At 30.7% G+C, this 72,089-nt stretch overlaps 1 protein-coding gene, 2 long non-coding RNA genes and 1 pseudogene across 10 annotated transcripts; 2 read left to right on the forward strand and 2 right to left on the reverse strand.

Moving 5' to 3' along the window:
- The first annotated feature begins 8,963 nt into the window (after positions 1-8,963).
- Positions 8,964-20,510, forward strand: LOC100804781 (serine/threonine-protein kinase MHK). 4 transcript variants are annotated; one of them, XM_006599103.3, is made up of 19 exons: positions 8,964-9,192; positions 10,568-10,903; positions 11,000-11,078; positions 12,551-12,619; positions 12,745-12,834; positions 13,350-13,488; positions 13,614-13,716; positions 13,834-13,886; positions 14,594-14,660; positions 15,502-15,613; positions 15,711-15,776; positions 15,889-15,957; positions 16,025-16,085; positions 16,182-16,286; positions 17,511-17,545; positions 17,662-17,707; positions 18,360-18,435; positions 19,822-19,976; positions 20,165-20,510. In XM_006599103.3, the coding sequence occupies exons 2-18, from the start codon at positions 10,896-10,898 to the stop codon at positions 19,949-19,951; spliced, it is 1,308 nt and encodes a 435-aa protein (XP_006599166.1). In that variant the 5' UTR covers positions 8,964-9,192; positions 10,568-10,895; the 3' UTR covers positions 19,952-19,976; positions 20,165-20,510. The 4 variants fall into 4 exon arrangements, 3 of the variants coding, with proteins under 3 accessions (XP_006599166.1, XP_006599167.1, XP_003547783.1); XM_006599104.3 differs by lacking the exon at positions 20,165-20,510 and having other exon boundaries at positions 10,568-10,681; positions 10,824-10,903; positions 19,822-20,142; XR_001385527.3 differs by lacking the exon at positions 20,165-20,510 and having other exon boundaries at positions 17,468-17,545; positions 19,822-19,888.
- Positions 20,511-21,467: 957 nt separating this feature from the next.
- LOC100776813 (MLP-like protein 34) lies at positions 21,468-24,327 on the reverse strand (annotated as a pseudogene).
- A 531-nt stretch (positions 24,328-24,858) lies between these two features.
- On the reverse strand, positions 24,859-27,415 carry LOC102661082 (uncharacterized). The gene is made up of 4 exons (XR_418766.4): positions 27,068-27,415; positions 26,343-26,629; positions 26,194-26,247; positions 24,859-24,969 (listed from the first exon to the last, which is right to left on the reverse strand). It is a non-coding gene; the product is annotated as an uncharacterized lncRNA (long non-coding RNA).
- Positions 27,416-35,614: 8,199 nt separating this feature from the next.
- On the forward strand, positions 35,615-53,688 carry LOC102661227 (uncharacterized). 5 transcript variants are annotated; one of them, XR_003265012.2, is made up of 7 exons: positions 35,615-35,770; positions 38,178-38,288; positions 38,870-38,947; positions 39,043-39,191; positions 39,286-39,355; positions 45,664-45,845; positions 53,246-53,688. It is a non-coding gene; the product is annotated as an uncharacterized lncRNA (long non-coding RNA). The 5 variants fall into 5 exon arrangements; XR_005889013.1 differs by having other exon boundaries at positions 53,270-53,625; XR_001385563.2 differs by lacking the exon at positions 53,246-53,688 and adding an exon at positions 48,239-53,236.
- Positions 53,689-72,089: the final 18,401 nt, after the last annotated feature.

Here is a 72,089-nt window from a genome sequence, read left to right on the forward strand (position 1 = left end):
TTTTCAGATGTTGTAAAGCTTAGACAAATTAAAATCGATGACACTTTAGTGACTGCTTTGGTTGAAAGTGGAGACTTGAATCACACACGTTTCATCTTCATGTTGGTGAATGCACAATCACCTTGGAAGATGTTGCTCTTCAACTGGGTTTACGCGTTGATGGAAAATCAATTACTAGCCCAACATATTATGATTAGGAACATATGTGCACATAATATATAGGTGTTGTTCCCCCCAAAGAATGCATTAATGGGATCAACACTTAAACTAAAATGGTTAAAAGAAAACATGTTAACTTTCCAAGAAGAACCCACACCACAATAATTAGAAACCCATTATAGAGCATATATTTTAGGATTGATTGGTAGGGTGTTGATGCCAGACAAGTCAGCGAAAAGAATTCACCTAATGTATCTACCTCTGTTAGCAGATCTTGATTGGCTTGACTGGTACAACTGGGGTTTAGCATGTTTAGAACATTTGTACAAAGAAATATGTAAAGAAATTTATCCCACATCCTAAAAAAATGGGAGGATGTATAGTATTGTTGCAATCTTGGGCACGGTATCGCATGTTATTCATTCGACCAAGGGTAGAGTGCCAACTGTCATATCCACTTGCAATTAGGTAAACAAAAATTTCTAACTCGAACAAAGTTCATTTTTGGTAATGTATTTGAAACCAACATATTACATTTCACTAGATGGAGTGGCAAAGGACTATAGTTTTCTGGAATCCCACGTGGTAATGTTATTTGCTACAGGTCAATATTTGACAACATGCATAACAAGGAGGTTAAATCATTTAGTTTTTGTTTTATTTATTCAAATGTCAATTCCACTGTTCTTAAAATTATTAATAAAAGTTATTTTTCAATTCCATTGGATTCTTTATAGAGGGTTTGAGTCATTTATGCCAAAACATGCACACAAGGATTCCAAAATATGGAGTGCTTGTGTCGCTTTAATCTATTTCCCAGTGGTAGTGTGGCAGGAAACTAATAAGGTCATGCTCTAATTTGGACCTTGTCAAAACATACCAAATTTACCGCATAATCTTGACAAAATCCTTCAAACTGACATGAAAGAACATGGTGATACCAATTGGCAGAGGAACATCAATAACGAATTGCAATTTGAAAGGAAAGATGCAAATATGTGTTAATCAGCCAACCTATTCTAGGAAATATTGAACATATGAGTCACTACATGAATTGGTACTAAGAAAATTTAAAATTTTGTCTAACACGGTTTACAACTCATCCGAACGTTGCCACCACATCTCGCTCAGCTCCATACATGAAAACTAAATAACATCCTCCACAACAAAGCCCACCAGATGTTGCTAGCATGCATGATGAAGGACTACAACCATATCCTCAATCATGTGAATTTACGCCACAACCTCATCGTCATCAAGAAGATTATGGGTATAATTTGTAGTTCTTCAATGCTAGCAAATAAGACTTTATGAGCAACCTCATAGGTACAAATCTTCGAACATCAGAGTCTGCTTATCTGTACATGCAAAATATGTTCATACCTTTATTTGCATCCTTTCACCAAAGTATTTCCAACAATTCTTCCACTGATGACTTCGTCTAGGAAGAGCAACTTGTTGTTCCTGATGAACAACTTCAACCACAAGAACATGGACAAGTACATTGACAGTCAACAAGAAATAGGCAACCTCCTAGATGTAGAATTGATGGACATAGACGACATTAATTGCCCATGTTAATTATGTCTTATTATGATCATTGTCAGTTTACCCTTGTTAATTGAATGAACACTGAACAATGCATTAATTGACTAAGCATTGCATTTTTCTGATATGAATTAACTGAACATTGATTTTTTCGAGACGATTTAATCCTCATATTGCTTGTTTCGAGACGATGTGTTTGAACAATGCATATATTGTCGATGCGACCTCATCCGTTGCTATGAGTAACGGGAGAACACTTAATCACCTAATATATATAACAGTAGGAGTTAGATGCAACTAAACACCTTTGTCTAATATTGTCCCTATTGCTTAAAACATGAAGAGTGTATCCACTCTTGTGTATTGCGATGGTGACATGATTTCGTCATACGAAGGGATAGTGTTTGAATGCCCTAGTGATCCTAAAGTCATCACAAGAAGTGAGGACATGTCACTTGATGCCTTAAGGAAAACAATTTTTGACGCTAATGGAGGTTGCAGAGTTTTAATAAATCTTTTTTTACTGTCAACCAATCTACGTAGATGATGGTTGTGTTGAATACGACTGTAAGGAGCTTAAATGCAACAATGATGTGAGCAAAACGTTTTCACTTAGAATTTAGTAACAAAGGTCCAATTGAGTTGAATGCAACTTTTGGGTGTTCTCGAGATGAAATCCTTGCATTGGTGCACAAACCAAGAACGCATGATGAGATCATTGATCTAATGCGTGATGAATCTATGTAGTCATTGTGCAAACTATTTGTTGTTACTTTTTTAGAATAAACTTGCAATTCATCATTGAAATTCTGTTGTTACTTTTTTTTTTTTTAAAGATTCTCTATTTTAATCTTGCTAGTCCCAAAGGATTATGATGTTTACTGAGGCTTTTTTCTTCAATAATGCAAAATAGCACTACATCTACAAAAAATTTTGAAATCAAAATAAAAAGAAAAAAATAAAATTATTAATACTATATTATTTTTTCCATTTTCTTTTCATTTCCATTTGTTTAAAAAATATTTTAATCATTCTATGAAAAAATTAAAATTTATTTATTGTTATTAAAATTCATATTTAACCCACAAATTTATATTTAGGGACTAACTAATAGTCAATCGATAAAACATCATACACATGAATACTTGTTTATTTATCTAAGTCACCTATTCTAGTTAAACTTAATTATTTTAAAAAAAATACTATTGTAGATAAATTATATTTTTATAAATTAATATATATATATATATATATATATATATATATATATATATATATATATATATATATTAGTAAAACAAAAAATTAACACAAATTAAAACAAATAGAAAAACCAGTTAAAAAAATTAAAATAAAAACTGTCTTTTGAAAAAAAAAAGCACACTATGAAAAAAACACATACTTACTAACAAATCATGCATCAAATTTGGTTTCACATTCTAATAACTTAACTGCTCTCAGTCTTTTTTATCCTTACACCACTCCCATCTTTTCCTCCACCCCTCTCATTGTTCCTCTTCTACACTCTTTTATCATATCATAGCCTTACTTTCTCTCTCCCCTTGTCATTCCTTGCCTTCCTTTTCTCTCTGTCGCTGCACTTCCTTCCTCCACCTCCCTACTGCCTCCACTTTCATCATTAAATTGATGATTAGAAGCAATTCAAACTTGAATGTCACAATGGAAGCTTTCTATGATTAACTTATATGATGGCACGAAAACAAGAAAGTCTTTTTCTGGCATTGGCAATGCTCAACATAGAGCTTCACAAAAACATGTCCTAGTTGGCTCAGGCCGACGCTGCCGTGGCAGGGAAGGCGGTGGCGACAGAAATGACGACGACAACAACCAAATAGAAAGAGAAAGAGAGGTACATGATAGAGATGCTAGATGTAACGGTGGTAGAAGATGTCAATATCGGAGTGCGAAGACACAATGTTGCGAGAGACAAAAAAGCAAAGAGGGAGCTGAGATGGAGAAGAAGAGAGCGCGAGAAAATAGGACTCGTGTTCATATATTTTTAAATGTAGGTTCAACATCGGTTTTCACTAAAAAAAACCGATATTAACTTATCATTTCCTAACATCGATTTTTCAAACAATTGATGTTATATAATGAAGTCATGTTAACATCGGTTTTTTAAAAGTGCGTTAACATTGGTTTGATGAAAAATCAATGTTAACAAACTCACGTTATTTACAATTATGTCACCGTATTTTTGTTAACATCGGTTTTATAAAAAAACGATGGTAACCTATGGATGTTAAATCTATATTTTATAGTAGGGATAAAATAAACCAACCAGTTTTCATATAACAATGGTTTATTTTTTCATTTAAAAAACAAGAATAAAGTAATGACCTAATTTTTAGTTCAATTGTTTTTTTTTAAATAAAACCTGAGCGTTTCTTTTCCTTTTCTTTTTAAAATTTTTTAAAATTAATGTTAACTATGAGATCTATTATCATTTTTCGTATGTCCTCGAAAATTTAGAATGGATGAAAATTCTCCTAATTTAACAACATGAACACTTTTATAATTATTTGATTTAAATTGAAATTAAAAACAAAGAAATTTGGATAGTTTAAGAAGGAGCCAAAATTAATGTAGTGGAGACGAAAAATTTTATTTGAAAAAGTTAATAACAAAAGAGTATTGAGTTGAAATTTTAAAATTAAAAAAATTGTTAGTTTTTAAATAATAACATTTTAGAATTTTAATAATAAAATAAAACAACCAATTTTCAAATAATAGTTGTTTATTTTTTTAAAAATAGAATAATGAGATAATTTAGAATTTTAAAATAAAAAATATGATAGTTTTTAAATAATAGTTGGTTATGTCCGTAAAAATTAAAAAACCAAAACTACTTCTTTATAGAAAGCAAATTTGGTTTCCCTAAAGAAGGAAAAAAACACTATAACCCAATAATAAGATAAAGGTAAAATTGTAATTTTGGTCATTCATTTTATTTCCAATTTCAAATTTTGTCCTCTGGTAAAATTATTCATGAATTTTGTCCTCATCTTTAATTAAATCATGCAATGTTGATCCCTCAGCCCACAATTGAATGTTAACTATTACAAATGAATGTTGACGGTCACGTGTCACGTTTTTTGATAATGACTAGCACATGTAAATGAAAACAACAATATGGAGTTGAAATCATTATCTAATATATGTGAAAATCAACGTTATTTTGTAAAAGTAAACGTTGGAACACCAATATTGTATAATTTGATTAAATATGAGGACAAAATTCGTAAATAATTTTACCAGGAGATAAAATCTAAAATTTGAGATAAAATTGAAGACCAAATTTATAATTTTAACTAAGATAAATTATATAAAATTTATAATAAAAATATAAACACACAAACATGATGACACTTATGTTTTTGCTAGTATATATAAAATAAAATCCAACTATACTTTTTATCTGTTACAATTTTTTATTATCTGACAAATTTTGTTCTCAACATTTCTTTTAGTGCGTTAGCATTCAATTCTTAGAATGTTGCAAATTTTATGCTTTTGCGATATTTATGTTAAAAATAATTCAATACATTAAGATTATCTTTAACTGTCACTAAATACACATTAAAAATAAGTATTTTTTTAACATAATTACGACTATAAATCACTCTTCTATGGTATTGGTCTGTTAATTGTTGTTTGGCCTAAAGATACCACGACAAACAAATTAACCGTTCATAGTTTTTTAATTGTATCTCTCAATAAGTCAATTATCCTAAATTAGAGTTAAAAAGGATTGCATACGGGGAATTAAATACGGACTATGATATAAACACCTGTGTGTTAATATGATACCATTCCTTATTATAAAATATTTTAGATTAAATTATAATTTTATTTTTTTCATAATTTTAAATCAATAATTTTTATTTCTTTATTTTTAAATATACATTTAGTCTCCTATTTTCTAACTTAATATTAATGTGGATGTAAAGCTTCCGTAACCGTTTGACATAATGTTTATATAGAAAAAATTAAATAAAAAATAAAAAATATCTTAATAAAAATTGAATTCATAACTCTTTATTCATACACAAAATAATAAATCACTGATACACTCAATTTTATTTAATTATTTATATTAATATTATTTTATATCTATTATTAGTAAAGAGTTATTATTATTTTTTGAATTATCAAAATTTATAAATTAAAAAATATTTAATATATAATCTTTTTAATTTTATTTTATATTTTTTTCTTTGAATAGTTTACATATTTTTATTTTTATTTTTATTTTACCAATATACAATTAAATTGGAGGATCAAATCATGAATTTTGTAAAACTGTGAATTAAATTATTTCAATTAAAAAATAGAAAAACTAAAATTGTGAATTTAAAAAAATAGAGGAACCAAAATTATATTTTAACTTATTATTTTTAGAAATAAATATATTTTTATTTTCTATACTTTTGTTTTTTCTTGTTTTTAGTCCTTAAAACTTCATATTATCTAATTTAATTCTTTTTTTATTCTTAGCAGGATATCAGTAAACACGTTTTTAATAAAAATACATTGATTAAATTAAACATAAAAAACTTTAACAACTAAAAACAAACTATAGTCTATAAGAACTAAACAACATGTTTTTTTTCCATAATTTCCGAATCAACAAAAATATTTTTTCAAAGCTATTCTTTGGGGTAAAAGATGAAAACCAAAATTCAGTAAATCAGAAATCCATCTTCGTACGCGGCATAGTTGTTATATCTTCTTCCCCTCCCTCTCTCGTGGCAAACGCGCCGAAAATGAATACACAAGCAATTCCAAGGATCCATCGACACAGATAAAATAGCATTCCCTCCTTCATCCACAGTTCTAGGGTTCACTCTTCCCATCGACTATCGTTTTCATCTTTGATTTCAACACACTTATCATTCTCGCTTTCAGATTTCTTAACTACAAAAAAAAATGAAAAATTGATTTCTGAAAAACTGATTTCTCGCTAGCTATAATAAAGTATATCAATTGGAATAAATAATTTTTGAATTATATTATTTGGATAAACATTTATTTTTTTAAAAAAAACTATAAAAAATGACAACTAAAAATACTCAATCAATGTAATTATTATAATTTATACATTAGATAGAATTTTTGAAAAATATATTAAAGAAAAATTACTAAAACATAGTTTTTTTTATTGAAATTGTCTATAATTTAATAATTTTTAATCTTATATAAATAAATTAATCTTCAGTAAAATAAATTTAAATAAAAAGTAATTGTACTAATAATTAATACATTAAAAATGTAAAATATTTCCCGTAAGAAATATTTTTTTTGTTTTTCTCGTTTCATAAATAAGATAATTTAAGGTAACTTAACAAATAAGATAATTTATAATAAGATGTCATCAACAATCTAGAACTATTGTTCGGCCAAATCCAGCCCACGGATCTGAAACAGCATATGCTCGGGAATAATTGTACGAAATGACATCAAAACCAGAAAATTATTCTTAATGACTTTTTCAATCCCTTATCCTTATCCACCCAACTGGAGGGGTAAAGCTGTCTTCCAAGCAGCTATCGAGGGTATAACCGTCTTTTAAGTAGTTAAAGTGAGGGGCAAAATCGACAACGACATTTTTGTAATTCTAGAAGTCGTTGGATGGCAAAACTGTAATCTCGGAAAATCATTTTCATATCAATGTGGGGACCACAGCCCCCACCAGTCAAGCAATCTCTATTTTAAATCTTAAAATGGAATAAATAATTAAATAAAAGCTTAGAATATATTTCCCCCCGATATTTTAATTACTCTTTAATATATTCTTTCTCAATTATATTTTTAACAGTTATTTCAAGATTTTGACTTTTCATGAATTTGTGTAATTCTATTCCATATGTTAGTTTAATATTTCATCTTTAATAAAAAAAAGCTATTAGAATAATACAGTAAAGTGTCGTATCAATAAAAATGTATGACCTTGATAATATAACACAGAGTAACATTTTATGTTATTATGATTAATATAATAATATAAAATTATTTTATAATTTTGGTGTATAATTTTTTTCTTTAATTTTCTGTTAAACATTGAATATCTAACCAACAAACAAATTGGAACTTCACAATAAAAAAGTAAAATCAATTGTATCAAAATAAAAAAAAATAGGAGACAAAATTCACTAATAACATAAATATATAGTTAGAAAGTAAAATACCAAGTCTCTTAAGTATGTACTAGGGTATCAATTATATTTAACATAAAAAAGCCGAGTATTTCATTTAAACTAGTTATGATTTAAGTCCAATTTTCAAAAATTTTAAATAAATAAATGATAGAGGTCTTACTAAATGTCTATAAGGCTGTTCACATGTACTCAGTCACTCGGAACCCCATTGATTTAAATAGTTTGAATTGAGTCATTTATGTATTTGGATCAAAATCGAACCGAACCGAACCGATAAAAACATTTCATGGTTGAGTTATGAGTTTAGATTTATAGATTTGATAAAAAATGAAACGAACCGATCAAATTTTTTAGAGTTGTTTGATTTGATTTTAAATACTACTAATATTAGGACTCAAGTGTTGAAATTGCATGTGTCTATCTTAGTGTTGAAATTTCTTACTTTTAGGTACATTGTTATTTGTTTAATCTTTTTTGCTATGTTTACCAGATTAATGAATCATATCTTATTTATTTGTTTCAACAAAACAAATCTGTTTGCAGCAAAACTTACAGCAAAACTTACTACAAAAGAGTAGTTTGTAGGAAATAGTTGTGATGTAGATGTAGACTATCATAAAAAATATTTTGTTTTAATTTGTATTAGTTCATCTTGAAATATTATATTGATGATATTAAATGAATCAATTTTACTACTTTTAGACCTTTAATGACGTTAATTATATGAGATATTTAGATGAATCATGATATAAGATAATAATTCTAAAAAAACATCAAATTTAAATGGATAATTTGTTAGCTCAAGTCAAACTAAATCATTCATGAATGAGTTGGATTTTAAAATAAAAAATTATAAAAATTAAATCAAACCAATCAAATTTGATTGAATCAAATTTTAAATTTGGCCAAAATCAACATGCCAACCAGGATAACCGTGTTTTCCTTTTTCTTAACAAACTTTTTATGTATAAGATAAAAGGGATGTGTTTTCTTAATTTTTTTTATTTAAAGAAAAAACTGCAAATAAACCAGTATTTTTTTTATATATTTCAATAAAAAATAATATTTATTTATTTATCATTTATTTCTTTGGTTTCTTCTCCATCCTTTTTCTTCTATGGAATCCTCCCCCCTCTCTCATATGGCTTCTTCGCAAATCCGAATTTTCTTTCTCTAAACTTCTCTCTCTCTCTCTCCCTACAAATTCATTTTTCTCGTTTCTTTTCCGAGAAAGTTCATTCGCATTGCCCATCTGTGCTTGCGTATCTGTTGATCCCGCTCTGATTCTATCCAATTCTCACACGCGGTGCGTTCTTCGTCCTTTCAATTTTTTTTTCTCTTGATTTATTCTTCGTTCAGTTACGTCAATTTTCGATTCCTCGTGTTGCTTTCGTTGCCTCCGGTTCGTAGCTGCTACGCAAACTCAAATGCAGCTTGAATTGCGTTTTCTTTTTCTTTTGGGATCGGTTAGTTTCATAAGAGAATGAAGAATGGAAAATTATGTTATTTTTTTTCACTGGTTTGAGTTGAAGCAATAGTTCATGACTTTATGGATTTTTCACAGTGAAAAATATCGGAAATTGTGTTTTTATAATTGTTTCTGAACAGATTGTGAAGATAACTTCTTCGTCTTTTACACACACACACACACACACAGATATATATATATATATATATATATATATATTGTGTTTTTGTTTATAGTGCTTGTTTGAATTCACTTATTTTGGGAAATATTTTTCTTTCATTCTTTGGCTTCATTATGGAACTTTTGAAAAAAGAAAAATAAATTGTTTTCCATACTTTAAGTTAAACCAAACACAATACTTTTATAGTTTTTGTTTCTTCTTCTTTTTTGTTTAATTTATTTTTTCTCTGAAATTGATTCCTTGGTCTGATTCACTTGTTTATTGTGGCTCATGATTGTCGATCAATAGATTTTGGTTTTCATTGGTAGATGAAATAGAAGAGTGGTATGAGTTGAATTATTGGTTATAATATAATATTATAATAATATATAAAAGTAAGGGTATTTGATACGTTAAATTTCTTATGCAACAAGACATGGTTATCAATTATCTTTGTGTTGTTAGGATCAGAGTCTTAATGGGAAGGTTTGTTTTCTGATCAGCGTTATATTTGATTGCTGAGGAGATTGGATTTGGAGGAGCAAATTCTACAAAGTCTTTGGGGCTTAGGGTCCCCCAGAATAGTTTTGAAAGACAAACCTTCCAATTGTCTGATTATTAAGTGACATTTTCACTTTTGAGTTTGCTTAGTGAAATAATATAGGTTTAAATACTTTTTTTGTCCTTGCAATTAAGTGCTTTTTTGCTTTTCGTCCTTCAACTTTTTTTTTTTGGTTTTAGTCCTAACAAATTATGCTTGTTTGGTTTTTTGTTTTTTAAACATTACTCAAAGAGCTATTTAAACCACTCTAAGGAGGAACAACAAAACAAACATAATTTGCAAAGACTTAAACAAAAAAATATTGCAAGGACGAAAAACAAAAAAAAAACACTAAATTGCAAAGACTAAAGATGTATTTAAGTCAATAATATAATACTGCATTTTCCTATTATTTCACTTTGTAAGTGCACATATTGTTCACTTGATGTTGAAGGGGGCTAACTAATTATTGTAATTTTCAAAAGTACTAACTTTTATATTTTGTACTGCAGTTTATCCCTTGTTCTCCAAATATGGGCTCAGTTTGAAGTTGATGTGGTCAAAGTCAAAATGGATTCACATGTAATATGATAAAGACATCACCTAGCCAACTGGGTTTTCTGAAGGTTGCAACATGTTGATGGACCTTTCCCTTTTTGTAGATCACTTCTACAATGAAAAGTGGATTATTGATGATACTAAATGCTTCATGCTACATTTTAACTCTAACCCTCGTCTGCAAACTAAGTGCCAACAATTTGTTGACAGTTAGCCACCTCTTCATGGAATCTGTTCCAGTCTCTCTGAAGTGTTATTGGTTATAGTGTTGTAATTCTAATAATGGAAAGGTTAGTGTCTTCTCATCTATTGACTTGAGCGTTGTTCCTGGACTCTCTATTCTCTTAGTAAATTAAATTATTTCTTGTCTATCCTTTTCTTTTTAGATATAAAATTTTGAGAGAGCTTGGGGATGGTTCTTGCGGTCATGTATATAAAGCCCGCGATATGAGAACATATGAGATTGTAAGCAACTCTTGCTACCTAAACAATTCTTTCAACTTCAGCATGTTCATCTACTCATGTTCTTTTACTATTCTTGTTTCATTATTCATTTTTGTAGTTATATTCATGCCCTTCCTTGTCCCTGCTTTATCTTTTTTCCTTGGCTTTTTAAATCTTTTTTTGGGTTATTGTCTTTGTTGGAATATTCAGCAAAAAAATCTTTGTTGGAGATTTCTTATCCTCCAAAGTTTCGTACTTCTATCTATTTGTTTCTCTAATAAAATTTAAAAAAATGGGATGCACGAATTTCATAATTTGTAAGAAGAAATTTTTTTATTATTCGTGCTTCTACCTAATAGCTTAAGCACGAGGATAAAATATGTTTGAGGTTTATTTTCATACTTTAAGCTCAAACGGCCCTTGCCTGGTGGGGCATGTTTGACTTAAAAAACTATTCAAGTGTTTGCACCTAATAGCTTAACTGTTTAAGCCTTTAGGAGAGTTGGTTATGAGTACAAGCACACACTCCATCCTCATTCTAACTACTGATCTTACTGTTGATTGAGGATTTGAGTATTGAGTGATCACTTGTAATTTTCATTTTTGTAGTAATTTTTCTCTGTATAGTTTGCTGCTGATTGAACAATGTTAAATTCTATGTTTATTTGCCTCTTCAATTTCCTGTATGCACACTTGGTTATGGCATGGGTGGAAACTCCTTGGAATTTTCTTTACATGTTGGATTATCTGGGTATGCCCCCTGAAAATCATAGAGCATTAATTGCTGATCAGATTAAGTTTAGAGGCTGTGGTTAGAGGAAATAAGGGAAGACCCTTAGGAAATGTGCAGTGTATGTGTTTGGAAGTTTGACCTTTTTACATTGAGTAAGCCTCTTTCAGGTTGTATCAAAGGTTTTTGGTGAGTTTCACTTTAGAAAATGTTTATTTTCAAGTGCTATAGTACTGGTGTACAACTATGCATTTATTATATGCAGATCGTAAAGATAATTAACACCCAACAATTGTATACTATCTAATTTATGTAATAGTGATTCAAGTGGACCCTTCTATGTATTGTCATAACCAAGTTCATAGTAAATGTTTAACAGGTTTAAAGTGAGATGTGTCCAAGGTATTCTGTGATAAAATGTGATACCAATGTTAAACATTCATGTATACATTGTACATTGAAGGTCAAAATGGATACATGTTTTTGCTTCAATTATAAATGTTCCTTTTGTTTTCTATGATGCTCCCTCGAGAGGTGCTATTACCATACTAATTTAGATGGTGTTTTTGTACATTGAGGTGCTATTCCTGAAACTTTGGTTTTTAACCGTACCAAATGGCGTGGTGTGATCCATGTAGCCAACCTCACCTAGTGGGATAAGGCTTTGTTGTTATTGTTTTTTGCATTGAGATTTAGACCTGCACTTTCTGATGTTACATTTTGGAATATCTTCTGATGTTATTTTCCTGATTTTGTCTATCAGGTCGCTGTCAAAAGGTTGAAAAGAAAGTTTTATTTCTGGGAAGAATACACAAATTTAAGAGAAGTTATGGTATGTGCTAAAGTACTTGTTTATGGTAGTTATAGATGGTTTCACATTCCTGGAACTGTAATAAGATTTTGCTTAACTTTTTATTTGTCTTCTCTTCGCTGATGTGTATTGTGTTCCTTCTGCAGGTCCTTCGTAAAATGAATCACTCAAATATCATAAAGTTGAAAGAGGTTGTTAGAGAAAATAATGAACTATTTTTCATTTTTGAATACATGGTAAAGAAACTCTTATTCTTCATTTTTGTTTGTTGATTTATGTTTTATAGTGTAAATATGTAGATTGTTGAATGACTTTTAAATCTTAAGATTGAATAGTAATATGTTGTTGCTTTATCCTGTAAAAGATAAAATAATAAATTACTGATAGAGAGAATAATAGGAAAAACAATTAATAGCAAATGATATTGTATTAGAATTCAAGACAAAAAATGGTACAGAAAATATCTAAACAACACACTATTATCTTCGCTTGTTTCAATTAACTAAACCCATTTCAACAGCCTAGAAAGAAGCACGGGGCTATGGCTGTGCCTGATATGTTAATGTTTGCCACAAAATGTGGTACTGTTACATGATTCTCAGTGCTACATATATATTTACTGGAAAAATTATTCACTACTATGTAATTCATCCAGAACTCTTTAGTATCCATAATTAAGGTTGAATGTTCTGTATTGACCCTTGCTTTATCAGATATTGCTTGACAGTGACACTAGATTTCATCTCTTCAGGATTGTAATCTTTATCAATTAATAAAGGAGAGAGAAAAGCCCTTTTCAGAGGAAGAGATACGGTGCTTTATGAGGCAAGTGCTACAAGGACTTAGTCACATGCACAAGAAAGGATTCTTTCATCGGGATTTAAAACCTGGTTAGGCATATATATGATTTCATTTAGCAAATTTCTGATGGTATATTGTGTTTATACTTTCCAGTTCAATCTGTCTAAAAAGTCATATGGATTTTGATCTTTTGGGAATGTTTTCTGCTATACAGAGAATTTGCTGGTAACAGATGATGTTTTGAAAATTGCTGATTTTGGACTGGCTAGAGAAGTATCATCGATGCCTCCATATACTCAGTATGTTTCCACACGGTGGTGAGTCATATTCTTTTATGTCATCTTATTAATCTGATCTTTTTATTTTCACATGTGTAAATAAATTTCTATATGGACATAATTAAAATTATTGAATTTTTTATTTTTGGAATTCAGGTATCGAGCTCCAGAAGTTTTGTTGCGAGCCCCTTGTTATACTCCTGCTGTTGGTATGCATAAGTCTTTTATTTATTTTTTGTATATTTTTTACTTATTTTAGCTATATTTTGTTTCTAGTATAGATAGTGAGCTGGTGTTTGTTTTTGGGAGCTATCATGGATTGGTTTTGGAGGCAAAAGTTAAAATTTGTAGTTTCTGCTTCCTCAATCTGGTTTTTGCATGGGGTCTCCTAAAAGCAGACCCCAACACTATTAGCTGGGGATGATTAGTAAAGCCTACACTCTCTAGACTAGAGTAATGTCAAAGATGACTTATTTGTGGATAAATTACCTTGCCATTCCCTTTTACTGCTTTATTTTACGGTCTGAAGAAGTTTGAGCCAATTCCCACTTGACATTTTTTTTCCTTCAGTTAAATATATGTGTGGTATCTCTGTATCTCATGGGGTAAAGAGATGGTTCTAATGCTTAGCATATTTTGGGAGATTAGCTATCATAAATAATTGGAATCAACTATTACAACATTACTATTCCTTTCCATATAGTATTGTCTGAAGTTGCACTGCCTTTATCCTCTGAACATCATGATAACAAATTTACATCAATACTGATTCAACACAACTTAAACAATAGGAATTAATGGGAGGAATTGCATGGATGTGATGAAACTTGTTTGCCATTATTTATGCCATAACGCAGATGATATTATGCTTGCTTTCTTCTTAAGGTGGTGAATAACAAATATAAATTATTTGCAGACATGTGGGCAGTTGGTGCCATATTAGCTGAGCTTTTTACTTTGACCCCTATATTTCCTGGTGAAAGGTATATTTCAGTCCTGTATTTTATGTTTTTGGTCTCTAATTGTAAAAGGAATAGTGTGATGAGGACAACTAATTGTGCTTTAGTTATTTATATATTTAGTTTTGATCTGTTGAATGCATTTTTTGTGTCCTTACATATTTAATGAACATAATTCCATCAACAAAATAACTATTTGCTATGCTGTTTGCATTTGAATATGTATGGCATTAAGAAATTTGCTACCAAAGGTAAAATTTGTGATTTTATTATAGAGAAAGGGATAATCTTGTTCTTCAGTCTTCATGGAATGATCTGGAAATTCAAAGTAACAAGATCAATGAGCACTGCCTTATTTTCACTTTCAGTAATTTGAAACATTTGGTTGAATCATAATGATGAAATATTTAATGATTTTGATTTTGATAAATAATATACTTATGGGCAATATTCTTTTTTATGGCTTCATCACATATCAAAAGTTTCAAGTCACATTTCAAATGTACTGAAATTTTGTTCTATGGATTTGGAAGGCATTTCTGTACCGATGTATTTGTTTTTTCTTCATTCTTTGTTCTATGAATTTCTTTCTATGTTAAAAGCAAAATGTTCATGCCTCTCTTACATACAATTCTTCATTTAGATGTGAGTTAGCCTACAAGACATTGATAGTCAAGTGGTTGCTATTAATGGTTCAAATCAAACATTGTGATCTTTTCCTTTTCATATCATATCACATATATTGATCAGACTCTTGTCCACTGTATTGTACTTGATATTGATTCAAGTGGGATATGCTTATTCCTAAAAGTGATCCATTTTGCTTTCTATTACATCTTATAAAATTCCTTTTCTCCATTGACAGTGAAATAGATCAACTGTACAAAATATACGGCATTCTTGGTATGCCAGATTCCACTGCTTTCACCATAGGGGAAAACAACTCTCAGTTATTGGACGTAGTTGCTCATGAAGTTGTAAGTGTTCGTGTAACAGGAGTTTGGTTGTGTACTATTCTTATTACTGTCATCTTTTTATTTAATCTATTATTTAATTCCCCTGTTGCTTGTGCAGGTTCCACCTGTGAAGCTTTCTAATATTATTGCGAATGCTAGTTTGGAAGCTATAGACTTGATCACAGTATGCTTTAGTCAATTGAATCTCTTTCTCTCTCCATGCACACACACACACTGACATTGTAAATACTAAATAGTGCTATCTTCTAATATCCACTGCTTTATAAAATCTGTAGCAACTGTTACATTGGGACCCATCAAGAAGGCCAGATGCAGATCAGTCATTGCAACATCCATTTTTCCAAGTAACTTTCTCTTTCAAGCCTGTTCTTCACTTAATGTCTTCAATTTACTAACATATAAACTGGGCAGGTGGATGCATGGGTTCCTTGTCCACTCAGTGATCCACTTGAGTTGAAGCTGAGTAGCAAGAGTTGGGAATTTTCATTTTCTTTCTGTCTTGTATCCTCATATTAAACATATCAGTTTGCCAGATAGCTTCATTGTTTTCTTCCTTCACTATTTACAGGGGCTAAGCCAAATCTTGAGCTGAAATTGCAGGATTTTGGCCCTGATCCTGATGATTGTTTTCTTGGCTTGACTTTAGGTGTAAAGCCCAGTGTTTCAAACTTAGGTAAATGCAACCTTAACTATTTATTTATAACCATAGTAAAAGTAACAGATTAGTTGGCGTAACTGCGTAATGATTGTTCTTTGAAGTTTGTACACCCATTTCGGTAGAATAGTATGTATGGTAATCTTGTTTATCTGTAAGACAGAAATAATCCCTTTCTTTTATTGGAATCTTCTTTCTTCTTAAGATTTGTGCTTGCTGCTTGCTGCTTGATCCCTCTACAAATGTGCTATCTTAAAAGATAGGTTCAGGTTGTGTCATTCTGGCAATGCCAAATGCTCAACAGATTGAATGTAGAACTAAGTGCTATCAACATGAGAAATTGTTCAGTTTAACTGTGGTTATATGATATCATCAGCACTGTTGTTTTTGTCCTTTGGAATTCTGTTGAAAAACAGAATTCTCTAGACAAATGATTTTATTGCTTTTCTTTAAAACCTGCAATGTTTATGTTATATGTTGACATTATAGATATTTAGGTTGAAAAGGAGGAAAAAGGGAAAAAAAGACGTTGCATGATATGATATCGAGTATATCGATGTGTTTTGATGAGATACAAAAGATAAAGTATTAATATATGACTGCTAATCTTAATTAAATAAGAAAACGAATATTGAAATATAATATGAAAAATATTTCTCTAAGATAATCTAAACTATTCTAAAAGATATAATTATGTCTTCTTCTAGATATTCCAACCTTAAAAAAAGGAAAAGTTTAATGTTTTCTTTCTTTTAGGAGAGCAATTGAATGGCGTATGATGAGAAAATAGAGGTTGTTTGGTTGAATGTTTATTTATCCAAATGTATGCCTGTTAAAGGTGTTATATGAAGCAATATTCATTACCAAATCAGTTTTTACTTCGATTGAATTGCTGTAACCCCAATTTTTTTGTTTTCCCAAGGGTGTTCTGGAATTTAAAACTTTTATATTCTCTCCTGAGTAAATATTCTATAACATTTTCTGGAAGCCCATCCCCCTGACCTGCATTCGTTGTCAGTTACAATTTGTTGCAAATAATTTTCAATTTGATATGTTGAATATGTGTTCTGTTTTCTGAATGGTGTTGATTGTTTTTTAAATGTTTAAGCCTTTCCAATTATTATTCTTCACTTAGTAAATTTTTTAACTCTTTGGCCTTCTTTCACATTTCAAAACCTCTCATTTTCTTCTTTTTTCAGTAGCACACATTGGTGACCATTTAATTATTATCATTTCCTGCAGATGTGGTCCAAAATGTATCTCAGGGTGTCAGAGAGGTTGGTGTATGGTGCTGTAAATCCTGCAGCATGACATATTCCGGTTTTTTGTTTTGAAATCCTAATTCAACAGCTGTTCACCTCTATTTTTTGACTTAATCTACATGAATATGCAGAATGTTCTATTTTGCTCAGATTTCAATGATCATTCAGACCAGTCAGGTGATTATTAGTTTCTTACCTTCTATTTGCATAACAATCTTTCAAAAGCTTTATTATGTTTACAGAGCAGAGATAACCCTTAACTTTGGAAAGGTTAGAGATAGATTAGTCTTAATTGATTTTTTAGGAAAGCTTTCATTCTGTTCTCTCCGGCTGTGTTCCAATAAATGAACTATGTTAAAGGAGAAAGAATAAATTTCCAATATCGATAAGAAATCTTGCTGTTTACAATAGCAAGTTTCATGTGCATTGCATGTGGATTTTTAATTTAAATAAAATTAATTAATAAATTAAATAGAATAGAATATGTTTTTATTATTAATAATGAATAATTATAACAGGGATAAATTAAAGAGATAAGATTTTAAAATTAAGGAGGAAACTATGTAAATAAATTTGCTGCTAAGGGAAAATTTGCTGCTAGGAAACAACAGTGTTAGTTATTTGATCAAGATTTTAACTTTTTGGCAGCTAAGTGGCACGCAATTAGTCAATTTTGAGTCGAGTGAAAAAATGCTCAGTTGAACAGTTTGCTGACCATAATTATATGATTCATTATTATTTCTAGGATAAGGCATTACTTCTCATTTAAAATTTTTTGTTTAATGTTCCTTTTTTTACGATGATGGGTTATGTTTATTTTGTGATATAGTATTTTGGACATTATTATCTCCTGATCAAAATGGAGTTCATAACTCAGCCGAGACTTCGTTGTCATTGTCATTCAGGTATGCATATGCTCGTTGCCTTTTCTCATCCCATACATCTAGTAGGTGGTTTCATCATCTTTCTTAGTGGTTGTTTTTAATTGTAATCTTATTAAATTATTAATTCTTTTGAGGAATAAATATTAACAGCTTTTTCATCAAAAGGTAAAGCAGAACTAGGGCTAATTTACTATTAAAAATGAATAAAAGATAATTGTGATAAGTGTCTTGATTAATTTGGATAGACCTTTGGATTCAACTACTGTTGTTTTAGCAAATCAACTAGTGCAGCTCGAGATCTAAATCCATTTGAAAGAATAGGAAAATAATGCATGATGCATTTCATAAGCTAAATATCTTGGAAACTACCGGAATGGGCAAATGTATTGCCCACGAGAAAACACTGCCAATAGGGTAGTACGACTCCTCTACAGTCTAGAGTGAGGGATAAAGTAAGTAATCTAAATCATTAATGGATTAGTAATTTTAATCTCTGTTGAAAAAATTAATAGGTTATATTACATGTGCAACTAAAATAAAAATTAAAGTGTCAGCCATCTATTACCAACTATGTTACGTTTCTCAAACGTTAACTTTTTTTTAACCTGCATTCTTGGTCCGTATAGTAATTAATCCCAAAATTGAGCTCGAATCTGGCCGATGTAACATTAATTTTTTTAAAAAATTTCAAATATAAATCAGACCCCTTAATTCAATAATTTTATTACTTACTGAATTGCAATCGTCCACTCCTACTTTTCTAAATATCGGTATAAACAAAATTTTGAATTGTTCTTTTGCTATTGAAAATTATCTATTAAACTAGAATGACTATCATGAAATTGATTACAACAATTTATCAAGTAATTTTGCATTAAAAATAAATCAAAAGATAAATACAAAATAAAATTACAATAACTTTAATACATTATTTTAATTATCTTACGAAAATCATTAATTTGAAATTCGCATCAGGTCTAAATGTACAATGAGCCAACTGCGTAGCACACTTAAGTACATAACAATTAACTCTACTTGAATTAAGACGACGCCTTGTGTTGTATCTATGCATATATGTGGGCCACGTATGCTTAAGTTTGCAAATACCATAGCAGACGTAAATATACCAAAATGTGGAATGCTTTAAATTAAAATAAATGAGAACTTCTAGCAATATAGTTTCAAACATACTCTCTACTTTGTTGAAATTTATTAGTGATCAAATAAATTTGTGGATCCTACTTATAATGTGTTTCATTTCAATAAATTTTAATTAAATTGTAGGTAATGTGTTAGAAGGATTAAGTAAGGAAATCATAGAAAGTGTGTTGCTAAAATTCCTCTATATTAAATTTGTATTACTATATGCTAACATAGATACATGGACCTGGCTTGTTCTCTTTACAGTTCAGTACAACATCCGCCAATTGGAGTTCCAGAGTCTGCGGGATTTTCTTTTCAGCCTTTGCAGCCTAACATCTTAACCGCACCATTTTTGGCTCTCTCTTCTCCCTTCCAGCGCGAGCACTGCCTTTGAATCACTCAACTTTTGAACTGCAACAGTATGATATTATTGAATCTTCATAATGCATATAACACTTTTTATTCATTTTAATTAATATTTTGTACAGTTGTCTTTATCATTCAATAGTTTCCCCATGTAGTGAAATATTATGTAATTATTGAGCAAATTCTATAAGGATACTTGATTCCATTCCTTAACTGTAACATTGAAATTTCAAACCTGTAGGGAACATGAAAACCGGATGTCAAAGACCTTGTTTGCTTACTATTTGGAAAAAAAAAGTTTCTGTTTCTGCAGCTTTTGTGTTCGTGAGCACATTTGAAAGTTTGTTTATGGAGTTTCTAAAAATTTAACCTATGGATACTTGAATAGAGTACTTAAAAACACAGAAGAGAATAAGAAAATGTTACAGTTGTTCCTGTTTTTTTTTTGTTTGTTCGAAACACTTTTGAAAATAAATTTTAAAACTTGGATTTTAGATAAGAAATTGATTGAAAAGTGTTGTAAGATTGTTTTAGAAAGAGTTTTCAATACAAAATGTGGGCAGACAATCAATCAAGAGTTGATGGGATCTCCAAGAGTAAATTATGCTTACGGATTTATTTATAAATTATTTACTATAAAGGTATAGTAAACAAAATTCGAATTTATATTCCTCAAGGATAAGAGTTGAATCTTTATCAATTAGATCAATTTTTTTTTTTGTGGCAAATTATATTAATCGTTATTGGCAAATCAATTTGTCCTTTGCATCTTCATTTATGGCGTGGACCATCAATATTTTTTCTGATCGATATTGTTGGAAATAAAAATAATAATTAATATGGTTCTTTGCAACATTTGTTTTCCAAGATAATTTTAAATTCAGGTATGTAGGACAATCTGATTAAAACTAAGATTGGTAATTGACTTGGTAAAATTACTGATTTTCGCTTTATTGGTTCTACCTGGTTGAACCGTAGTTAAACCTGTAATATTTAAATCAATATTTTTAATATTATTATAAAATAATGACATTAAGATATAAAAATTTATAAACTATTTTAAATAACTAAGTTATGTGTTTTATAAGATAAAAAGATTAATAATAATTGACAAAATAATTTATATATATTTGTAATCTTTAATATGTATCTTTTTATAAATTGATTCATTGAAGAATTTTGTTTTCCAAAAAACCAAAACATATATGTACCTAGTTTTTCATGTCTCAGGTATGGAAATAATTTTTAAAAACTACTCTTATCAAACAAGTTATTTTTAATCTAAATTACTATGTTAGTCTCTTTAGTTAGTTTTTTTTTTCATTTGGGCCACTTTAATATTAATCAATGTATTTTTAATAGTTAAAGACTAATCTCTCGAGGTACCAAGAGCTATTTAAGGAATTGACCTCTCTCAATAAATATTTTGTTTTACGCACTAACCAAAAATCGAATTCATAACTATATACTAAAGAGAGAAAATTATTTATCAACCATGTCAAACCTTGTTGGTTGTTTCACCCAATTTAACACACCCAATAATATATAGATTTGCTTCTCCATTCATTACTCTGTACAAGGAAATTATCGACTCCTTATTATTTAAAAATGATATTTCACACTAACGTTTTAGATAATAAGCACTTAATTGTCCTCATACTGAACACATTCTTTCTTATTTGGTACTAGTACTAACTTATATTCTATATTGCATTATTTTTGTTGTTACGCCTTTAGAACATGATGGGCATCAATACTTTTAGTAGCGGCAGTTACAATGTCCAAGTAGGGATATGGAGGAGCAATATCTTCATTCTGCTTCTCATATTCCATAGTCCATATAGTTACAGCACCACCTTCCTCCTTATCAACCACTTGCAAATGGATCTTATACGTTTTGTAATTCTTACTAATTTCTCCATCGAAGAAGTTGAACGTAATTGACTTGTTCTGTTCATCAACAGCTTCAATGCTCTCCTAAAATGTTTCTACTTTCCCTTCTGTGGTTGTTGACAAGCATTTGAGATTAGAAATGAAGTGAGAAGAATAATAGCCGCACTTTGATTTGCATAATTAATTGAAAGCATAATTTACATTATATATATATATATATATATATATATATATATATATATATATATATATATATATATATATATATATATATATATATATTAGTTCAGTTTGATCTTTTATCTTTTAAAAAATTTATTTTAATTCTTTATTTTTTAAAACTGATTAAAAATGGTCCTTCAATCAATTGAAAGTTAACACCGACAATGGTATTCAAATACTAGCGGCTAAAAACCACTACAAAGAAACAACAACAATGGTTCATTCCCTCATGATTTCTCGTTCATTTTCACTCTCGTTTGCTCTGCACAGATCATAGTTAACCAAGCATGGGCAACACAAGATCTGGAAAAAGAGAAACAAGCTCGACCAATTAACCTACCTTCACTCTCCTAACGACTTATTCTTATCCATCAACCCAACCTCCTCAAAAAGCTTATGCAACCTTGACCATCTTTTCTCGAAAGAGGCACCCACCATAACCCTTGACGAGGTTGAGAGAGGGATTGACCTCGTCGAGACCGTTGGTGGCAAGATTGACAAAGGGGTGGGCATCGAGATCTAAGAGGGGGATCTCAAGGGAGAGGGAATGGTCGTGGATTTTGGTGGAGGTAGGGATTCTGATGTTGTCCTTGAGCTTGCCCTGGCGAAGGAGATCGCCGATGCTGCCAACGACGTGTTTGGTGGTGGAGCCAATGCCATGGTCGAGGACCATCACAATAAATAAAGAGTTTTATTTAAAAATTAATAGAGTTTGTAGAAATTAAATAAATGAGAGAAAATCATTTTTGTTAATTAAAATAAGAGTTTCATAGTATTAGAAAATAAATAGAGTAAACTGATGTTTTAGAAAATAAAAAGATGTTTTAATTGATTATTTATTCAATGAAAGAGTAAAATAGAGTTCATTTTTATAAAATAATAAAATAAATAAAATGGAGTAAATAATAGGTTCAGAGTATCCTATCTATAAATAAAGACATATTAGGTCAATTTTTACATTTACGATATTTTGTGTGCTCTCTCTTTCTCCTAAATTCGTTCTCCCTTCTCCCTCTTCCAAAACTCTTTCTTTTTTCCGCCTACACCCAAACCTAACCCAGGAAAACTACAATCTTGAACTCGTTAACGGTTGGATCATCCTAAAATGTTTTTTGGGTTGAACTTGAATTAGGAGGGAGAGACCTTGACCAACTCTTCGGAGTCTAGGCCTTGCAAAACAATGTGACCCTGACTGGTTTCCCTATGATTTTACCTAGTGAGAGTGACCTGACCTACCAATGTGTAGCCTATCTTGTCATGTACTCCTAGGCGCTCGACGAGAGTTTTCACTAACATGGTACCACATTGCATATATGATTGAGTCTTAGTGTATCTGTTGCATAGCCTGTGTAATGATCATTATGACTTGTTACATGATGGTGAGTAATGAATTGTGTGAGCGTGAGATGTTGTGTTGTACTTAAGATGTGTTATTCCGAACACGTTATTAATGTGAAGGTGTAGAATGTGATTTTGTGATTAAATTCTTGGGACAAGTAATGTTACACAATGAGTGGTAAAGTGATGCAAATTTTGCTAAGTTGAACTTGTTATACTTATATACCTATGTGAACACTTTTATGCTTAGAAAATAAAATCTCTTTTATGTAATTCCGTATTCCCATGTATTTTACTATATATTTATTACAAATTAAAAATTTAATTATGTATATTGCAAGGGACCATGGACCATAGTCACATAGTAGTCGTCGTGAATCATACAATAAATTATCTCATAATATTTATATTAATTTTCATGAGTTGTAGAAGCGTATATAATTACCTGTGGTAATAGTCCAGCTCTTAACAGAGCCAAAATCATGCCAATCACGTTCATTATCTTGCAACTTGCTATCGTGCCTTGTGTCAACGATGTTTTGCCCATTCTGAAGTTCTTTTGCATAAGCATTGAAGAACTTGACTGTAGGTGATTGGATCTCAAGTTCTGTAACCGCTTTCCCTTTTCACTACTACAAAAAGGGTTTTCTATGTCGGTTAAAATACACATTCTACGTCAGTTATTAATCGTCGTTGTAGGAGACATCGTAGAAAGTTGCACTTTCTACGACGGTTCAATAGACAATCATTTTAGAAAAAGATATCATTCTAAGACGGTTCTTAGCTAAAAACCGTCTTAGAAGGGTACACTTTTTTAGACATTCTAAAACGATTTTTCAGAGAACCGTCTTAGAATGTATTTTTTTTAAAAATTTAAAATATTTTGAATTATTGTAACTATCCACATCATTTGCAGTATAATTTCTTGAATTTATGCCAGCAGTTGCCCATTACCAAATGTACCTTGCACACTATTTTATGTTTGGTTTATCGTTTCAAAGCTCATTCACAAATGCATAGTATATTGCCAATTACTTTGAAGGAATGAACTCAAAACACTGAGAGTAAATCATATTTAAGTGTGTAAAATTCCAAGCATTTTGTAACGATTAATTATAACTAAACAACATCTACTCTATCCTAGAACTATAAAAAGGACTAGTTTATCAATAAATTTAAGAATTTCTTTATTTGAACATCAAAACATTGATACCATGTATTCAAGAAATACTTTCCTAAATTTATTTCTGAAGAGCTTATCATCATTAATATCGATTAAGTTATTCCAAATTAAGCATTCAAATCCAACTAAATTTTTGCAATTGCCTTTTTGCAACAGAAAATCTTTGCATTTTATGGAATTAGATGTAAAAAAAATCAGATGGGATGCAAGTGTTCCTGGAGCCCACGAACATCTAGTGTTACATTAATAATGTTGTATATAGAGTAAATGCAAGCAAGAGAATAGAGATAAAATATATATGCATACCAGCAACAAGGGATTGAAATAATTTTTCAATTACATAATCTTTCTCATTAGAATTTCAAATGCTAAGCTAAATTTGTAGTGCTTCAAGGCTTCCACTTTGTCCACTGCAATTGAATAAAATAATAATCACAATTGTACTCATTAGAAAATAATAGTAGTATCACATTATCATTGGAACTTTGGAAGTCATTGACATAAGCAAGGGAATAATTTCCAAAAACCTAAAAATCAATTTAATCATACATCAGTCAGACCATTGTCGGATTTTACACAAAAATAATTATAACTAAGACTCGTAATGTTGAGTTGTGAACATAAAAAAGGCATTAGAGCCTTTCACCTAGTGACCAATATGGCAAGGTATGGAACTTATATTTTTATATCTAGTAGGTATTCTACGCATTGCACAAGTATTTCAAGCTTAGGTAAAATTAAAAAAAAATACATATATATTTGAAATAATAAAAATTTAAAATTATAAGGGATTTTTGCATAAATAAAAGTCCATTAAAACCCTCTTCAAAACAAGGTAGAATTCAGATTTATTTATTCGCTAAATAAAAGTCCATGAACGTGTTGCTCCTTTTTTGGTCAAACTGGAATCTATGAATTGATATACATATTGAAAATGAATCCTGGACATTTCACGGAACAAATGAATGAGGAGGTTAATAGTTATTTTGGGAATTAGGATGAGAAAACAAGCCTAACTTTGATCCTAACATCAATTATGCTCAAGTATTCCATCATTTATTATATCTTGAATACTGTTTTAAGTATAACAGTAATTTAAAATGTAAAGCAAATAAACCTCACAAGTTACAATCTCTAACATAACACTCAAAATGTGACACCTTGTGTTAAGTAAAGAATTGTCCACCAAGCATAGCTTTTCAAATTAAAATCGTTTAATGCCTAAATAAGATCCTCAATTTCATTCTTGAAGTATTACTCTCTCTAATGATCCCTAAAGTAAAATAATATATACAAGTAATTGCCCAGGTATTAGAAATCGTGCTAACTTTGCTAAGTATCCCCAAAAACTGAAAAAAAAAACCTTGAAATTGGTCCTTGAACGTTAGTTCAAAATATCAAATTAGAGATTAAATTGATGGATATTCAATACTTAAGGGTCTACTTGTATAATTTTCTTACTTTGGGGACAACTTAGGAAAGAGAGTAATAACCGGGGATCAAATTTAAGGTTTATTCTTTAACAAAGGTATGTCATTTTTTACCTTGACTATGAAAATGGTCTATTTAAAAATATGTTTTTGAGTGCAGATTCATCATTTAGTGGAGAAAAAAGAAGGAGTAAGAAAGAAAACCTGCTCAGAGACTCCAAGACCAGTCCCTTCTTTCCACCCATGCTTCTTCAATAGCTTCAAAAAAAGGCATCCCAAATTATATTTACATCAACGAAAACCAAAAGAAAAGGATTGATAAGACAATAAAATAAAATCATAGTAAATAGTACCTAAAATCCTATGTTGGAAGAGTTGGCATTGCTAATTCAAGTGACACAGTATGGAAAACAATAACTGACATGTAAACCATGATGAGCATAAGAACTTAGAGTTGTTTCTACTCAAATTTTGTCAAATCTCAAATGCAATAAACCGTTTGAACTCATTATCAAAGTATGTTGCACTGCAATAATTGCACAAACTCAGATATAATATGTGCAGGAGATCCATTCTTCTCTTGTCTCTTCAGATTCTCATTGTGCCTTATGATCATGGCCAACTGATGAGTTATATCATCCTACAAGCAACAGAGACAAAAAAAAAGTCACAGCATGTAACACAAAAATTAGAAGTGTTACTGTAAATGATATCATGCATTATGATCAGTAGCAAATTATAATTAAATAAAAAAAGACTTGTGTGACTTGTAAAAAGCGAGAACACACAAAAGCGGTGTAAAGAAAAATTTGCCTCAATCCTAGAGGATGTGTCCATCATTACAGAAGGCCTAGCGGTTTGAGGAGGAATTGAAAGAACTTGTAAAATCATCCAGTTAGGACGAACATACTTAGGATTAAAGCCCAATAACTAATAGTCCTCGTCACTTATCCTTTTCAGAACACTAAGAACCTTCAACAAATATAGCAAGTCATCAACTATTTCAGTTCCTATATGTAACAATAAACATAAATAAAAAAAGTGCTCGTGCTATAAATTCAGAAATTAGATCAATCACCCTTTCTGTAGAAAGAGTTTGTTTCCTTTTGATGGGTTCAGGAAGCTGTTCTTGGTCATCGCATCACTTTTCTTCCTCTAAGGTTTGTACTTTGCATTTATTTTCATCCCTTAATAGTAATCTTTGGCTGCTAAGCACTACAGCTACCATGACTCTTTTTAACCAGCTCCCCGATATCTTTACCATGAATTAGATAGAACAAAAACCCTTACCACATGCTCCATCTTGAATGTTTCCTGTTGAGCTCCCACAATTGTTTCTTGCGGCCTCCTATAAGTCCAATCTTTTTCTATCTGGTGCACACTAAACAATAGGCCAAAGCCCAAAACATTTTTTGTTCTCCCAAGCCCAAATTCGTATGTCCAAACTCTCCAAGTAGAGTCCATTTTCATGGTGGATCTCTTTTTTCTACTCTGAGCATGATGACAACATTTAGAGGCCATGACACCTCCATTCTTGTTCCCATGACCTAAATCCTCCAATTCCAATTTCCAACACAATTTTACATGTTCCCAATTTAATATAACAATAATTTCATAAGAAAAAGGAGACAAATAATTGAACGGATCTATGAGTATCAATATTTAATCACACACAATGACACTCAGAATGAGTATTGATGCAACATAGCTCGATCCCAATTATTTTTCTACCAATGATTAAACCTCATAAATTTATAGAACAATGCATGGAAGATTTCTATTCCAATCACCAACAATTCACACATCACCAAGAACAAAGCACATAACATGAAACCAAATTTATAGCCTCATGAATTCCAACAATCATATTGTTGAACAAGTGATCTCAGATATCTTAAGAAGGGGGAGGGGGTTGAATTAAGATATCACAAACTATTCCCCAATTAAAAATTCTACTTTGATTTTAACTCAAGTCCCAAGATTCCTTTTAAAATGAATTCCTAAATAATAATTCAAATTAAACTTATTGAAGAGAAACAATAAGCAACAATAAATAAAAGAGTTTAAGGGAAGAGAAAGTGCAAACACAATTTTTATACTGGTTCGGTAAAGTTCGTTGCCTACGTCCAGTCCCCAAGAAACCCGCTTGGGAGTTCCACTATCTCACAAATCCTTTACACCTTATGAAACACACAAGGACAACCCTTCATTTGTGCTCAAATGCTTTACAACAAGAGACTCACAGTCTCTTAGCCATTTTTCATAAGTACGAAGAAGAAGAAGAAATGATCTCTCTTGAAAGAGACATATGTTACAATGAAGCCCTCAATTCCTTATTGAATAACACAAGTGTTTGGCCAAGGAATTTTTGAAGATAAGAGATTTTTGTTTGAGAGGATTATTCCTTTTGTGAACAGTGAAAACTTTGAAGAGAATTTGTGCCCAAGTCACCTATTTAAATGCCTTTGATGGCCATTCAAAAATCTAATGAAAAGTTGTGACTGTTGGTAGATTTTCTCGAAAATCCTCTCTAGTAATCGATTACAGCATTGGTGTAATCGATTACATAGTTATTTTTATTCAAAATTCAAATGTCCAACGTTCAAAAGCTCTGGTAATCGATTACACACTTACAAAATCATTTTTAACCGTTTTAAAGCATTGGTAATCGATTACATAGTTTTGGTAATCGATTACAGCTTTGAAAACTTTGAAAATAACTTTGAAAACATTTCCAGAAAGCTTTGTGGCCACTGGTAATCGATTACAACCTCTGGTAATCGATTATCAGAGAATAAAATGCTTGGAAAAGTTTTTGTTAAGATAGAAACTCACTTGGCCAATCATTTGTGCTTTTCAAAAACTTTTCTAGGAGTCTATCTTAATTCTTATCTTGAGATCTTTGCTTTGCTTGACATCTTTCTTTCTTCATTCTTTAAATTCATCTTGAATGATCTTTGAAATTCCTTGGCATCATCAAAATAATTCTTAAATTCCTTGGCATCATCAAAATAATTCTTAAATTCCTTGGCATCATCAAAATAATTCTTGAAGCTTTGCTTCTACACATATAACTGAAGTATGTTAGAATATAACATAAGTCAAATGAAAGTGGCTCATACATTGAAAATATTCAGAATTGATTTCATGGAATAAACACAAATTAACCAATTTCCCACAAATTCAGACCCTTCATCTTCATCGGGCAGTGGCAATTCATGTAGAACATTTCTATCCAATAAGAATTTATCCAATAAAATAAGAAACATCGAACAACTAACAGCCAATTCAACTTTTAATAAATAAAAATAAAAATAAAAATAAAAACATTCACAAAACATGATCACCTGGTTTGTTAGTTGGATAGAAAAACTGGGACCGAACTTGAGCCTTACATTATTAACAATGCAAAAAAAAAAACCATGATACAGGAAACTAAAAAATCGTTGAATACAGAGACAAAGGGAGACAAAAATTATATCTTGTGATCTTGAGCCAACTAGGGGGTGTCCTTTTGTAGGGCAAAGTAGAAGAGGATATACCCTTACTGCAATCAATAATAGGAAAAATCAAATCTTAGTTTTGAATAATAATGAGAATGAAGAGAAGGAATTTGATGATAGAGATGAAAGAATGAATACAAACCTGCAATTGTGCATACGACCCATGGCTAGTGGTTGTCACTCACTCGAAGCTGCGCGATGCTCTCTTCTGTCCACTCCAACACTTTGAAATCCTAGATTATATTCTATTTATTTATTTATAAAAGAAAAAGATACTTGTTTTAAGACGATTTTTCAAAATCATCTTAGAATGGTAGTTTCTAAGATGGTTTTTGCAAAACCGTCTTAGAATAATTATATTTATTTACAAAAATGTCATCGCATTTCTTTCTAAGACGATTTTCTATCAATCGACTTAAAATCAACGTCGTAAAAATAGTTTTTTCTGGTGGTGTTTAGAACCATATCTAAATAGCTATACTAAGATAAATTAATGTAGAAGTGGTTATTCAATTTTTTCGTTATTGATTGGACCTTTAAATAGACAATGCACTATGCATATGACAAACTATATAATTGATTCATCACAATAAAATCTGATCCTTAAATTTTGCTAAAAGTTTGTGGGCTTGAAACTTGGAAAAGGGGTAAGGGTTCGTTTATTGAGAAAATGATTTTTATTTTTACTTTAAATTTTAAAACCATCATCTTGTTTTCATTCTGATTGGTGTTTTTAAAGATTTGTAAAAAAAAAAAATAGCGTGAAAACAGTTTTTTCTCTCTCTAATTCTTGTACAAATCTAAATAGGAAATAAATTGAGAACACAGATTGACAGTTTTATAATTAAAAATTAAAATAGAAAATAAAATATGTTTTCTCAAAGTAAAGGGATAGGGTGATCAGAATGGTAGTTTAGACCAGTTAGAAGAAGTATGGATTCATGAAGGGGTAGGTGCACACAATGGTGGAGCTTGACAAGATTGTTTGGAGGAGTCAAAATAATTAAGATAATAGTATGAGTTAAATGCAATTTGATATTATATTATTTTAATTATGAGTAATTTTAAGAATTTAATGATATTATTTAAATATTAATTATTTTTAATTAATTATCTTTTATAATATAATAAAATGTTTTTTTCTACTTAATTTACTAATAACACTACCCGAACCTCTCATCACCATTAAGTCCATCCTAGTGTGTATATAATAGTCAAAGAAAAAATGGGTTTAAAAAATAAAAAATCTATTATGAATAAATAGGTAATTAATATATAAAAAGTGCTGCTAAATCACACATAAGGCATGATGTTCTAAAAAAAACTTAATGTATAATAATAACAAAATTAATAATAATAATAATAATAATTAAAGATCACTTTTTTATGCTCTTTCCATGATTAAAAATTTAAAATTGAAATTCTCTATATTTTTTCAATGACCTAAATCCATTAATTAATTACGGAATAAATGATGTTAAAGAATATTTGAAAACATTATAAAAAATCTTATTAGTAATGAGAAAATATATATATATATATATATATATATATATATATATATATATATATATATATATATATAAATGATTTTCTTAAAAAACATAAAATTGGGGTGCCATGGCCCCGTCAGCCAACATAGGACTTATAATAATTTTCAAGTTTTGTTTTGAAATATTTTATTAATAGATTTATTTTTAACAGTTGAAATATGTAGAATATTTACAACGTGCGTGTCCAATTAAAAGTTTTAGCTAATTAACACCAACCACAATAGAGGATTTTACAAACGAAACAGAATCTCAAAGGGAGTGCAGAATTGCACCCGGCACCGTTCGCCGGATAACTCAATTTGTTACCAGAGACTCATAAGAAAAATAAAAATTAAACTTAAAAATAAAGTGCGGGAGTTACTAAAATTTCTTGATATTTATGTCATTGACTCTTGCTAATAAAAAATTGCCTGATGCACCCGCCTTGGTTTACACAAGTTTGTTACACGGGAATTCAAAGGTTCTTTGTGTTCTTTTATGCGTAACATATTGGCCACACAAAGGGCATATCCTATATATATAGGCAGAGAGTCAAAACTTGGAGCTTGGAGTTGATTCTAGAGATCAAGGTACGCTGGCTTTCTTCTGCCAGTACAACATACGTTAACGAAGAAGAAAAAAAAATATGAATATTCATCCGTTTTTTCCCCATCGTATCTCTATTTATTTTATTTCAATTGCTTTCACTTATCACATTTGTTACTTTCGCTTTCTAGCTCTCATGTATCAAGTAGGCCATTTAGCATGTGATTAGTTTGTTAGCTGCCCTCGTTAGTCTTTTGTACAACTTAATGATGATTTTTGCTTTCAGCGCTGGTGGTCTATCTTAGTTGCCCCCCTCGTCTAACTCGTGAGAAATAAATACTCATTTTTTTTTATAGAAGAATTATAAATGTTAAATATTTTCAATAGAGGTAATTCTGATTTTTTTAAAAGAGATATATTATTTGTAAAAGGCTTAAATATATTTTTGGTCCCTGATATATACCTGACTTTTGCGTTTGATTCTTGATAAATTTTTCCTTCAAATCTGTTAGGCATTAGTCGAAATAAATATTCCCTAATATTTAAAAACTTTTGTCCAATATTCCTAACATTAGTCAGAATCGGTTATCTGTTTATGTGATCATTAACCAGATACGTAGGCATGTGACGTGTGGTGTCACGTGTAATCTTTGTCTGACTGGGATTACACTTGTGGTGCCATGTGTACTAACTCATTGAACCCCCCAAAACCCTAGGTAGAGAGCTCTTCCTCACTCTCATTTGCAATTGCCGCAACAACACGTCCTCGACGGTGACATGGCCATCGACGCCTCCGCCATCGTCCTTATCCCTGACATCATGAAACCCTCCATCTGCCCAGACATTGTCAACTTCGTACACTCCAACATCTCCAAGAATAGTCGACAACCCTACGCCATCAACCGTCGTGCCGACCACCAGATCTTCGCTGAGTCTTGGGAAATTGGTCGTGCCATCTCTCGTATCCCCTGTGTTCCCGGTGGCGGAACCCATTGCATCGGCCAGGGAGCAATCAGAAACATGTGTCGTGGCATACGCTTGTTTGCCCCGACCAAGATGTAGCACCACTGGCACAGGAAAATCAACGTGAACCAGCAGCGTACGCCATTGCTGCCTCCTCCATCCCCTCCCTCGTCCTCGCCTACGGCCACTGCATTAAATCCGCCCTAGAGCTCCCACTCATCGTTAGTGACTCCATCAAAAGTGTCGAGAAAACAAAAGAAACAATCAAAGTCCTCAAGCATATCAGAGCATTCCCTAATGCAGAGAAAGCAAAAGACAACCACAACATTTGTGAGATTCAAAATTGCAGTAATTTTTGTTCATGAGATTTGAAATTGAGGAAATGGCGAAAACATGATGCAGGTGTGGAAACCGTTAAGGCAGATCTATCATCGAACAAAGTGAACAAACTTGACATCATCTTAGCTCTGCCGAAAAAAGAAGCTGTTGTCGCTGAAAAACCACCGGAGAAGAAGGTTGAAGAGAAGAAACCTAAGGAGAAAAAACCAAAAGAAAAACCTAAAGAGGTAATTAATTAGCAATTAATCTTCATTTCCCCCTAATTGAATGAATTTATTAAGCCTTGACAAAAGTAGGTGTTCAACCGGTGAGCCTTGACGAAAGTAAGGACTTGGTGACAGTGAAGGGAATGATAGACGTGAAGGAGATGGTGTCGTACCTAAATTCAAATGAGGCCATTTTTACCTTTTCTTTTAAAAAACATTCCTATGTGTAATCTCACTCAGACAAAGATTACACGTGACATGTCTACGTGTCAAGTTAACGACCACGTAAGCAGTTAATGAATCATAGTTAATGGCAGGGGCCTTAGACAAAACTTTTAAAATATTAGGGATCCGATTCGAAGGAAAAATTTATTAGGGATTAAACACAAAAATTGAGTATATATCAGAGACCAAAAACATATTTAAGTCTTTGTAAAATAGTTTTTTAAACTCATTATTACATTAATTAAATGATTTCATTTTTTCCCTCTTCTTCATCACACAAAATTATATAAAATAATTTTACAAAAAATATTCTGATGCGATTTAGTTTAGTTTTTTCATTACATGCCATTTGAATCAAACTTAAAAATCATACAGTCCGATTTGGCTTGGTATGACTATAATATGAAATTTAAATCCATCTTTTGTGATTTAGTTGAAATTAGTTTAAGCTTTTTAAATAACTGAACTCTTTTTAATAAAAACTAAACTGGACTATTGTACAATTCAATTTTTTCAAACTGAACTGCTTCTAATAAAAATTGCTAATCGAACAGTTAACTGAAAAGAACTGCTGCTATATATACTTTTGCACCACCAGCCCACCAATATTTGCTAGTGCTTAAGGCACTAACGGAATTAAGACCTTTTGTCTAAGAGGTTGTGATTGACTACTTCTGTATAATTCTGAGTTTAGGATGCCATAAAAAAATGCGTCAAGGTTCAATTCCTTTTCAATCAGTTCTGAACGTTGAAAAAGCTCCCTGTAAGAATTATATAAAAAATATTCTGACTATTATGTTTGTAATTGGATTCAAGAAAAAGCCCTACTAGATGAAAATGCCAGCTCTCTGAGAGGGTGAAGTTACTGCTACTTGGAATTCATTCTGTGTGCCCTATAGTTGATTTGGATAATATTTTAAAGCTAGATTAATTTGAGAAAATGTTTTTATTTTTCAATTTTTTAAATAAGTACAAAATACTACATTGTTTTTTTTCTAATTTTTGTTTTGCCCCCATTTTTATTTTTATTTATTTTTATATATATTTAGTGGTTTGATTGGATCTAAGACATGTATGAGTAGAGTTTAGCGATATGTGTTTCTTATATTAGCTCCAGGTTAATATTATTATATTAATTAATGTTGATTTGTTAGTTGTCTTTGCTTGCTGTTGTTGCCTCTCTTACCAGGTTGCTTCCTTCTGACCATACTTGTTATAAAATCTCTGACTTTGTTTTCTTTCTTGCTGTTCAATTGTTTGTTGCCAAATGCACTTTGGTTTTGCAAACTAATTCGTTGGCTAAATTACTCTGATTGTGAACAGGTGAGTTTTTCTTTATCCTCTTAGTGGTTTTTTTATTTTTTGATCTTTTTAAGGATGTAAAGTTATTTATTAATTTATTATAATCGATTTTCTTTAATATTTCTTTTTCAATCAATATTAAAGCTAATTCATTCAATCTTTTTTGAGACATTGTTGATCTTAAATAAGATTTAATTAATTTTGATTTTGAAAATTTTCTTTTTGCCGAAGCAACGAACTTACCGAAATTGTTAACATTATTCTATAAGCAATAAAAGCATTATGAAATGAATCAATTCTTTTTACATAGTTAAGTATGTCAATCGGTGTATCATTTTTAACTTGTATAATTTCTCTTACAACTTTTAGTTCTATAAATAAATTGAATTCATCAATCAATATCTAAGTGATTATTATGTTTTAATGAATGTTCAAGGTTAAGACGATATTCTTTTAAATTATTACTATCCAAAGCTTTTATTTCTTAATGCTAAATAGAAAATAAAAAATATCTTTATATATTTTAAATTATTCAAATTTATTTTTTGATGTGGTAATTGTTTGATCTATTATATATAAGAAGTAATCAATTTTAAGTGATCTTTTAGGCGATTTTACAACTTCATTATCAATATTCTCATCAATTGTTTTTCTACAATAACACTTTTTTCACGGAACATAGGTTCTATATCTATTTCAGTAACAATTTCTTTGGTAGAAATTATAACATTTTCAAATTCGTCTTCTCTATGTTTTTCGAAAAAAGAAATAAGACCTTTCAATTATTGTACACTACTAAAAAATAGGGCTTTAACATCACTGCATTAACATCGATTTTGAACAAAACCGATGTTAACAAAAATGCAATGACATTTTTGTAAATAAAATGAGTTTATTAACATCGGTTTTTTCAAAAAACTGATGTTAACATACTCTCCCTTGTTAACATCGATTTTTTTAGAAAATCGATGTTGTTTTTTGACTTAAAGTAAAACCCGAAAGCCTTTCTTTTTCGCACTCATTCTCGCAAACCCACTCTACGCACTCATTCTCGCAGCCTTTTTTGTGCTCCTCCTACCCTGTGTCCACCAAAATGCGAACCTAGTCTGCTGTGACACTCCACCATGTCCTGGGTACCCACTCATTTGCTGTACAACATTCACAGGTATGTCCTTCTGATGATCGCGTTCTATGGCTGCTGTTGAAATCATATTTAAAATACTTTTAGGGTTGATGTGGAGCAAACCATAGCTCGACTGGGTCTCGCTCATCTTTAATAGAAAGTTGTGTTTTCATCTGAGATTGTGAGCCTTGATTTTGAGATTTGGTTGAGTGTTCTCCTTGTTATAGTTTATTGCTGCCATTGTTCATGTTAGTGTTCGAATTGTCCATGTTCTTCTTGTGAATGAGTGTTCTCCTTGTTATTGTTTATTGCTGCCATTGTTCATGTTAGTGTTCGAATTGTCCATGTTCTCCTTGTGATTGAGTGTTCTCCTTGTTAGTGTTCTCCATGTTGTAAATACATCAATATTGAAGGATTGTAGAGTTTGGTTTGGTCATGTGAGAAGAAGACCAATAGATACAATGATAGTGCTAGGTATGATGCTGGATCCAATGATAGTCAACCATTCACTTAATTGACTGCATTATTTTGTGCCTTAGATACGGATTCATTGATTCTGGAAAAAGGCCTCCATTCTGAGCCTTAAACATAGTTTGAGTTCTTTATAATTAAATGTTATTTTTCTTTGTATATTTTTTTAATATAATACTACTTTCGAACTACCTAATAATATATCGGGGAGAGAACAAAGCTATATAGGATGGTGCAGATTGATCTGAAGCTCTAAAGTCTAATTCAATGCTATCTTTCTTAGCATTTGTAGTACTCTCTTATATTTCAGGTTCAAGACATTAGCATCTCTACATCTGCATTTGCCAAATTATTGACCGGGTCTCATTATTGATAATTTCGATTCTTCTTACTTTGCATCACATTGGATTCCGTATTATTTTTTTAATGTGAGCAATTATTGGACTTTGGATTATCTTGACTATCTTAAACCAAAAGTGTTAAGAGTTGAGATTATGTGCGACCCACTTAGATATTTGACCTTATAATATACCATGTTCCTTTATGTTATCAGTTTTATGGTATCAATATGGTCTACAAATAGACCTGTTTAATCCAATCCACTAGAAACAAAGACTGGTAGCTAAAACACAAAATAAGATATACTACCTCTTTTGTTATATATATATATATATATATATATATATATATATATATATATATATATATATATATAAGTTTCTTTTAACTACTTTACTGTTAATAGTTTATATAATTTTTCACAATTACATTTAAATTATTAGGATTTCATTTTATTAATCTCCATTCTGCAGTTAAGGATCAACTTCTGGTAGTAACATTTTTGCTTCTTGTTTCAAGTCTTATTTTTTTAGGTAAGTTATCCTTTAAATTTAGCCTATCATCTCTTTGTAGAGGAGGCAAAAAGAAGATAAACTCTAGGTTGGAGAGACTATTATTTGAGTAAGCAAAATGACAATTCTAAAAAATTATACTACTGGTAGATTGCTTCCAAAATAAGTGAATCACGAGTATGAATTAATGCTTCCCAGTTTGTTGATCTGGACAAAAAAACTTGATCCCAAAGGTGCTTCCTAGTTTCCTGCTCTGGCAAGCTGAGCCAAGTTCAAAGTTTTCCAAAGATAAGAGTCAAAGAACCTTCAATCATTACTTTACTTGTCTCTTTAATCATTCCTCACATCAATCTACATTAGTTTTATTATATATTTGGTTTCCTCTTCATCGTGTTCGTCATCCTCTTATATATTTGCAAGTTTGAGACCATTGAAACCATGAAAGTGCATCTCCTTCAAGAGCCACCATTATAGCCTCCATCTTTGCTTCTTCCCTTATTCTACTTAATCTCCAATTTTTGTATCCTTCCGAAACCACTATCCCTTTCAAAGATGGGTATGTGAAGCTACCTCTGTTTTGTTTCCCGCATTCAGTTTGCACATTCCCTCCAAAGTCCCCTTGATCTCCTTCATCCCCTTCAGATATTGTAGACACCAACCTCTCCACCATCTATTGCATTTTATTCATGCATGAATCTTGATGGAAGAATGTTGGTTCCAATGTTGCATTCTAGTCCCTCTCGGTATTGACTCCAGCTCACTGCCACCCTCTCCAAAGCCTAGGATTTTGTGATTTTGACTGACCTAGTAAATTGTGTGCTAATGTAGATTATAGAAAAAATAACTTATTTTTTTGCTCCATCTGTTTAAGCTATCTATATCAAGTATATGGTATAACATGCCTTTTCTGCAGGGTTGTTACCCTGTAGTAATGACATTTCCTTCTCTATAGAAATGTACTGTGATATATATTAAGGCACATGCTGATGTGTTAAACTATAATATGTTAGTAACTTATAATGACTAGCATATTAAATGATCATATGATGAGGTGAAATGGCAAGTGTTAACATGTTTTTCAGATTTGGTTTTTGATGTCATCTAAGAAAGTTTCATTTGATTTTCAGATTCCACTAAGATTGAATTTAGCCATTCTTGATCCTGCGCTCATTGTTGTTTCCAAAAGTGCTCTTGTGCTCATTGTTGGAGACTCATTTGTGTTGAAACCTCCAACTCAGGTATTTATATCTTTGATTCGAAACTCTTCAAAATGAAGACTAGGACACTACACTAGTACCTTACTATGTATAGTTCTATACCCCATTTCTGAACTTATCCATGTATGCTAACTATAGAAATAGTGATACTAGTGAAAGAGTTATTGGCTTACAATTCTACCCTTCTAAATATATATTACTACTACTACTACTACTACTACTACTATTATTATTCTTTTGAAAAGATCCATATCTTCTGTCACTTCACAATGCCACCAACATCTATTAGGACAGTAGCCACTAGGATGCTAATGCCTAATAATATGCTATGCTAGTAACACCAACAACTTATTTTCTAAAGACTCATGTGCTCCCTTATTTTTTCTTTGTTGTCTAGTTTCGGATGGTCTAAGACTTAATAAAATGAGATGCAGTTATGACATTGACTGTTAGCTTTCAAGGAATTTTGACTTGAAAAAAGTGTAAATTACTTTAATTAAGTAGGGTTTTGTATTTTGTGAAAGTTATTTGTCCATTTAAGCTCTGAGTAAACTAGATGCTTCATTAGTTAGGCCTAACAGAGTTTGTCTTGACATTGAAAGAAGGACTTGACAACAAGCTGAGAAATTTGTACAAACCATTAGAACTAAGCAATTTGCTTGAGGCTACTGCCACACAAGGTTAATTTATTTTTGTAATTTTTTATTTAATTAATTTTTAATTTTTTGAATCAATTGATGGGTTTTGCCTTAACTTGAGGTTGCTGCCACACAAGGTTAAATGCCTCATTGATGGGAATGCTATTAATAAGAGATGCAGAATGGCTAGCCATTGTTTGTTTTGAAATTGAGGAAGTTGGATTCATAGAGCTTTGTTGCCTAGCTTCTAGTTGATGAAATTGTTGCTACTAATAAAAAAATTAAGGTACAAATGCAATTAGAATTTTGTTCATTATGTTCTCAAATTGATAGCCCAATTCCATTTGCTAACCCTACTCCATTTTCATTTGTATTCTCAGCTTTGATACATTCCATTTGTGGTTTTCCCAATTCCAAAGTAGTACAAGGTCATCGTCAGCCCTTTTATAGGTAATGTTTACTGTTCACCCTTTTCAGTTGACACTGCTTATAATTATTGGTTTGCTTATGTTTACACATAGGACTGTTAATCATTAATTTGAGTTTCATCTATTATACTTTTGTATGCCTTCTCCACTGATTTTCTTCTTCCTCTGCTATGTATATCCTCATATGGTATATTTTCTCATTTTTGGATTTGTTCTTGTAATTTATCTCTCAATTCAAAACACATACATCTGAGTTTGCATTTTGTCCATAGCTCCATATGCTTGTAACTTAACCATTTTTGTATTCATTGCATTATTTACTATATTTGGGAAATGGAAAAAGGCTTATTGTTATATCTATATAGCTTGATAAACTAGCTTCACTTTCTACCACATTAAATTCAACAGTGTTCTGGTCCAGGGTTTCAAATTTTCAGATCATTAAAACTCCTCCTTTTTGCTTTTCTCCTACTTGATAGACTTAATCCTATAGATTGGGATTAGTTGCTTGGTTCTTCATTCCTCCCAAAAACTTTAAAATTTTGGATTGATATCTGGGAGTAAACCATTTTAGTTATTCAAGGGTAGCTTAAATAGTGCATGCCAATATTAGTCTTCTTACATCCAGTGTTTTAAGTAGCACACTGTAGGAACTACCTAGGTAGGAACAACCATAACAATTAGCCACTTGCAATTTGCTATGTATCTACCATTTGATGGAATCAGATGTTTGCTTCCATCTTTGTTGTTTGAGTTTATGCTGCCAAGGTAGGAAAATAAAGAAGAATGAAATCAGATTAACCTATATGTTAACCTATAAATAGTTAACATCGGTTTTTATAAATAACCGATGTTAATGTATATGTTAATATCGATTTTCTATAAAACCGATGTTGAAACGTTAACATCGGTTTTATACAAAATCGATGTTAATATATACATTAAAATCGGTTTTTTATAAAAAAACCGATGTCAACTATCAACATGCATATAGTTTTTTTGTTGTAATTCTTATTATATAACATCGGTTATTCAGATAACTGATGTTGTCAAGTTTATGTTAACATCGGTTTTGTAAAATCGATGTTAACGATAATACTTTCAACATCGATTAAAAACCGATGTAGAAAGTCTTAAATAACTGATGTAGAAGGTGTATTTTCTAATAGTAGTATAACAACATCCATACCCATATCTTTTTATTGTAACTTTTTACTAATGAAGTTTACATCAAATAATATGCCATACCAAATAGTCATATTTAACAAAAACTCAATTTTCAAGCTCATAAGTTGCTAAACAATCAGCTTCACTTTTTTATTTTAAGATCATCATCAATTTCACCTAGTTTTAATAAAGCAGATCTTATGTGTGGAGTTTGAAATCTTAAAGCTTTTATACTTTCAATACAACTTTTTCATCGTGTTTGTGGCAATGGTTTGAGAGTTAGACTAGGAATATGATCTTGTAAAATTTTCCATCTTTTTGTTGAAGAAGAAAACAGAGTATATACATGTGTTGTAGTACTCCAAAAAAAGATGTAACTTTAGGATAAGAGTTAGCCATATCACAAAGTATCAAATTTAAACTATGACAACAACATGAAGTATATAATGATCGAGGATTAATGTCTAAAATTCTTTTTTGCACACCTTGATGTTTTCCTTTCATATTTGATCCATTATCATAACCTTGTCCTCTTAAGTTACTAATATTAAGTCCAATATTATTTATTTCATTCATAATAGCATCAAAAAGATTTTTTCCAGTTGTATCATCTACTTTTAAAAATTCTAAAAAGTATTCAAAAACTTGTATTTGAGTTGAAGAAACATCTATGCACCGCAATATAAAAGACATTTGTTCTTAATGACTTGCATCTAGAGTACAATCAAGTATAACTGAAAAATATTTTGCATTCTTAATATTTTTTTATAATATTTGTTTTAATTTCACTTGCTAACAAATTTATCAATTTATCTTGTATCCTATGTCTAAGGTAATGGTTATGAATTTTGTTATCTTTAATTCAACGAATATGTTCTTGCATTATAGGATCAAATTCTACAATAATTTCAATTATACTTAAAAAATTTCCATTCCTTTCTTTGTAAATTATTTCATTTGTTCCATGAAATGCTAAGTTATTTTTTGCAAGAGTTTTAACAATCGCAATAATTGTAAATAAAACATTTCTCCAATGTTCCCTATCTCTATTTATTTGTTCTTGAACGTGTTTGTAAATTGTTTTTTTTAGTAAGTTTGTTTCTAAGTCAATCCACAAACTCATATGAGCAATGTGCTTATTACATATCTCATGATCCCTCAAATTATGACTAATATTTCTCCAATCCTAACTACCTCAATTAGCTAATTTAGTTGTACTAGGAACAAGATTAAACAATTTGCAATAGAAACAAAAAACTTTATTCAAAACTTGAGAATAAATTAACCATCTTCTTTCATGTTGTTCACCATTAGACAACTTCTGAGTGACCTTTTTCTATTAATAAATCTCTCAAACTTGTACTAATATTTGTCCATTGACTTGGATCATATATATTTTTAATAGTTGTTTCTTTTCATTTATTAATTTCTTCTTCTTTTTCACTATGCGTTTGGGAATTAATATAATCTTGTTCATTAACTAATAATACTTCTTTGCTATCTTCATTTTCATCAATTACTATTTCTACATACATTATAATTTTTTATTTTCTCGAGCCGTACAAGGATAAAACTTCTTATACGTTTCCAGGGGGTGCATTATTTATCTATCTCTATCCCAATGAGCCATTTATCGAATCGTTGCAATCGATGCTCGATCTCAAAGAGAGGGAAGAGATCTTCAAAAATTAGGTTTTTATGATCCAATAAAGAATCAAACCTATTTAAATATTCCTGTTATTCTATATTTCCTTGAACGAGGTGCTCAACCTACAGGAATTGTTCAGGATATTTCAAAAAGGGCTGGTGTTTTTAAGGAACTTAGCTCAAATCATCAAACGAAATTTCATTAATGAAATAAAAAAAAGGAGGTGTGGATGACTTGTATATAAATTTCTAAAACTCTTTTCTCTTTTATCCCCCGCTCTCTTGTTCTATTCATACCTAATTTTTCTTATTTCTTGTTGTTTATATAGAATGATAGGATGTAGTTTTCTATAGCCAAAAAAAAGAAATGAAATTTGCATCGATCTTCAAAACAAAATGAAAAAATGTATAGAGATAAAAGATAGAATATAGGAAAAATTTCATTAACTAATACTTCTCTATTTTCATTTTCATCAATTTATACATTGTTAACTTGTTCATTTAAAGAGGAATTATCTATACTTTGAGATTTATTTTTATTTGTTTTGATAAATCTATCTAAAGCCTCTTTTTGTGATTCAATTAAAGCATCAACTCTTTTTTTTTTAAGTTTTGAATAACCAAATTCAAATTTTTGAGTTGACATTTTGAAATAAAGCAACTAATGTATAAAGAATAAATAAAAATTATAAATCAAGATTATGAAAAAAATGTTAGAACAATAAAACTTGAATATCAACTTGCAAATAAATTGCTTTATATACTTCTTTTAGTTGAGATACTTCACCGCAATGCTCTATAAACTCCAAAACTAATAAATGTAAAACAAAAACATTTTAGAATTTCAAGAAATTATACAAAAATAATACCAGAACTAAATTATAAAAAAATTATAAAAATTACAATCGTATCTCAAAAAGTGAAAAAAAGCATAAATGATTCAAATGATTTAGCCAAATGGATAGAAGAATTATTAAAATAACATATGATTACCTTACTCTTGAATTGAAATAGGAACAACAAAGCCAATCCACAAATCAAAAGCAAAACAAGGAATATTGAAAAAAAAATCAATAAGCATACTTAATCAAATAAGAATAAAGGAAGGAATAATTTGGACAAACAGAAAACCACAGAAAGTATAAATGACAATGAGAGTGATATTTTAGCTAATTTAGGAGAGAGTAGAGAATGACTTTTGGATTACTTTCGGTAATTAGAGAAAATAAGAAAAAATATTTCAGATTAATTTTAATGAAAGTTGATATATTCAAAGTGGGAGACCTTTGATATAGTCAATCAAGAGATAGACTAATTAATGAGAATCGGTGAGCAATTAATTTTAAGTAAAAACTAAACAATGAAATTATGGGTCTTACCAGAAATTAAATTATATTTCTTTTGTATTATTTTTTATGGGTATTATAAGAAAATATGAGTCTTATAATTATTAATATATTTTTTTTCTACTGCCTAATTTTTTTTGGAGGCCTAAAGCAAGAGCTTTAGAAGAGCTTTAGTTGCTTTACCCTTGGGCCGATCCTAGTTTTCAGCAATTCAGAATGTGACACTCCTTTGGTGGTACAATGGGGCTATCTCTAGCAATTGTCTTTCTGTTTTGCTTTATATGCGATTCAATTGCTTTTTTGAGTGCTATGTCCATTGTGGCATGTAAGGGTGTTCACAGGTATGAGTCACCTGCGAATCCGAATTGACCCAAACCTATCCAAACAATTTGGTTTGGATCATTTATGTATTTAAGTTAAAATCAAATCGAACCGATCCAAACCGTTCATGTATGGGTTGAGTCACCAGTTTAGATTTATAGATCTGATCAAAATCGAACTGTACCGATCAAATTTTTTAGAGTTGTTTGGTTTGACTTTAAATACTACTAATATTGAGACTCCAAGTGTTGAAACTGTTGGACTACTAGTGTTGAAACTTCTTAAGGCATTACTTTCAGGTACATTGTTATTTGTTTCACCTTCTTTTCATATTTATTTTTGTTGTCATGTTTATAATATTAATGGATCATATTTTGTTTATTTATTTCAACAAATCTGGTTGTAGCAAATCTGGTTACAATAAAACTTATTGCAAGAAATTAGTTTATAAGAAATAGTTGTGATTCAGACTATTATAGTAAATATCGTTGAAGAATATTTTATTTTAATTTGTATTAGTTTATTTTAAAATATTATGTTGATGATATTAAATGAATCAATTTGACTACTTTCAGACATTTGATAATATTGTGTTAATTATATTGGATATTTAGATGAATCATGATATAAAATAGTAGTTCTAAGGGAAAAAAATCAAATTTAAATGGGTAACTCGTTGGCCCGAACCGAACCAAACCGTTCATGAATGAGTTGGGTTGGATTGAGTTTCAAAAGAAAATTATGAAAACCGAACCGAACTAAACCAATCAAATTTGATTGGATTGAGTCTTAAATTTGACCAAAATTGACCCAAAACACCCTTAAAAATATCATAAGCAAATGAGCTAAATGAGTGTAAACACAAGTAAGAGTAATGATATATCAACCAACATAATACATATCCACTCATTAGTTCTGATGTGAACCTGACTAGGAGCGGATCGTTTGATACAGGTTACAGAGTTTTTGGATGACGCCACTTCCAGTGAAGGAAGATAAGTCAGGGTAGACGCCACAAGGATTACCTTCATAAGTCTGAGATTGGTTCAACAAGGAACCCAGAGAGAAGCTCTCACCAAATTTTATCAAATGCCAAAAGTTTTTTATTCAAAACAAAAACCCATACTTATAGTGTATCTGAACAAAAAGATAAAAATAGACATGTGCCTTCTAAACAGTTTGGGCCAAAATTACAATAAATAAAAATTATAACTAAAAAACATATTTAACTTGGGCCTTCAAATTAATTTGGGCCTTCAACAACAATTAATGGTCTTGATAGTGTCTCTGCCTCTAGAGCTTCATCTTTCTCCAGTTATGCCTTCATCTTTCTCCACTCAAGGGCTTTGTCCTTCTCCATTTGGGCCTTCGCCCTTCTCCACTTGGGCCTTTAGCTTGTATTTGGCCAGTTTTAGAATTCTCATCACTTTGAGCCCTTTCAAACCCCAAATATGTTCTAAGACATAACCTTCTTTCTTATCCAACCTCTTTGGATTTTAGTCCCCATTCAAAGTTTGTCCTTAAGGCTTTTCCAGATTTTGCTGCAGCCTCAGGTGGTACCGTCCATGTTGATCAAGTTGTTTCCCTAACTCTTCAGGGTAGCCTGTGGCTACTTTCTCTTGTGATTTATTAATCTCTTTTCTAGCCATATATACTTCAAAACCTCATTCTTCTTATCCAACATATTATTATTGTCTATTGCCCATCATGCCACATTTCGTTCATATCATTCATGCACAAAGGTGACCTAGGATATATAATTTTCTGAGGTTTAACCTTTCCTGTATGAAATTGTTTATTTTTTTTAAGCACTTTTTTGTTAATGACGTTCACTTGTTTGTTGAAACAGTGCATCCCTGGCATCACTGACTAGAGAAATAGGACCAAAACTGGTGAAGGGAGACCCAACTCGAAAGTCAGATACCCAGAAGGTTACTCACGTTCACCACCATCATGTCAGTACTCCCACCATTGCTGTCAGCGACAGTGCTTTGAAATTTACCCGTGTCCTCGACAATCTCTCCCTAGCTGGTACTCACTTTGTCTAAACTTTCATATCTTACATTTTTATGATTATGATGATACAATATGATTGTGATTTTTTTTCTATTATTGACATTACGGCCTATGGTCTCCTTCATATGTTACATTAGACTTGGTCGTGTTTTTCTTTCCAATTAACAAATTAAATTGAATTGATTTTCCTAATTGGTCGTATGTCATCATTTAGTGCGTGAGGTGTACGAAAATTAATTCAAATTAGAACAACACCGTCTGATAATGTATTTTTTAAAGTAGTCAAGCATAACATTTTGTTATGTTTAATTTTTTATTATTTACTATTGTTATTTAATTGTGGGTTGTTGTTTTTTTAATAAGGAAAATATATCAAATTTTATGATACTATAGATAAATATTTATATGTTCGGAATTGATTAAACATATGATAAAGGAATATGTACCAGATAAAAAATTTGTGGTGGATTTTTGCATTCAAATACTAATTATTCCCAGACACTTAATTTTATTGATTTGTTTAATTTAATTTAATTGATTAACAACTATTGGTATTTGTCATATATTATGGGTTATTTATTATTATGACAATTAAGTGTCTACATGGTTTCTTTTTACCCCTTATATACCTTATCTAAATTCTAAAGTTATACGTAATAATTGTATATTGTTGAAAATATCAAAATGTAATTTCTAAATGCTTTTTTTATATATGATGATAATAAAAAAAAACTTTTTAAGATCATTTTTCTCGTAACCGTTTTAGATGTTGGAATTTTTAATAAACCTTATAAAATATCAAATCAGCACCAAAACACATTACATCAGATTATCAAGAGGTTTTAAGGAATACTTGGATCCATAGAGTTTAACACGCAACAGAATCTTATAACGGTTATGGTTACGAACAATTGGTTTAATGACCTCCCTTGACCAAATTACATTCTTCCTTATGGGACCTTCATTTTCTCTTCAGATGGGGAGAGGAGAAAATGTTTATTGATTTGGTGTTTTAGGGACCATAACCATGCCTTAGGTTTTAACCTATTAAATTTTAGTATAATATGTAAAAAATGTTATTAAATAATTTTGTATAATTATTTTATAATAAACATTATAAAGGATACAATAATTTATCATATTATTATCGAACTAAAATATAAACCAAATAAAACTTATATAAGAAAATAAAACTTATATAAAAACATATAATAGTTAGTGCAAAAATTTAATTGCAAAGTATTTTTTTTATTAATTTTAACTAATTTGGCTGAAATAAATATATTAAATTAAGGTAATTATTTAAAAGATAATTCTTATTAATGAATAGAAAAATCATATTAATTGTATTTATTATTTTTAAGAAATGAATATGGGATTGTCACATGGGATCATCCCATATTACAAAACCTTTTTTATATGTATAGTAGATTGAACTTGTTGTAAGTGGTGTTGGAGATCACAAAGAGTTGTTTCCTGAGACAAGTTTTGACATTGTCTTAAAGGACTTATCCATGATTTCTCACACAAGTCCCCTAAGATACAACAACAACCTCTCAAACATGCCAAGGCAATAGACCTAACAAGCCAAGATAGAATTTATAGGGTAAGAGGGAGTACAAAAAAAAGGAACCAAAAAGTTATGCATGGGTGGGGGGGGGGGGGGGGGGAATCGGAGGATTTTCACTACGACAAATCCACATGAGACAAGCTCATGTGCTTGAAACTTTCATCTCTTGCTAACCACTTTGAAAGCCCATATCATAAAACGATATATAAATACTTGAAACAAAGTTATCCCAAGGAATGTGGGACTTTTCTTTTGTAATACTCATCAAACTACAACAAAACTAAGTCTGAATGTTGGTAATTGATTTCAGGTAGTTGGAGAGGCCAAAAATAGTGATCTTTGTAGTTAGATTTGTAACACCCTAAAATTTTCAACTCAAACTATAGTAAACAGTGTTTGTGTATTCTATGAAAACTTAATTGATATTGAAATTAATTACAATAAAAATTTAAGTTAAGGGATTAAGAAAATTTTGACTTATGTGTATATTATTCCATGTGTCGAGTTTTAGTGAAATTCAACTTTAATTAATGTTAAGTCTGGTTGCGTTCAAGTCACATTGGACTATGCCAAATAGTAAAGTCCCTAAGGTTTTGATGTTAACAAAGTATAAATTTTATTTGTTAACCTTTCATGCTTAAGCTACAAGTTTAGCAAGAGTTACTCAATCCTCAAGTACTGAAAGTAATCATCATAAAGTAACGTCCATATATGGTTTAGTAAGCAATTTGTGCAATAGTGCACAAGAGGAAAGTCTTAAATTGTCTTGTCTTGACATTCTTTATTCCTTTTGACCTATGTTGTTAACGTTGTATTCGAATTGTACGCTGAAAGTCAGCTCTAAGCACAAGGCGACACTAGCAAGGTATACTTCCCTGAAGATATTTGTGGTCCCTATTCTCTCTGTGCAGAGTAATGCGCCTTATGTAAAACGCTCAAGCTATTAGACAACAGCTAGTTGGGATCTCTTAACGGATCAAAGCTCTGAAGTCTATATAAAGCTTGAAGATGTTCATTATAAAGTTGTCGAATCACTAGAGAATCATTTGAGTCAAAACGAACAAAGTGTTATAACGCTGTCAATTTAGTTGGATGAAAGAAACTTGAGCGAATTGAGTGAACTTTAGCTTTACTAAGATAACAAGTTTCATTGTATTCAAACTTATTGTGTAAACAATCTTTGAGTGATTAGAATACATTTTCAATCAAACATCTATTGTTTGTGAAATCCAGGAGTGGCTTAGTGAAAAAAAAATATTTGGGTCTTAATCTCAGGGGGAGATTAAGGGTAATGCCAGGAGTGGCCCAGAGAGTACTTGTTGTAATCAGAAGTGGCATAGAGAATACTTGGTTGTAATCAAAGATTTGTTTAGTGAAACCCTTCAAGTTTTGAAGGAAAATTGGACGTAGCACAAGAGTTGGGGTGAACCAGTATAAAACCTCTGTGTTTTCTTTATTGGTTCTATATATAGTTCCTTTCTATAGTTTACTTTTACACTATTGTATCCAAGTTTTGTGAACTGATTTTTAAGCACAAAGTGATTTCAAAACCCTTGGACGAAACCCATCGTCCATTGATATCTGTTTGAGAAAAGCTTTCAAAGTTTTCAAAAGATGAAGTTTTTATCCATTACACTAATCAACCCCCCCTCCCCCTTCTTCTAGTGTGTTTTAGATACTTCAATTAAAACCAATGTTTTTACACTATGTAAAATTATATTGTATAAAGATAATTTAATTACACACCTCTCTAGATAATTAGCACAAGGATCAAGACTAATTATCCAGAGAATTTCCATTTTTGGTTAAAGTGAAATTTTCATGTTTAGCCTTTTTAAGCAAAAGATTCAAAAGCCAATTTAGCCACAAATAACATGGACAACCATGTTGATCTTTCCTAATACCTAATTTTTGGTTGCTAATACACTCTAAATCCTACAACTAATCAAGTCATGAAGTGCCAAATGGATAAAAGCCTTTAGCATTAGATCTCTAAACACTTAAGTTGAGGATCTGAAATTAAAAGCCCTCATTTGGCGGAGCTACTTTGGGCATGGATCTTAGTTAGAGAAAGAGAGAAGGAGAGGTCATTCTTGGTGGTGTTGGTCATGAGATTTGGGGCAGAAAGGGAAGAGAGATTGTGGTTGGTGTTGGCCTAGAAATTTTTCTTGGGTTCTAGGTGCCTAAAGCTTCCATTTTTCTCTCATCTTGTGCATGGATCTTAAGGTACGAAGGATATTACCTATTCTTTCTCTTGCCTTTTTCTTATTCATGCATGGAGTATTATCCATTTGTCATGAGATTTGGGGCAGAAAAGGAAGAGAGATTGTGGTTGGTGTTGGCGTAGAAGTTGTTCTTGGGTTCTAGGTGCCTAAAGCTTCCATTTTTCTCTCATCTTGTGCATGGATCTTAAGGTATGAAAGAGATTACCTATTCTTTCTCTTGCCTTTTGCTTGTTCATGCATGGAGATTATCCATTTATATGTGTTGTGGGAACCTAGTGTACTATCATTCTCCATAAATCAACACTATATCTTTTTAACTCAAATTTTTGTACTTGGACTGTCATTTTTATGTATTTTTTTTTTATGTTGAATGTTATGGAAAATGTGGTTTTTATAATGGGATTCAACTGGAGTTGATTTGGAAGCTATTGTAGATGAAATGTGTGTTTTCAAAAGTTCTGCAGATCTATGTCACTTAAGCGAGGAGTTACTCTTGCTTAAGTGAGACATGCTACAGAGGAAAGGGTGCTTTGGGTTTTGAGGTTTAAGAGAGGGGAAATCCAGGCTTAAGCGAGATGACGCTTAAGCGAGGATTGACCCAGGCTTAAGTGACAAAATTAGAATTTTTAAGTTGCTTATGGAATTAGTGCTTAAGCGTGAAATGACTAGCGCTTAAGCATGGCAGAAGTGGCGCTTAAGCGAAATTTTCAGTAGAACATTTTGTAAATGACTTTCAAATGAATTTCAATTGGAATTTTCTTTATTGTGCATAGATTATTTAATGATATAAATAGATTCTATTGTTATGTTAGGAAAAACCAAATTACTAAGGAATGATAATGTTGTGAGATGGATGAATGATATCTTTAATTACAAATGATTATGTTGAGTTGAGGTTTCCCTGATCTTTCTTAGAAATTTTTTAGTTGAAATGATATTTTAAAGAGTATTTTTGCTGAAAAATTTCAGCACATAAGAAATAAGGAAATCTAATTGAAATTAATAATTGTCCTTGAGTTGTATTCTTGACTATTTGGGATTATCATTTGAGTGGTACTACCCCAAAGGGAAGCCCTGGACTTATTATGTAATGTTGAATAAATTATGATATATGTTAGGGTTTTATTTCACATTTGGTTCAACTTATAGGTCAAGTGCAACCCAATAATGATGTAATAGCTGAACTATCATGTAGGTCATCTTCCAAAAGAATAAAGGAGGGATTTCATATAATTATTTAATAAAGAACTAGGTTTTTGTATTTTTATTTTGTGATTGCCACGAAATAAATAACAAAATAAATTGTGATAAAAATTAAATGACAGTAAAATAATAAGTAAAGATATAAATACTAGACTTGGATGGTGACGCCAATCTTGATGAATGAATATCTAGGTTTGGACTTGGAATTCGTTCGATCCACTGTAACTTTACAATTCTCTACTCATCTTTCTTGCTCATCCTCAATTCATTGATGTATTCTACCCCAGCTCACGCATGGTCGCATATTCTAAACTACTTGCCCGATACTCAATCCCTTGGACATATCACCACAAGCAATTAGCATTAATGGTCAAAAATTAGCAAGACTTAACCAAGATTATTCTATCCCTAGAGATAATCCCAATTAAGTACTTGATTCATGTTCTGGTTTCAATGAGGCTCACCAAAGCACAAGTCAATTACTGAATTCATCTATAAGACGATCAAATAAAAGCACTAAGTACGGAAACAAATAAAGAACTTAAGATGAAGTATTGAATTGATAGAATTAAAGCGAAAAAAGGTTCATCATTTCTCCTCCTAGGTGGAAGGAATTGCACTTATAAAAATAATACAATGAAATCTAGAGTGTCTAATGGAATAATGGAGACATGTAGTAGGTGCAATTCTAAAATATAATTCTAAGAATTGATAGGGACTTTTACACCGTTACAACGAATGTCTAACCCCCTATTTTTAGAATTGTAGATAGATTTAATTAAGGAGATAGTCACAAGAAATTAAAAATAAATAGCATTTCTAATTAATTCAAGTAATTATGTTCTTCTTGAGCTGATTTATCCTTTAAAAATATCTTACTCTTGATTTTCCCAGCTTTTATCTTCAATTTTTGTAATTTCTCCTTTCAGAATTTTCTGCTGATTTTGGATCTTTGGAGCTCTGGTCAAAATGACCCGTTTTTGCTGAAAAGCTTTCAAAAATTCATTAAAAATAACTAAAACATAAAATTCTACCTAAGACAAAGTAAAAATTGAATTTAAAGCTAATTTGATTCAAAACAAGGCCTAAAATTAACTAAAATGTTGAATAAAAGTCACAAAATGCATATAAAAATCTGATAAATTTGAAGTTTATCAATTTACTTGCATTTAAATTGCCCTTACACGAATCATTTTTTTATTGAATTGGAGATTAGGAGGAATTGTGATCCTTGGGAAAATTGTGTATTGGAAACCTTGATTGTGTGTGTGTGCGTGTGCATTGATGTGATATTGTTTGGTGTGATTAAGGACTATGGAATCCTTGAGTTGGGACAAATGGATTGGATGCATGAATGCATTTGTAGGGGTTAGAATTTAAGTCTAGTGTTAATTAAAGATCCACTGTGACAAACAATGAATAAAGATTTAATAATGTGAATCTCATAAATTGAGGGACTTAGTAAAATGTAGGTATCTTTTCACATTGAAGTATATTCTTGAGACTTGAATTTAGAATGAGCTACTATATATGACCTTTGCTTGGAGAACATGGACTAGGGAACAAACTTTGCATAAAACTAGAGAGAGTGAGGAATTACATAAGATTTATTAAAATGTGGGATGAAACATGAATTTAATTCATGGAACGTGTGAAAATGCCTTTAGGCATTTGATTGTGATTGTGAGAATGACTTGCTTGAAGGGGAAGCAAAAAAGTTACCCTTTCTTTAGCGGTGCAAGGATAGACACAAATGCACTACATATATCTATAATGTCATGCAATAAGATGACACACATTTTGAGGAATGCAAGGCAATTTGTGGAAGCTATCTTTGGAAGCAAGCAAGAAAGTAGTCACATGGGGAATTTCGTCTATAATAAGTGATTTAGTTGTAAGAGATGGGGTTAGAATAATCACCTAGTGTGGTGATTGACGTGTCAGAGTTGAAGGAGAGGTCTCAAATTAACACATAATTTTATTTTCCAACCACCATCAAGTACCATTGACAAAGGATTACCACACAGACAAATAAAAATGATCCTAGTGAGGAGAGTCATGTGAGGAGTCAATTGTCAAAAGTGGTGGATGATAGTGGATTGGTATCTGAGGTATGCTCATTGGCTTGTTGTTCCTTGGGGGTGTGGTGCTGAGTTCGTGGTCGTGTTTCCTAAATGTCGACTTGGCAACTCCGACAGAATGTGAGGCGTAACAAAGGTTGGTGAGGTGAAGAGGGTGTACTCCTAATCGTTATCCACTTTAAAATGTTGTAAGACCATTAAGTTCTAGAAGTTCCAGTGGCAACATACCCAAAATGTGATGAATTGAAAATTAGTTGGAAAATGCATTTAGGGTTATGCGTCAAACCCGTGAGAAAACCATATCACCGTGATTAGCGATTTGTTATGTGACCGTAGGTTGCTTTGTTTGTGGTTCTAAAGGAGATGCTCACTTCCGACACCCTTTGGTTTTCAAAGAAAGATGAACGACTTGATGTCAACAACGACAGATCAAATGGAAAAGTTATGACGAGCACTAAGGAGATTGTTGTTCTTGTTGAAGAAGAATAGGATCCAACGAGGATTTCTCAAGACTTTTGAAGTGGTATATAAGGGCTTAATTTTCTTGGAGCCATTAGTCTAAGTCTCAATCATGCCTTGTAAAAAAGAGGATTGATTAGGTTTTAAGCTTATGATGTTGCCATTATTTTTTATGTGAATCAATTGAATTAAGTATCTAATTTTAGGAATGTAAACATGAGTTATAATTGTAGTTGTTTATCAAGGTATAATTAAGAATGTACAAATGAACTTTTATTGTCTTGTATTGGTTTAATGGAAATCAAGTATTTTATAAATTAAATTATTTTTTTATTAAAAGATATGATTTCGGTGGACGTCTTATTTTATGTATAACGAGTATTATTTTAATATAATTTTTTGATTTTAAAAGATTGAGAGTGATAAGATTTTAAAGTAAAGGTAAAAAGTTATTCATTCTTTTTAAAAAAGATGTTGAATAATTTATTTTAAATTAATTTTCTTATTTCATAATTTCAAAATTAAATTAATTAAAAATGATAATAATAACTAGAGGTGTTACAAGATTGTTATGCTTTGTTATAAACCGCAACTTTTCACATTTCAAAAGAAGCGACTAAGTCAGTTGCTAGGCTAAATCTAAATCGTACTACATTCTTGAATATTGTTCAGGCCAACGTGGGAGGTGGAACCATAATGATGAATAAGCTCCTTTCATTGCATGTTGTCAATGAAAATATAGAAGCACGTTTTTCTAATCTAGTTAACCTTACAAATTTTGAGTAGTACATATCCTGAGGCTTGTTATATGTTTTGCAAAAATAATATTCATTGGGTATCTTTTTACAAAAATATATTTTATGTTATTCTTTTGAAAGATCTTTTCAAAAGCTAAATGTTTAGAGATAATATATGCAATGACTTTTGTATGTTTTTTTAATTAATACATTGTTCCTTTATCCATTTTTTCTTATAGAAATATGGTAAAATATTTTCTTTTCTTATATTTATGTGTGTTGTGTATGTGGTTGTTGTGTGTTTTTCAAAATATATGAAAGAAAATAAACAAAAGTATTGTAATTTATCTTTTAAAAAAAACTTTTCAGGTAAGTTATTATTATAACTAATCTAAATATTTTTAGATTGATTATAAGTAATAATTGATTTAAAAAGTATACATTTTATATTGGTTATAAAAGATAACCGATCTAAAAAGTTAATTTTTTTTTATATTGGTAAAAGAAATAATAGTCTAAAAAGTAACTTTTCAGATCAATTTTAGTTGTCTATCCAAAAAGTCATAACTTTTTATATTTTGAGCATTCATAATGTCTATATAACCGATCTAAAAAGTCTTTTTTTGCATTAGTGAGGGTTTAGAACATGTCTACTTAATATAATTACTACTACTTGGTAGATTGAAGAAGGTCAATGAAACCCTAAGTTGGGTGGAATTAAAACTACTCTGTAGACCAAAGAGGGTCTATGAACCCCTCGATTTGATATAATTGCAGTTTCTTGATAGACTGAAGAGGGTCTACGAACTCCTCGATTTAATAGTTGTAACATTACACTTCACAAAATTGATAATGATAAATGTTAAATTATTTATTTTTCTTTTTATTTTTTTAATAAATTTATATTAGACAATTTATTTTAACTATTATGCTAATTAACATAATAAAAGTATAATATCTACTTGAGTGTATATACTTTTTAGTTTATTTTAAACTTTATTAAAAAAATAATATGAAAGAAATAAAATAATTGAAACTAAAAATGCAATGAAAATAATTTATCTATAAATAAAAAAAATTACAAGAGTTTAAAATTAATTGAAAAACTAAAATTATAACACCTTAAGCTATATTTTTATCCATAAAATAAAATTAAAATTTATATAAATCTATACATTTTTGTCATTTCATATTTTTCAGCTATTTCAATAGGTAGTTTTACTAAACACTTATAATATAATATGCTAGTTTAATAGTTTTTTAGCCTACCAGCTTTGAACACCTGTTTAGTTTTTGGTCAGAGACTATAAGTGTCCCCCAACCCACTGGATCAAAATTAGTCTCGCTCACGGTGCATGACTATCACTAGTTCAAGGAAATTTAGCACACAGTGAAAATCGAACATAGGTTCTCTAGCTTAATTAAGCGCAGTGAGACCTTACACCACTATGTCAACCTTTTTATTTAATTTGAATTTGATTCTTCTGTTTACAACTTTATAATTGAAGAAGGGGCTCTATGCATTTATTATAATAAGGCATAATAGTTGGATTTTCTTTTAAAAAAAAGCATTTGAATTGTAAACAACTAAGCATTAAATACTCTTTTAATTTCCGATTTCTTCTCTTCCCTTTCTAGTCACGCTTACATTACTCCTTAGAACATCTAGGGGTGTTCATCAATGTAGATTAATTTGATGAACCCGACAATCCAAACCAAACGAATTGATTGGTTCCTATTTTTTTTTCTGGTTTGGATTAACCCAAATCAAATCAATTGAAATCCGATGTTGATGGGTTCAGGTATCATATTCACACTTTACAAATCCGAACCAATCCGAACCAAATCAAATATATATCTATTATTTTTTTAATGCTTAACTTACATATTATTGTGTATCTTTTGAATCTTTTTATTGTGTTTCACTTTAGTTTGTCTTTAGAATCAAGGTTTGTGTTGACTAATTTGGTTTATTTTCTTTCTATTATTATATATATATATATATATATATATATATATATTATATTAACTTCGATAAAAATATCCATAGATAATTATAATAATATCATATAATGTTTTCTAAGTAAATTTTATAATACTTTTTTCAATTTAAAGGTTATTTCTATAATCATTTCGATTTCGATAGTAATTATAATTAATCAGAAATAGCGATTTCAAGAAGAAAAAAGGATTGGAAAAATAAAGGGTTTAGAAAGATACATTAAAGTAAAGAAACATGAATTCATAAAAGGTGAGAATGAATACATACACGATGACCTTCTAATCATTAGCCAATTTCGATATGTGATGTTCTCGATATTTGAGGAGTTAAGTGATAATGATTCAATCCACCAAAAATTTGTCGTCAAGGTCTTGTTTATAAACTTCTAATACCAATGGTCGAAATTTTATGATTTTGACACATGTACAACAATATTCCTAAATACACAGATCTAATGTTATTTGATGTCTTCGTGTAACTTATTTTATAATTGCTTCAACTTACATTTCAAAATTCGAAATGTCCTTGCTCTTGAGTGCCTTTAAGCTCTACATGCATTTTAATAAAGTCGTCAAAAATTTCAATTTCTATCCAAATAAATTCCTTCGATGACATATTCAACTTCTTTGATAACTGCTTCAACTGATATTTTGAATGCACCTTTCTACTTCTCTCGAGACAAGTTCATCAAAACTGTACATGAGTTCCATCCATCACTTAGAAAAATTTTACATAGCAAAGATAACAGTTGCATACATTATTTTATGATAACATTATTTATCAAATTTGGGACAAAATCATGTTATTTTTTAATTTTTCAAAATTGATTTTTTTGTTGTATTTTTTGGGTCAGATATATGATGATCCAAACTGAATCAACTTGTTCAACAACGGGTTTGTTTGGTTTGGGTTAGGAAAAAAAATATTGAAGTTTTAACCAAATTGACCCGTGAACACTCCTAACAACACATTTTCACTTTTCTATTATCTCTCTATAACCTTTCATCTTCTTTTGCCCCAACCTTCAATATCATTATAAAAGATAACTTGGAAGGTTTTATTCTTCGAAACACTCTATGTCTTTATCGTTTTTTCTTATTTTCAATCATTCGTCGCTTTTATTTTTTTCATAAGAATTTTCTCTTTCCTCAATTCTTTCTTCTTCTTCTTCTTTCATCTTTGTTCAATAAGACTCTTTGGACTTTTTTTAATTGTAGGGTTCTAATTTAAGGTTTGAGACTAGAGATAGAAAACTAGATACATCTTTTTTTAAGGGAATGAGATTGCAACAATACATGACAAGGGAAAGAGATTGAGAAAGCTTGAGAAGATCAATAACAAAACAGTGGTCCAACAACGCTCATCTTTAGATAGTAGGGTGATTTGAAATTCAAAATTCTATCTTCTCTATTTTTTTTTCATTCTCTCTTTTATCTTTCACTCTCATTTCCCATTCATATTTTCACTTCAATTTTTCCCTCCTATGCGAAAACGAGGTTATGAATCTTTTTTCACTACCTACTTTTTGACATGCTTCAATGTTTTCAAGATTGATCTTATAAAATTTCAACTATATATATATATATATATATATATATATATATATATATATATATATATATATATATATATATATATATATATATAAAGTGAGACTTGATTAAAGAATTAGAAGTCTAAATAGTTAAAAATTACGAAGACCCAACTAGTATTTTGTGTGTAACACGTTAGCTAAAGGGTCATTGTACCCTTTACCTTAAACAAGTATGTTTGATTTGTTGAAGCATAAAGAGTCTTTGTTAGAAAAAAAAATGCTTGCATGATTAGTTTGGAAAAGTGTTGTGCTTCAGACATAATAAGCAAGTGAACCTAGTCTAATTTGTAGAAAATAAATAGTAAGTATATAAAGTTATGGTATCCACATACACTATGTGTAACATAAAGGGAATTAAAAAAATTTTACACTCATTTATTGTAGTGAGTTGTCAATTCATTGTGACAAATGTGTCGTATTTCAGTTTTTAGAAAAGAAAGTGTTTCATTGTAGTGAGGCACCAATTCGCTATGGCAAAACCAAACTATTTTTGGTTTTTAAACACAATTTTTGGAGTGAAACTAAAATCAAATAGATCAAAATGTTGTTGAGATGAAATCCATATAATTCTTCATATGAAACTTGTTCATAATTAATCTTGTAATTCAATGCAACCAAGATCCAAACTACAATGACTAATCCTAAATCCTTAGCAATTAGTCCTTAAGTTCTAAGTCAAATCCCTAATACCTTAGGTGATTTAGGCCTACAAGTTCAAAACTAGATTGGTGAATATCTACAATTTGATCCATTCCTAACATCAAAGCCTTGCACAATTTCAATTTAGATCTAGGATTTGAACTTGATTCCACACAATTCAAATCCTTAAAAGCTAGGTTGATTAATCGTAACATGCATCTAAGCATAGAACTAAAATAGGATCACATTAATCACAAGAATTAATCAGAAAAACAAAGATTACATGAATTCTACTTCAATCACTCCACAATTGTGAAATTTAGCTCATTTGGATCATGGAAGATCCAAATAAAACCTAAAAATAGCAACAATGGAGGGAGAGAAAGAGAGAAGAGAGAAAAGAGAGAGAGAGAGAGATTGAGATTCTATTATGAAATTATCAAAATGAACTAAAAGTTTTTTACAATGATGTTACAAACTCTTTAAATAGAGTTGAGATTACAACTAATTTGTGTGCCTTAGATGATTTTTGCTACACCGAAAGCATAATTTGCCGCAATGAAACTACACCTATGAACTAAGGATTATGCACTTGATCTTCAAGCCTCTAAACCTTTATTTGTTAGGGCGAATGAACAACTCGTTGTGGTGAGTTTCTCTTATTTTCAAGGTCTTCAACTTTGTGGATTCATGGTGGTGAATCTCTATCAATTCCAGCTAATCAAGTATCTTGTTTCACTGTGACAAAAACCTATCTCACTATGGCGAGATCATCTCTACAGCTCTTCATTCTTTGATGATCAAAATATGCTCTTGTAATTTCAAAATTTACATAAAACAACAAAAACTATCTTTTTAAGTTTCTAAAACCATTTTATACACTTTATCAACAAAAACTACAATTATGTAAAAAAATAATAAAGAAGAAGTAGGTTAATTGCTCACAAAATAAGGTGTTAAAAGCAATTATCAAGTGTCTAGTGCAAAACTATTTGGGTTGAGCTAGAAGTGGCTTGAGGAGAGAATATATAGAATAAAGAAAAACTTTGTAACACCCTTGGTTACTATGAAGGAATTTATTATTTTCAATAAGTGTGAAAGTGATTTGAAACTTGATTATAAAATTACCTTCAAAATGTCAAGAAATGTGTTCCCATTTTATCTTTGAAACCTTTCCAGCATGCATTTTGCCAAAAGGGTCAACCCCTCTTGGATCCAATCTCAATCTCAATTCAATAATACAATTAAGGTTAAAATATGTTTTTGATCCTTAATAAATATTTAAATTTTATGTTTGCTCCCTGATAAATTTTTTCTTTGCATTGAGTTCCTAATAAAACAATAATTTTGCTTTTGGTCCTTAACACTTTTTTTAGTCCCTCATAATTAGCGAATTCTGTGTTTCTTCCCTAATAACTTTTTTCATTTGTTATAAGTTCCTTTATAAAAACTAATGATAAATGAAAAAAATTATCAGAAACTAAACACAAAATTTAACAATTTATGGGGACTAAAAAAAGTGACAAGGACCAAAAACAAATTTTTTATTTTATTAGGGAGCAAAAATAAAATAAAAATTTATTAGATAGCAAATATAAAATTCAAGTATTTATTAGGGATCACAAACATATTTTAACCTACAATTAAAATTAGAAAATAAAAGAATTTATATCACAAATAAACCAATAATTCATAATGGTGTACAAGGATCTCTTTCTAGGGTAGAACCACTTAATCATGTTTCCAAGCAATCAATTTATACTATCAAGATAGTTACTTTAACCGAAGCATCAATAATAGGCATATATATGCTGAATTTTTCATCTAAAAAATTAGTTGACATCTCAAATCAACTCATAATAACATAGAAATTTGCAAAAGCATTCCCCATCATGTATATTTTAACATATAAAGTCAGCTACCCAAATTTCATTATAAAAGTATTAATTTAAATTTAAATTTATCAGCTGAATTTCCTCTGTAAAATGTGGTTTGAAAATTTTGAAAAGTATTAAATATTTTTAAAAAATGGCTTTTTATTTTTTAGTCCTTAATTTTTTTTAATTCCTAAACTTTTATTTATTTTTAGTCCTTAAAATTTTTTCGTTCTGACTTTTAATCTCTTAACTTTTTTCCATCTCCTTAAAAGGATTGAAAGTAAGTACAAAAAAAAAACTAAAAATGAGGATGAAAAAAAAATAAGTTAAGGAACTAAAAAAAAAAATTAGGACTTAAAATATAAATTAAAAAAATAGGGACTAAAAAGATAATATATCCTTTAAAAAATCAGAGATAATTTATAGAGATCATCTTCAACATTAGAACTATCACATATATTTTTTCCAAAAATTATTATGCACCATAAATACCAGTTTTATTTTTATTTGTCCTGATGACAGATTACAAATTTCAACCTAAAATTCAAAAATAATAATCAAATCAGTTTGTAAAAATTATGAGAAAATTTCATGGTGTTCTACAGAGATAATCTCACAACATATATTTTACGAAATATCCATTTCACATAAAAAACTAATTTTCTCCTAAAACAATATGTCGAAGGAAAGATTAAAGAGGACATGGTATTTATTAAAAATAAAATATCAAATTGACTTATCATTTTTTTAAAAAAAAGAGTCATAACAAACCATTAGTAGAAGGAGTTTGTAGCCTCATTTCAAAAACCACTACACCAAAAAATTTTAGGCAAAATTGCAAAATTGGTCCCCCACTTTATCTTTAATTTTGGGTTTGGTCTCCCAATTTTTTAATTCACGAATTTGGTCCCCCTATTTTGTAAAATCGTGTAATGTTGGTCCCCCAGGCCACAATTGGACGTTGACTGTTACAAAGGAATGTTGATTGCCATGTGTCACGATCTTATTGGATGATGACTACCGCGTGTCATGTTTTGATTGGTTAATGAAAATAAACATGCATTTCATCTTTCATGGAATTGACATCCAATCAGAATATGACATGTGATAGTCATCATCCAATAAGAATGTGACACGTGGCAGTCAACGTCACTTGCTAATAGTCAACGTTCAATTATGATCCGGGGGACCAATATTGCACGATTTTACAAAATAGGAAGACCAAATTCGTTAATTAAAGAATTGGGGGATCAAATCCGAAACTGGAGATAAAGTGGGGGACCAATTTTGCAATTTTGCCAACAATTTATTCATTTAAAACAATTCCTAGGGCATATTTCTGAAATATAAAAAATAAATCAATTAAAAATAATAGATCATGTGCTCATAAAATTTTGAAACTTTTTGTAATGATTGTAGAGGCATGATTACACTTGGGTATGGTCTCACTTTTCAAAAATAGTGCACCAAAACAATTAAAGAAAAATCAAAACAGTTGCTATCATACTAAGAAAATAAATGCATTTCCAACTAAATGAGCATTCTCATGTGAGATAGGGTCACACCAAGCTTTAAACACATCAACAATGAAGGAAAATTCAAGAAAATGGGATCTTATTGAGCTGCTTTATTTCATTTGATTACACATGCTTATTCAAACATTTGTTTTTAGGATCCACCTAGATTTAATTACTAAATGAATAACTTACCCATGAATCATTTCCTTAGCTTATGTTTCAGGTTTCCTTATATAATTAATGCAAATTGGATTTACAACACTATAGGCTACGGGAAAGAGAGAAACCCCTTCTTACCTTAAGTAGGCGGACTCCAAATTGAAAGAAATGGGTGTTGTTGTGTAGAGCTTGGCCTCCTTTTCAATATATCATGAATTGAAGTGAAAAAGGTTGGGACTTGATGCTCAAATCTTAGAGAGGAGAGCATTTGTAGGGAGAAGGAGGAGAAAACGCTGGCACACTTTTAGAAGGAAGAGAAGAGTTTTGAAATGCCAAAAGGGTGTTTCCCCTACTAGGGTCGATGCCCTTTTTTTAATCAGTTAGGGTTGACACCCTTATATTTGCCAAGGGGTGTCCCTCTTTTTGTTTCTTTTTCATTTTGGGCCTTCTAAGATCCATTTAGGGTAGAGTTAAGGTTAGGTTTAGGGTATGAGTGTTTTTAGTCAGTCATGCTCTCATTTAATTAATCGCACATGTGCTACAATATTAATTTATTTTCCTCTACTCATTTATTTGCTCATTTAAATATGATTAGACCTTAAATAAATTGAATTAATATTAATTTCCTTGATCATATCCCTTGCATAATTAACTGCCTTCAATTACTTTATTAATTAAAAACTATTACAAGCAATTACCAAGTCAATTTTGTTATTAAAGAACTAATTTTACCTTTATTTTGAAAGTTTGAGTTAATTACAACAATGTCATCAATGAGCTCTATCTCCTTACTTTGACCCAAGTTTGACTAGTATGGCTAGTCTTTGACTTTGGTTGGCTAAGGTCAAATTAAACCTAAAATTAGTTCAATTTAATTGTTTTTATCATGATTAGAATATTTTTAATCACTAATCATATTTAATTACTAAAAAAAACATTTCCTTATTTAAAACAATTAAATCATAATAAAATCACACAAGCACCCAAATATTGAGTTGTAATTTAATTACGATATACTAATAGTCGCTTTGTGTTAGTATATTTTTTAACACCTATATAGATATTGAGATTGTTTGCAATTGAAAATTTAATGTTGTTAATTAAGAAATGTCTAAAAACTTTGTGTGACCTTATGTAGCAAATTTTAGTAAAATCCTAATCAAACTAAAATTTAATTATATTATGCATAATTACACTGTAAGTTCACACTGTGGAGAGATAATTTAATTACATGTCTCCCTAAAATAATTATTCACAAGTGAAATCTAATTTAATTGTTAAGGAAATTTTGAATTATGTGCATATTATTTTACGTGATAAGTTTTTGTAAAATTCAAATTTAATTACACTCTAATTTTGCACTATGTAAAATTACATTGTGTAAGATTACACCTTTATTTTTTAGAGGATGATGAATGGCTACCTATGAACTCTAAAGATGGTGTAGGGAGGCTACAACAAGAGTCATTAATGAGGATGAACTTGTTCAAGAAAAGGGAGGATCCTCTGTGGATGCCTCACGAGTTCAAAATAAAAGGGTTTGAATTTTTTTGAGTCATTGTTGTGAATCTCGATCTTTTTTATAAGAGAATAAACTAGGATCTATTATTACGATGTACTATTCACTTTTATGTGACTCAAATTTATAGTGAGTTCAATTTGAAGAATGTAACTACATATTTATATCCTATGTATTAGATGAAGTGACAAGAATACCATAAGAAGAAGGGTCGAATTGGAGTTTTAAAAAAAATTTTATGTTTCCTTTGGAAAATTTTTTTTGACTGTTTACAATGAAATTTTTTTCTAAGCTCAAAATAGAAATTTAAGTTGCCCATAATGAAAATGCAAATAATTATGGAAATAACTTCTTTTGCAGCTCAAAGCTTTTGTTTCAAAGATAGTTATTTACTTAAAAAAAAACCTTTTTGATGAAAACAAGTTTAGTTTAGGTGTTGGTTAGAAAAGGTTATCTGACTTAATGGTTGAACAAAACAAAAATTAGATATGTGCAAAGCAAAGTAAAAAGGAAAGGGAAGAAAAATGCATAAAGATTTTTATATTGGTTCAACCAACCTTGGGCTACATCTAGTCCTCACCTTTTACGATGAGATTTCAATAATACAACCACTCATAATTGGACCAACTACCACTGGATTTTAACAGCCTACCAGTTCCCCAATTGGACTTCAATCGTAGCTTCAACTAAACCAGCAACACCACTGGATTTCAGCTTTGCTAGCCATTGCTAACTTACTATAGAAAAAAAGATTTGTGTTTTACTACATGGACTACAAATCTTCACCTTGAAAGAGGGATTGCACTTAGAAATTAAATGTCACACTTTTATCTAAGGATTATTATAGATTTGTAAGCATAATATTGAAGTGGGTTACTCTCAAAGAAAGGGTTAAAGCAAAACTACAGGTTTCTCACTAAGAGATCTAGCTCAAGATGATCCTATGTAGGAATGCTTCAAATTGTCATTTATGCCTTTCAAAAAATGCTTCATAAAGCTCCCCAGAAGACTGTTGAGGTGGGCTTCACTCAACTGACAAACTTTTGGAGCAAGTAGTTGCACTATACAACTATCATGAAGTAACAACATTCAAAACCATTTCAAGGAACCTTTTTTATGGGCATTTTGAAAAACCATCATAATAGTGATTCTGATGAATGTTGAGAATGAATCCATACTGGATGAATTTAGTTGAAGTTCAGACTGATATCCCATTCTGAAGTAACATAACTTCATCACTCTTAACACTTCTTTATAACTTCAAACATTTTGAAGTTTATTACTTCAAAAAGACTAAGTAGAAGTTCAAACTGACTGGCATTCTTTAGTCTTTCATTTTTATGTTTCACATCAACGCTTCTCATGGATAGCTTCAACTTTTAACCAACTTGCATCTTCCTTATGTAGTTGGCTTTCACTTCTTGATGTGCCCTTAGTATCCGTGGCAACATATGGAAAGAAAAGTGCTCTGTCAACTTCAGTCTTCCGATGTATCCTTTGTATGTGTGGCATCATATGAAAGAATTGATGTTGTCTTTGTGATGCATTATGAGCCTTTCCAATGTTCAGAAAGTCAGTGTCCAAGTCTTCACCATTATGATGTGGACTCTGCAATAGCTTTATTTTGACATTAGATGCTCTTGATGCAACCTTTGATAAGTATTGATGGAGGCTTGCTTGAGAAGCTTCTATAGAGGTTGGATCTTTGAGCTTCAATGAGATCCTTCAATGATGATTTTCAATCATGGAGTTGCAGCGAAAGATAAAGGAGAAGAGGTGAAAGGAGATGTCATCCACTAGGGAATAAGCCATGGAAGGAGAAGTTTCACCACCAAGAGAGTGCCTTGGATAAGAAGCTTAGAGAGGAAGCCTCAATAGAGAAAAAGAATGAGTGAGAGAGAGGAGGGGGGGGGGGGGAACACAAAATTGAAGGAGAAAAAGGGGGAGAGAAGTGGAAATTTGAAGTGTTTCTCACAAGTTTCTCATTCATCAAAGTCGTGACAAGTGTTACACATGTTTCTATTTATAGCCTAGGTCACTAACTAAATGAAATTCACTTTTGTGAATTTCATTTTCATTTCATGTGAATCTAAGAGAAATATTCCAAGAATATGCCAAAGGCATCTAGCATATTCTAAGAATATGCCAAAGGCATCTTAGCATATTTCCTTTTGATGTCACAAGAATGGAAGGTGTGACTCTAACACATAGGAAAGAAATATGCCACAAGAATACTCCAAAGAAATATTCCAAGAATATGTCAAAGGCATCTTAGCATATTCCTTGAGAAGATAGAGGGGGGAAACTACACACACCCCTCTAATAGCTAAGTTCACCCCATGCCAAAATACATGAAAATACAAAAAAGTCCCTACTACAAAGACTACACAAAATGTCCTAAAATACAAGGCTAAAACCCTATACTACTAAGGTACCCTTAACTCATAGGGTAGGGTATTCTTAATTTGTAGGGTATCCTACAAACCTAAAATGGCCAAATACAAGGCTCAATAGAAGGAAAACCTATTCTAATATTTACAAAGAAAAGTGAGCTCATACTTAATCCATGGACCCAAAATCTATCATAAGGCTCATGAGAACCCTAGGGCCTTCTCCTGCATCTCTGGCCCAATCTTCTTGAAATCTTCTATTCAATGTCCTTGGGGGATAGAATTGCATCATGTATTCTATGTAAGACATTGTTGTTCAGTATCTTGCCAAGAACCAAGTATCCAAAGAAAAACAAACTTCATAATTTTGATGGGCTTCAAGAGATCTTTTGAGTTCTTAACTTTGAAAATTGTTCTAAACCTTTCCAAACATCATTCTAAGTACTTTAGAATGAATGAACATGTCCGCTTCTTAAAGTAATAAACACTAAAATCCTTAAGCAGAATGTTAGTCATCACTTAAACTCATCATCTTTTTAATTTACATTGCTAATGATTCATCATAATTAAAACTAGGAATATGGATTCAACATTAGACTTGTTTAATGATGGATTAAGGGTTATTATGTTTAATGGTTCACTAAGAATCTAATGTCTTGTTAAATGAGTTTGGTTTTTATTAAGATCCTTATTCCATCAATAGGTGTTTTAATATAATGATAAATTAATAAGGATGATCTCTCCTTGGAGTTTTGAGTAATTGTGATTTGAAGAAAAACAAATTTATCCTAACTTGGGAAAGGATGTTTTAATAAATAATAAATTTATTTTTTCCTTAATTTAAAAAATAATAAGAGAATTTGTAAATAGTAAATATGGTGTTAGATGTTGCATTTTTTCTTTATCTCATTTGGGCTCACAAAAAGGTGTTTAGGAGAGGTATGTCAAGCAATTAACAACCCAAATAGTTCTATATTAAGATTTCTTAGCCCAATTCCTATTTTCCAAATCTCAAATAATTGTGACAACTGATGTTTAATTAAGTTATGATCTATTCCTTTTAATTACTTTCATAAGTTTCTACTTAGATTGTAAAGTATGTTTGGCCTAGTTTATTTTTTATTTTTTTCCTTAAAAAGAGAAGCACAGCTAGCCAAACAATTTTTATAATAAGTACTTATAAGTAACTTATTTAATCAGAACAAAACTAAAAAAATAAGGAGCTTTTTACAAAGTTACTAGGAGGAACTTATTTTTAGCTTGGGCGGAGCTTTTATTATCACAAAACCCAACTCTTTAATTTAAATCTGACATTTCATCTTTATATATTTTTTTTCCAATAGTAAACATTGAAACGTATGGCCCCTTAACTTTACATCTTGTGTACATGTGTTTCCTTCACTCCACATGTTGATTTTTTTTTCTTTTTACTCTTATATATTTTTCATTTTTGGTTTCTTATTTGATTTGTTGCCCTTTTACAAAATATTTTTGAAGGAAAGAACAGTTTGAATGCAGGTATTGGAAAAGGAGGCTTTGGGCCTGCTTTTCGCGATGAGATGCGTGTTTAGCTTAGGCCACTCTCATGTTGTCTTTGAGGTTGGATTGCAAAGGTGTTTCGAATTTGATACGTAACCATACGGTGGACCATTCAGAAGTTGATGCTATAATCACCAACTGCAAGATTGTTATGATCCTCACTTTGAAGTTGCGCTGGTTAGGAGACAAGCTAACGTAGTTGACCATAGTCTTGCTAGGGTGGCTACTGCCAATGCTAGTCCTTTTATGACTACAATAACATTCCTTATTGTATCCAGTCTTTATTATTAATAATGAGTTGATTAAAAAAAAAAGTCGTTACAATATGCAACACGACATTTAGTGGCAAGATATTCCCAAATGTGAGCATAAAAAGAATTTTGCCTTTCCACAAAACTAAAGTGGTTTGATATGATGATCACCAAGGTAGACATATTTGTCTTCATCCCCCATAAATGTAAAATATATCTCTATTTGCACATGTATGTTTGGTAGCCCAAAGTCTATCACACTTGCTTCATACTAGTCATAATATTAACTTGAGAAGTCAATCCAATAGGTTTAATTAGGTTTTTCATATCTAAAAAATAAGTCATTTTTAGATTACAATCTAACATTCATTATTTTTTTAACTAAGTACTTGAATTTTTTTTATTTTAATTTATTATTTGTTGTTAGTTCCTTCCTGTTAAGTGATGATGTGACAAACGAAGTGCCATGTCATCACGCCTTATTACTGACACGTCATTACATGTCATCACCTTCAATGATGTGACAATGATGTGTCAGTGATTAGGTGTGATGATATAACACTCTATCTGTTACGTCATCACTTAATGAAAGAAAACTAATGATATACACTAAATTGAAACAAATTTTTTTCAAGTAGTTATTTGATAAAAAAAAATGAATTTTTAGGTAGTAATATGAAAAATGACCTATTTTTCATATATGTAAAACATATTTAAGTCAATCTGAAAAATAATTTTTTAGTTAACAAATGATAAGGAAGAATTTTATCAAAATAAATAATTTAATTTTAGATAAAATGATAAATTTTATTATTTTTATTGAAAATAAAAATAATAATGATAATCATAAATTTAAGTTGTGTTTAAAAGAAAATCTTATAAGTTAATAAGAAAAATCATTTCTCAAACACTTTTTTTGATCAAACAAATTTGTAAAGGAAGAGTGAGGGAAAACATAACATGTTGCATGCATACATTGATTATAGACCGCAAAATGCCAATTATATATGATTTAAATATGTTTTTCATATCTATAAAATAGGGCGTTTTCATATTACTACCTAACATTCATTTTTTTCTATCAAGTACCCGAAAAAATTTTATGTTTCAATTTACTACTTATCATTAGTTTATTTTTGTTAAGTGATGATGTGACTGACAGAATGTCACAACATGACCCTTAATCACTAATATATCATTGTCACATCATTGAAAGTAATGATGTGACACTTCATTTGTCACGTCATTACTTAATAGAAGGAGACTAACGGTAAATAGTCAATTGAAATATTTTTTTTTAGATACTTGATTAAAAAAATGAATATTAGATAGTAATTTATAAACAATCTATTTTTTAGATATAAAAAACTTATTTTAACGTTAACAATATATCATCTCGGTTGGCTTTGTCATCTTTAGATTTAGGAGAATTGTCAATCTTCGCAAAATCTAAATGAAGGTGCATGATGACTTGATTTTCCACAAACATAACATAAGCCCTTCTTCTTGAAGAAGGTAAATAAGAACAAGTTAAATGATGATTTTTATTGTTACCGTGATCATGTTTATAAATGACCTTTTTTGGTTAGTTTTATTTCGTAACATATTTACTCGGGATGCTACAACCTCAATATACCTTTTTTGATTGTTTTCTTGTAGGCACTACTCCAAAAAATACTTTTAACATGGATTCAATAAGACTTTTAACATTGATTTACAACTGATGTTGAGATGTAGAAAACCATTTTTTATATTGATTGACTTCGACCATTATAAAAATGACCTACTTTAAGAAAAAAACTCATTAAATAATTTCTAAATAATGATATAATGACATACCTTGTTCATGTAGATCTAATCTCATTTTTTTTTTGGAAATGACAGATGAGGATAACTAGGATCAATTAGAGCTGATGGAATCAACTTATGTATGGATGGGTGAAGCCTACTGATAAAATTTATGTCTAACATGATAGCTCTCTGGATGATTTTATTGGACTAGATTTTTATTTGATTCTCTATTATTTCTTTGTTTGTAAGATTTATTTATGTCTCTCTTTCTTTCTATCCTTTAGGTGTTAGTTTCATTTAATGAAAATTGAAAAAAAAAAACCTTACGTAAACATGGTGGATAAATTATGAATGGTTATAATAAGACAGGTGCTTTAAAATTTTTTTCCTTTTTAGGGATGTTTGTTTCATGAATTATTTCGTTATTTCTTGGAATACAAGACTAGAATGTTCCTTCATGTTACCTGCTATAATTTTTTTACACTACTAAAAAAAAGCATTCAACATCGCCCAATTAACATCGGTTATAGCTAAAACCGATGTTAACGAAAGCGCGGTGGCATTTTTGTAAATAAGTAGACTTAGTTAACATCGGTTTTGGAAAAACCGATGTTAGTATGCCTTTGTTAACATCGGTTTTGTAAAAACCGATGTTATCGAGTCGATGTTAGCATCGGTTTTATTATAATCGATGTTACGTAGTTGATGTTAACATCGGTTATTTTTAAAAAACCGATGTTGTTATCATTATATATTGAAGTTCTGAAATTGCACAACCCGCGCGCTTGAACCCTATCGTTCTTCTTCTTTCTCCTTGCGCTTGAACCATATCGTTCTTCTTCTTTCTCCTTGTGTCAAAGTCGCCTGTGCTTCCGTGACTGCAACCACATTGTGGAGATCGTGTTTGTGGAGATCGTCTTTGGCACTTATCCATTGAGGTACGTCCTTTCGTTTTAACATTAGGCGTTCGTCGTTTTAACCCAGGGCTTTATTGTTGTTTCTCCTTCTGCCTGAGTTCGTGTTTGTCGCAAATTGGGTTGCGCTTCTATGACTGCAACCACATTGTCGAGTTTGCGTTTGTGGAGTTTGTGTCTGCGCTTCCATCGAAGGTATGTCTCTGTTGTATGTTAATGATGAAAATCCATTGTTCAATGGTCTGTCTCTGTTGTGATGTTTCAAAACCCTAGTTAGGCACAAAGGGTTAATCGTAACTGAATGTGTAGTGATTTAGGATCATATGTAACTGCCTTAAGCAGTTATTGTAGAATAAATTATGGAGTAACAACAGGGGGGTTAGGCAGTTTTTAGTGGGTTTTCAGGAAGGGAGACATGAGGCTGTCAAATTTACATAGAGGGTTTCAGGGACAAAGCTTTGATTTACACAGAGGGTTTCAGGGACAAAGCTTTGATTTACATATTGAATTTCATCCAAATTTTTGACAAGTCATTGTTACTTCCATGAATATTGATATTGTATCATGCTTAATTATATGCATTTGCTTATTCTGATCATTGTGTGTTGTGTGATTATTTCTTCCATGCAGCTACATGATTCCTATTTGTTGTGAGAGTGAAATGATGGGCATCAGCACCAACTGAGGTGAGTTTATATTTCCTTTTTTTGTCTTTATCTTTGTTAGTTTGTTATATAGTTTTTATTTTATATGTTTGAGTTTTAAATGTGTAAAAAATAGAAATAGAAAGGTCTGCTGATTGCTTAGGAATTCCTTGCTGTTTCATGGCATTCCTTTTGAACCTCAAAAGGTGCTTATGATGGCCTTTGGTTAAATTTCTGATTATATGTATTGGGGTCCTTGTGCTGGGTTATTGTTGGGTTTGTTTTGCTTTTTGGAAGGTGGCACTTTTGTGTCTTGTATCTTTTATTTTCAGTACCTGTGGTACTGTTCTGTTTAATATTTTTTTTTCAACTGCAAAGATAATTTATATTGATAATTAGTAGTGGTACTACAGATTACAAAGAGACATTTATTTTTGCACAGCAAAAATCAATATATTATATATGAAATTGAGTACTAGGTGTACTGAAGATACAAAGTTAAAAAGCAAGACAATTACGGTCTGCATCCCATTAGGAGAGACCGAATATAGCCCACAAAAATACAAACTCATCCCCTCTAAGAAAGAACATCCTTTAGATTGGTTGACCAGAAATTAAAGTGCATTTGGAAGTCCTTCTCCACACATTTTATCCAGGACCAGGTGTGGAACAAGGCATCATCCATGACCTTTTCAGGAGTGAACGGCTGATTCTTGAATATCTTGGCATTTCTATGGTACCAAATGGAGAAGGACAGGGCTAGCCACAAAAATTCCCATCTTTTGTTGGTACTATCTTTGCTATTCCACTGGGTGAATTGTAAAAAATGATTCTTTGGATCTATGGAATAGGAACCCACTCTATTAACCCATCTCATTGTCTCCCACCAAAGACTCCTAGTCTTTTCACAGTTGATCTCCAATTCCAAACTGCAGATTTGATCTCCAATTCATTAAATATGGACACAAGGCTTTCTTTGTCTCTTAGATCCAGAGAGGAGAAGTAAACACCATCCAGTGTTGGCCTGTTAGAACAATCCTCCAAAAATCTGTCTTTGAAATAAAGGACAGCTGCATTTTTAACCCTGCAAGGTTCATGAATCCACACACCATCCATGAAAATACCTGGAATAGCATTTTTTTCTTCTT

The sequence above is a fragment of the Glycine max genome, chromosome 16 (assembly GCF_000004515.6).
Source record: "Glycine max cultivar Williams 82 chromosome 16, Glycine_max_v4.0, whole genome shotgun sequence".
Taxonomy (NCBI): Eukaryota; Viridiplantae; Streptophyta; class Magnoliopsida; order Fabales; family Fabaceae; genus Glycine; species Glycine max.

Excerpts from the sequence above, each read along its gene's own strand:
- LOC100804781 (XM_006599103.3), top strand. Across the intron at positions 12,835-13,349 it reads TTTTCATTTTTGAATACATG|GATTGTAATCTTTATCAATT; the intron begins GTAAAGAAACTC and ends TCATCTCTTCAG. Across the intron at positions 16,086-16,181 it reads GTTGAAGCTGAGTAGCAAGA|GGGCTAAGCCAAATCTTGAG; the intron begins GTTGGGAATTTT and ends CACTATTTACAG.